At 48.5% G+C, this 70,525-nt stretch overlaps 1 protein-coding gene across 3 annotated transcripts; it reads left to right on the plus strand.

The window, feature by feature from the left end:
• The first annotated feature begins 7,004 nt into the window (after positions 1-7,004).
• On the plus strand, positions 7,005-47,310 carry CCDC50 (coiled-coil domain containing 50). 3 transcript variants are annotated; one of them, XM_032224983.1, is made up of 12 exons: positions 7,005-7,147; positions 19,467-19,529; positions 20,567-20,696; positions 24,984-25,074; positions 26,333-26,450; positions 30,857-31,612; positions 34,575-34,693; positions 36,206-36,250; positions 40,059-40,148; positions 42,406-42,485; positions 43,343-43,443; positions 45,129-47,310. In XM_032224983.1, the coding sequence occupies exons 1-12, from the start codon at positions 7,099-7,101 to the stop codon at positions 45,146-45,148; spliced, it is 1,662 nt and encodes a 553-aa protein (XP_032080874.1). In that variant the 5' UTR covers positions 7,005-7,098; the 3' UTR covers positions 45,149-47,310. The 3 variants fall into 3 exon arrangements, with proteins under 3 accessions (XP_032080874.1, XP_032080875.1, XP_032080877.1); XM_032224984.1 differs by having other exon boundaries at positions 42,409-42,485; XM_032224986.1 differs by lacking the exon at positions 30,857-31,612.
• The last annotated feature ends 23,215 nt before the right edge of the window (positions 47,311-70,525 follow it).

Consider the following 70,525-nt stretch of genomic DNA (forward strand, 5'->3'; position numbering starts at 1 on the left):
GCCCCAACACTGGAAGTTTTAAAGAAGATGTTGGATAATCCTTTGTCTGAAGTGGTGTAGGGTTTCCTCCCTAGGCAGGGGGATGGACTAGAAGACCTCCTAAAAACTGTGATTGTGGGAAGAAGGGAGGGAGGGAGGGAGGAAAAGGAAGGAAGTAAGGAAGGAAGGAAGGAACCTTGTTAGAGGGAGATCAAGTTTGCAACTATGGAGGAATTTCCTGACAGTGAGAACAATTAGCCAGTGGAACAACCTGCCTCCAGAAATTGTGGCTGCTCCCAACACTGGAAGTTTTTAAGAAGTTGTTGGATAACCATTTGTCTGGAATGGTAGAGGGTCTCCTGCTTGAGTAAGGGGTTGGACTAGAAGATCTCCTAAAAACTGTGATTGTGGGAAGAAGGGAGGGAGGAAAAGGAAGGAAGGAAGGAAGGAAGGAAGGAACCTTGTTAGAGGGAGATCAAGTTTGCAACTATGGAGGAATTTCCTGACATTGAGAACAATTAGCCAGTGGAACAACTTGCCTCCAGAAGTTATGGCTGCTCCCAACACTGGAAGTCTTTAAGAAGATGTTGGAGAACCATTTGTCTGGAATGGTAGGGGGTCTCCCGCTTGAGTAAGGGGTTGGACTAGAAGACTTCCTAAAAACTGTGCTAGTGGGAAGAAGGGAGGGAGGGAAGGAGGGAGGGAAGAAGGAAGGAAGGAGACCAATGGATGGAAGTTCATTGGAGGAAGATCTAACTGCAACAAAGGAGGAATTTCCTGACCGTCTGAAAAATGAATGCTTGGCCAGTCATGCGCCAGAGCTAAGAATATCCTCCTTCCTGTTAGCCTGCCGGCTGCCGACTCCTCTGGCAGGGAGCAGTGCCGATGCCGTGGGCGGAAGCGCCTCCAAGTGCAGCCTAGTCTGAAGGGACGGAGGGATTTCCTGGCAGGGAAGGCGTTTCCTGCAGGAGCCGCGGCTGCTCCATCACTGGAGGACTTTAAGGACCATTTGTCTGGAATGGGATAAGACAGAAGTCTTCAAACTTGGCAACTTTAAGACTTGGGGGACTTCAACTCCCAGAATTCTCCCCCACTCTTAAAGTTGCCAAGTTTGGGGACCCTTAATCTAGGAATTCCTTCCCTGCAGGGATGACCAGGTGTTCCATCGCTGGAAGTTTTAAAGAAGACACTGAACAGCCATTCGTCCAGAATGGTGTAGGGCAGTGTTTCTCAACCTTGTCAACTTGAAGATGTCCGGACTTCAACTCCCAGAAATTCCCCAGCCAGCATTCGCTGGCTGGGGAATTCTGGGAGTTGAAGTCCGGACATCTTCAAGTTGACAAGGTTGAGAAACACTGGTGTAGGGTCTCCTGCTCGAGCAGGGGGGGCTGGACTAGAAGACCTCCGAGGTCCCTTCCAATGTTTGTTCTTCTGCTAATTAACCAGTGGAATGGCTCGCCTCCAGAAGCTGTGGGTGCCCCGACACGGCTGGTTTTAACAGAGAGACAACGAGAACGGTATAAGGCCGCGATGGCAAGCCTATGGCACGCCTGCCAGAGGTGGCACTCAGAGCCCTCTCGGTGGGCGTGTGCCCCGTTGCCAGCTGCTCTTCTGGTGTTTCGCGCGTGCATGCATGAGCCAATCAGCTGGCCTTTGGGTTCCAGGCACGTGTGAAGACCAGTTGGCATGGGTGTGCCAGAAACCCAGAGACCAGGTGTCCAGCCCATACACGTCTCACTGGTATAAGGTCTTAAGAAGTGGGGGTTGGACTAGAAGACCTCTGGGGTCCCTTGCGGAGCTATGATTCAAGTGGGAGGGAGGGAAGAAAAGGAAGGAAGGAAGGAAGGAACCTTGTTAGAGGGAGATCAAGTCTGCAACTAAGGAGAAATTTCCTGACAGTGAGAACAATTAGCCAGTGGAACAACTTGCCTCTAGAAGTTGTGAATGCTCCAACACTGGAAGTTTTTAAGAAGATGTTGGATAGCCATTTGTCTGAAGTGGTGTAGGGTTTCCTCCCTAGGCAGGGAGATGGACTAGAAGACCTCCTAAAAACTGTGATTGTGGGAAGAAGGGAGGGAGGGAGGGAGGAAGGAAAAGGAAGGACGGAAGGAAGGAAGGAAGGAAGGAAGGAAGGAAGGAAGGAAGGAAGGAAGAAAGGAAGGAAGGAATCTTGTTAGAGGGAGATCAAGTCTGCAACTAAGGAGAAATTTCCTGACATTGAGAACAATTAGCCAGTGGAACAACTTGCCTCCAGAAGTTGTGGCTGCTCCCAACCTGGAAGTTTTTAAGAAGTTGTTGGATAACCATTTGTCTGGAATGGTGGGGGGTCCCCTGCTTGAGTAAGGGATTGGACTAGAAGACCTCCTAAAAACCGTGCTAGTGGGAAGAAGGGAGGGAGGGATAGAGGGAGGAAAGAAGGAAGGAAGGAGACCAATGGATGGAAGGTCATTGGAGGAAGATCTAACTGGAACAAAGGAGGAATTTCTTGACCGTCTGAAAAATTAATGCTCGGAACAGCTTCCTTCCCAGAAGTTTTTGGCCAACTGGATTAAAGATTCCTGCCTTGGCAAGAGGTTGGACTAGAAGACCTCCATAGTCCCTTCCAGCCCGAGAATTTATGATTCAGAATTTATAGTTTTGGGCTTTCCACTTACAGTAGGGATTCTTAGGACGTCTGCTTTCAATCTCTGCTGGAAAACCACAGGCTGCCTTGTCTGTCCACACCCAGTTTTCCTGCAAAAGAAGAGGGAATGATTGTCTTGTTGCCTCGGGATGGGTGGCAAACAAGCTTCATTTCACTGTTGGGCGTTGTGTGAAGCCAGCTTGGTTAAACTGTGTTGACTGAATAAAGTTAGGTTTACAAAGGGAGTTAACTAGATACAAGCATTAATATCCAGTGTGCTTAAACCAAATTAACCTTTCTTTCTGGGCTTATACAATATCAAACAGGGTGGATTAGGATAGGATCTGGAAGAGACCTTGGAGGTCTTCTAATCCAGCCCCCTACTCTAGCAGGAGACCCAATACCATTTCAGACAAGTGACTGTCCGGTTTCTTCTTAAAGCCCAAGTAATGGAGCATCCAAAACTTCTGGTGGCAAGCTGTTCCATTGGTTAATTATTCTGTTAGGAAATTCCTCCTCAATTCCAGGTTGCTTCTCTCCTTGATTAGTTTCCATCGTTGCTTCTTGTTCCGCCTTCTTTGGGTGCTTTGGAGAATAAAGTGGCCCCCTCCTCTTTGTGGCAGCCCCTCAAATACTACCTTCTGAAATGGTCTAGGACAGTGTTTCTCAACCTTGGCAACTTGAAGATGTCTGGACCTCAACTCCCAGAATTCCCCAGCCAGCATTTGCTGGCTGGGGAATTCTGGGAGTTGAAGTCTGGACATCTTCAAGTTGCCAAGGTTGAGAAACCCTTGGTCTAGGATCTCCTGCTTGAACAGTAGGTTGGACTAGATGAACTCTGGGATCCCTTCCAGCCCTTTCCTTCTGTGATTCTGCAAGGGTCTGTTGCCCAAGCAGTGGGTTGGACTAGATGAACTCTGGGATCCCTTCCAACCCTCTCCTTCTGTGATTCTGCAAGGGTCTGTTGCCCGAGCAGTGGGTTGGGCTAGATGACCTCCAACTCCCTTCCAACCCTATTATTGTGAAGGAAGATGAGGCTGCAAACCTGCGAGGCAGATGAAGGGGAAGGAGGGCAGTTATTTGTGGGAGGGGGACGCGTACCCCCTCCCAGCTCCCTCTTCCACCTGCTGTGGCTGACTGTGGGGTGAGGTTCCCCCTCCACCACCCAGGGGAAGGTGTCAAGTGTGGGAGAGTCCCGGGTTCGACTTTCCGTTCTGGCCGGAAGAGAGAAAGCAGCTGTGGGCAGGATCTGGAGCCGCTGGCCGGCTGTCTCCACTTCGCTAAGAACAGACCCGGAACCGCAAAATAGCAGTTTGTCTCACTTCGCAAAGCCCCTAATTGCCCCCTTCCCCTGCATTATGATGGGTTTGCAAAGAGAGCCTCCTGCAAAGGGGGAGGGAGTGTGTGTGAGACGGGCGTGATTCCCTGGCACTTTGGGGGCGTTGTGTGTGTATGTGTGTGTGTATGTGCAGCTTTTGGTGGTAGCTCCTATCTGGGCCGAAGAGAGAGGAGCTCTCCAAAGGGAAACCCCCGTTTTTCTCTTCCTGCTCCGTGTTGGGGCTGGGCTCTTGTGGGGGGCATGAGGGCAGCCTTCCAGTATTTGAGGGGCTGCCCCAAAGAAGAGGGGGTGGGGTGTGTGTGTGTGGGGGGGGTCAACTTATTTTCCAAAGCACCTGAGGGCAGCAGAAGAAGCAACTGAGCAAGGAGAGAAGCCACGGATGGAAATGAATCAAGGAGAGAAGCAACTTAGAAACTAAGGAGGAATTTCCTGACAGTGAGGACAATTAGCCAGTGGAACAACTTGCCACCAGAGTTCCAAGTTTCCAAGTTAAACAAAATTTGTATGCCGCCCACTCCCATTGGGACTCTCGGAGGCTCACAAGAAGACAAAGAAACATTTAAAATTTAAAAATAGAAAATACAATATTAAAAATTCAAGATCATCCATTTCATCTAAGCGGGGCTGGGTATCAATCAGCTGCCAGAACAGCCAGGTCTTGGTGGCTTTACAGAAGGCCGGGAGAGTGGGAAGGGTCCGGATCTCTGCGGGTAGATCGTTCCACAGGGCTGGCGCAGAGAAGGCCCTTCCCCGGGGAGCCGCCAGCCGGCATTGTCTGGTTGACGGCACCCGGAGGAGGCCCAACGTGTGTGAGGTTGTGGGTGCTCCATCCCTGGAGGTTTTGAAGAAGAGACTGGACAGCCATTTGGCTGGAATGATATAGGTTCTCGACCGCTTGACCAGGGGGCGGGACTAGAAGACCTCCAAGACCCCTTCCAACTCTGTTCTTCTGAGGGGCTGCCCCATAGAAGAGGGAGTCAAGCTATTCTCCAAAGCACCTGGAGAAGCAATGGATGGAAATGAAACAAGGAGAGAAGTACCTAGAACTAAGGAGGAATTTCCCGATGGGACGGTGAGGAAAATTAGCCAGTGGAACAGCTTGACACCACGTTGTAGCTACTCTTATCACGGGAGATTGTTAAAAAGAGAATGGGCAGTGCCTTGTCTGAAATGGTAGGATCTCCTGCTTGAGTACTGGGTTGGACTAGAAGTCCTCTAAGGCCCCTTTCAGCTCTGATTGATTGATCTGAAGAGCCGAGGTGGCGCAGTGGTTAAATGCAGCACTGCAGGCTACTTCAGCTGACCGCAGTTCTGCAGTTCGGCTGTTCAAATCTCACCGGCTCAGGGTTGACTCAGCCTTCCATCCTTCCTAGGTGGGTAAAATGAGGACCCGGATTGTTGTTGGGGGCGATATGCTGACTCTGTAAACCGCTTAGAGAGGGCTGAAAGCCCTATGAAGCGGTATATAAGTCTAACTGCTATTGCTACTGCTATCTTGACTTCAAAGGCCCCCAACCTTCTCACAATCACATCTGCCCCGGAGTGGAAACATCTGTCTGTCTCTGGAGGTGGTGGGTGTCCATCGCTTAAGGCTTTTGAGAAGAGGCTGGAGGGCCCCCCCCCTCAGGATGACCACTGGGCTCCCTTCCAATTTTAGCAGTACAGGGAGTCCTTGAGTTACACCCGTCCATTTAGTGACCGTTTAAAGTTATAATGGCACTGAAAAAAAGTGGCTTATGGCCGTTTTTCACACTTATGACCACTGCAGCATCCCCCAAGGCCACGTGATCCAAATTCAGACGCTTGGCAACTGACTCATATTTATGACAGTCACGTGATCCCCCTTTTGCGACTTAATGACAAGCAAGGTCACCGGGGGAGCCAGATTCACTTAACGACCATGTTACTAACTTGGCAATGGCAGTGGTTCAGCTAAGACAGTGTTTCTCAACCTTGGCAACTTGAAGATGTCCGGACTTCAACTCCCAGAATTCCCCAGCCAGCATTCGCTGGCTGGGGAATTCTGGGAGTTGAAGTCCGGACATCTTCAAGTTGCCAAGGTTGAGAAACACTGAGCTAAGAGGACGAGGGCGCCATGGGGCAGCCAGGTTGGGGCTCTAGGATCTACAGCAGGGCTGCCCCCCCCCCCTCGTTCAGTCCTGGAACATCCAAGCCAGTTGTGGTGGGCTGGTAAATTCGAGGATGGGAGGCCACCAGGAAATCCCTGGGGCTCTGGAAGTCCCCAGAATGACTACTTGAGGGGATCCCCCTCTGCATGGGAGGGAGAGTGGGGCGGGCTGGATTGGAGGGCCTGCAGCCCCAGCCAGCCGGCTGAAAGGCAGCTTCAACTGCTTCCCAGGTTCGAGAACGGGCACCCCCCCCCCTCCACTAGTTCCTCTGTCGACTCTGATTTCAGCCCAAGTGGGGCCCATCAGTGCCGGGCACCTCCCAAAAGGTTTCAGCCCAGGATCCCCCTTCAAATCAGCCCCTCCAACCTTCTGCTGGGGGGGGGGGGCTCCAGCAGAGCCACCACTTAGGGGTGCTGGGTTCAGTTCCTGCTCCCCCCCCACCCCATTCCTCCTGTCTGCTCCTTTTGGGGAGCAGAGGGGTTGGATTCTCCCCAGGCTCCCAGCCTTGTCTTCCGTTTTGAGAATGGAACAGAGTCGGAAGGGACCTTGGAGGTCTTCTAGTCCAACCCCCTTCCTGGGCAGGAAACCCTGCACCACTTCGGACAAAGCGTTATCTAATCTCTTCTTAAAAACTTCCAGTGTTGGCTCGGCTCTCCCCGGCGCGGGTCTGGGTCGTCCAGCCTTCCCTCTCCACGACTCCCGGCCCATCATCCGCCGCCAGCCCGGCCAGCGGAGAGGGGGAGGCCGAGACCAAGGAGGGGAGGAGGATGAAGGAACCTCACACCGGGGGGGGGGGGGGATGCAACTACACTTCCCGGCATGCGCAGGGGAAGGGGCGGGGGCGGGGCTCGGGAGTGGGAGAGCGGGGCGGCTCCGCTTTACCTGAGGGGGCGGAGTCAGGGTGAGGCCCCGCCCCTCCGGCTTGAGAGGACTGTCCGGAGCCGGCGAGCGAGAGCCCAGGCGCGTCCCCGCGGCGGCGGCGGAGGGGTGGGCTGTCCGGGCACGCGCGCTCCCGCCCCGCCCGCAACATGGCCGAAGTGGGCATCGACCGCTCCAAGCTGCCGGGCGTCAAGGAAGGTGAGGCGGGCGGGGAGGCTGCCCGGGGCCTCCGCCCCTCCCGGCTGGACGGAGGGAGGGAGCCGCCAGGGCCGCGCCGCATGGGCTTGGGTGCGGGGCCGGCGGCGGCGGCGGCGGCGTCCCGGGCTCCGGGCCTCTCGTGGCGCCCAGGGGGGCTCCGGCAGCGGGGCGCGGGGCAGCGGGCGGCCGGCGCTGCTGCCTCGGCCCGCCTGGGCTCCCCGGCCGGAGCGGCTGCTCGGCGGCGGCGGCGGCGCTTCCGGCGCTCGTTACTTTGTAGCGGCGGGAAAAGAGCGCAAGGCAGGCGGCTCCCGGGAGGAAGGCCGGGGGGGGGGAGGGAGGGCTGGGATCTGTCCCTCCCTCCTTCCTTCCCCCTCTCCTCTTTCTCTCTCTCTTTCTCTTTCCACCTCTTCTCTTTTCTTTCTCTTTTTCTCTCTCTTTGTTTCTCTCTTCCTTTCCCTCCTTCCCTCCATTTCCCCCTCTCTCTTTCTGTTTGTCTCTCTCTCTTTCCTTCTCTCTTTCCCTCTTTCTCTTGTCTCTCTCTCTTTCCACCTCTTTCTCCTTTTTTCTGTTTCTCATTTTCTCTCTCTCTCTCTTTCTGTTTGTCTCTTTCCCTCCCTCTTTTCCTCCTTCTCTCTTTCTCTTGTCTCTCTCTCTCTTTCCACCTCTTTCGTCTCTTTCTCTTTTTCTCTCTCTTTGTTTCTCTCTTCCTTCCCCTCCCTCTCTCCATTTCCCCCCTCTCTCTTTCTGTTTGTCTCTTTCTCTTTCCCTCCCTCTTTCCCTCCTTCTCTCTTTCTCTTGTCTCTTTCTCTCTCTTTCCACCTCTTTCTTCTCTTTTCTTTCTCTTTCTCTCTCTCTTTGTTTCTCTCTTCCTTCCCCTCCCTCTCTCCATTTCCCCCCTCTCTCTTTCTGTTTGTCTCTTTCTCTTTCCTTCCCTCTTTCCCTCCTTCTCTTTCTCTTATCTCTCTTTCCACCTCTTTCTCCTTTTTTCTGTTTCTCATTCTCTCTCTCTCTCTCTCTGTCTCTTTCTCTTTCCCTCCTTCTCTCTTTCTCTTCTCTCTCTCTCTCTTTCCACTTCTTTCTCCTTTTTTTCTGTTTATCATTTTTCTCTTTCTCTCTCTTTCTGTTTGTCTATTTCTCTCTTTCCCCCTTTCTTTCTCTCTCCCCCCTCCCTCCCTCCCCCTCTCCCTCACACAGAAACCCATCCCCACGGCTGCTTGCTGGGCCAGACTCCTTCCTCTCCCTCCCAGCTGCGAAGCCCCCTTCCCAACACAGCTGCTCCTTCGCCACAACTGAGCCCAAAACCTCCATTGCCAGGCTCCCCATTTATTAAATGAGTTTTGCCCCATTTAATGACCTTTCCTGCCGCCGTTGTTAAGTGAATCACTGCAGGTGTTAAGTTACTAACCCAGGTTTTCAATGAATCTGGCTTCCCCCTCAACTTTGTTGTCAGACGGTCGTAAAAGGGGGATCACGTGACTTTGGGACACAGCAACCGTCACAAATATGAGTCCGTTGCCGGGTCTCTGAATGTTGAGTGCAGGGATGATGCAGTGGTCATAAGTATGAAGAACAGTCATAAGTCACTTTTTTATCAGTGCCGTTTTAAGTTTGAATGGTCACTAAATGAACCGCAGTGTCCCGGAGGTCCCCCTTTGCAACCTCCCGCCAAGCAAAATCAACGGGGAAGCCGGATTCACTTAATGACAGTGTGAGTAATTGAAGAACGGCAGTGATTCGCTTAAGAACTGGGGCAAGGAAAGCCATAAAACGGGGAAAAAAACTCACTTGAGACTTCATTGCTTGTTTGTTAAGCAAGTCGGAGTCGCCGCGGAGTGAGTGGCCGGCCGTGTAAATCCTCCAAAATAAATTAATGAGTAACCACAGGGCTTAGCCACGGAAATTTGGCGCTCGGTTGTGGTCGCAAGTCAAGGACTTGATGTACTTGCAGAATCACTTTCAAAGGAGGAGGGAGGCTTTTGCAGAATCTGCCGGAGAGGGGGGGGGAGAGGGTTTTGGAGATGAGCCCTTCCCTTGATTTTTGGGGGAAATGGATCTTGCTCTTCCTTGTGGCTTGAATCTCTTGGAGAAGAAGATCTAGGACCAGGATGGGGAACCTCTGGCACGGGTGTCAGAGGTAGCACCCAGAGCCCTCTCTATGGGCACATGTGTGCCATGGCCAGCTGTTCTTCTGGTTTCCAGCAGCTGCTCTTCGTGGGCACTGGAACACCGGAAAACAGCCGGTAAAAGGCCTGAAAAACAGTCAAAATCTGACCATTTTCCAGGCTGTTTTCAAGCTGTTTTTTGGGGGGCTGAAAACAGCTGAAAAACAACCTGAAAAATGGCCCGAGAACAGCCAAAAAACAGGAATGCGTGTGCTGGTCTCTGGGTTTTCATCACTCGGGCCCATGCAACGCATTCCAGTTTTTGAAAAGGTTTCCCATCACTGATCTCGGAAGTGGGATCTGTTCTTGTCTCCCTGACCTCCTTTGGCCTCCGGAGTAAAGGCTCTTTATCCTTGTGTAGTTTTAATCCCCTCTCTGGGCAGGAAGCATCAAACACCCACACACACAGACACACACGCACACAGACCCCCAAATCCCTGCACACCTGCCTTACCCGAAAAAAGAAAAAACCCTTCTTCCAGAATAATTTTCCAAGGAAGAGAATTCTATTAGCCTCGGGTGTCAAAAATCAAAACCCAGGCGAAGTTTGGGAGCAACTTTTCTGACTCACAACTTTTACTAAAAAGTGGCGTAAGCTTCTGTGCCTTGCAGCTCCCTCTGATGTGTGTAGGTGAGCTAAACTGAGATTGCAGGAGGAGAATTTGTAAGAAGGAGATGTGGTTTACGGCCTACATCCAGGGTGGCTACTGAAATAGTGCTCATTATTTGCTTTACACACACACACATAGACACACAGAGACGGGTCTGTTTGTGTATCACCTTTCGCCTGGTTGCTTAAGGATGTTCTGGATTTGCAAAAAAAAAAACCCCAACCTATTGCGAACTGAATTTGCACAATATTGTAGACCACGGAGAATCGCAAAACGAGGGGGGGGGACACTTCATATCTATCTGGGAATGTGAGGAAGGAGAAGGGAAGTTTTATTGTGCTGGGACTCAGACGTCTTCAAACTTGGCAACTTTAAGACTTGTGGACTTCAACTCCCAGGAATTCCACAAATCTTAAAAGTTGCCAAGTTTGGGGACCCCTGTGAGTTGGGTGGACATGTTAAAAAAAAAAAAGGTAGAGAATTTTTTTTAAGCAAAGCTTTTTTTTGTTACATATTTTAACTTTTTTTAAATAAACAAAGCGTTGCTCAGGTGTCCCCCCCCCCGTAACATCTTCTCATATGAATAGTTCATTTTACATCATGAATTTCCATTTTCAATTTCAGCTACATTATTTTCTTTCCGTATCTTCCATCCTAAGTTTAATTTCTTCTTTATAAGTGAACAATATCAATATTTGCCTCTCCAAATTAATCAAATGTAATGTTTCATTTCCATCTATTATTCTACTTTACTATAAATAACACATACCCTCAGATTTAATTTTGCCTAATGAACGTTACAGTTAGTTATCCACAATTAAGACTATTGATCTATTTCCCTCACATCCTATTAACTACAGTATATATCCCATTGGCAATGTTAACGTATTTCATTTTATTCTGCTAGTGAAAGAATTTTGGCTACAAAAACCAATTCAGAGGATTTTTAAAAAAGGGCCGGTATGTAGTTGAGAGCAGAGGTCCTTCTTTTGGGGACTGATGAATTGAATTGAATTGAATTGAATTGATTTTATTTGTAGGCCGCCCTTTTCCCTGAGGGGACTCAGGGCGGCTCACAGAAACCAGGGAGAGGGGAATACAAAACAATACAATACTAAAACAACAACACATAATAAAATAATACACAACATGCATACAACATTCGGGCGGGGCAATGGTCCTTATCCCCAGGCCTGACGGGCGAGCCAGTTCTTCAAGGCTATGCGGAAGGCCTGGACGGTGGAGAGGGTGCGGATCTCTACGGGGAGCTCGTTCCAAAGGGTCGGGGCCGCTACTGAGAAGGCCCTCCTCCTTGTGGTTGCCAGCCGGCATTGGCTGGCCGATGGGATGCGGAGGAGGCCTAACCTATGAGATCTTATAGGCCGTAGGGAGGTAATTGGCAGAAGGCGGTCTCTCAAGTATCCAGATCCACTGCCATGTAGGGCTTTATGGGTGGTCAATAGCACCTTGAAGCGCATCCGGAGATCGACAGGTAGCCAACGCAGCTCGCGGAGGATAGGTGTAATGCGGGTGAATCGAGGTGCACCCGCGATCACTCGCGCGGCTGCGTTTTGTACTAGCTGAAGTCGCCGGATGCTCTTCAAGGGCAGCCCCATGTAGAGCACATTGCAGTATTCCAGCCTAGAAATCACGAGGGCCCGAGTGACAGTTGTGAGCGCCTCCCGGTTCAGGTAGGGTCGCAACTGGCGCACCAGGCGTACCTGGGCGAATGCCCCCCTGGTCACAGCCGCTATATGATGGTCGAATGACAGCTGTGGATCCAGGAGGACTCCCAGGTTGCGAACCCTCTCTGAGGGGTGTAGAATTTGACCCCCCAGCCTGAGTGTTGGATTAATGGCCGAATTTTTGGGAGGAAAACACAACAGCCACTCGGTCTTTTCTGGGTTGAGCACAAGCTTGTTAATCCTCATCCAGTCCATGACGGCTTCGAGCCCCCGGTCCATTACGTCAACCGCTTCATTGATTTGGCACGGGGCGGACAGATACAATTGAGTATCGTCCGCATATTGATGGTATCTAATCCCGTGCCTACGGATGATCTCTCCCAGCGGTTTCATGTAAATGTTAAATAGTAGGGGGGATAAGACCGAACCCTGCGGCACCCCATATTTTAGGGGCCTTGGGGACGATCTCTGCCCTCCCACTAACACCGACTGCGACCTGTCCGAGAGGTAGGAGGAGAACCACCGTAACACGGTGCCTCCCACTCCCACCTCCCGCAGTCTTCGCAGAAGGATACCATGGTCGATGGTATCGAAAGCCGCTGAGAGGTCAAGGAGGACCAGGATGGAGGGATGTCCTTCATCTCTGGCTCTCCAGAGATCATCCATCAATGCGACCAAGGCGGTTTCAGTGCTGTAACCGGGTCTGAAGCCTGACTGGAAGGGGTCTAGATAGTCTGCTTCCTCCAAGGACCGTTGGAGCTGGAAGGCCACCACCTTCTCAACAACCTTCCCCAAAAAGGGGAGGTTGGAGACCGGGCGGTAGTTATTAAGGACAGCAAAGCAAACAAAGAGTTGGAAAAGAGAAAGGGAAAGTTTGTACTTGTAGATGGAAACAGCAGGGAGATTATTTTTATGCTCAAAGATGGAAATGTTTGGCAAACCCTACAGGGGGAGGAAGGTTTGGCGAAGTTGATGGGGGCTAAATGGACTTATTCGACGAGAGAAAAGACAATATCTGTGTTTATTGCTGGCTGTAAATCGCTTATGGATTTTTTTTTTCGTGTAGAACAGAGAAGAAATAAATGTGTGATTTGCGGTTTTTGGGGCTTAGAAGCAGATTTTAGGAAGCAGAGAATTCTTCTGTAACTGTACAGGAAGAGGTGAATTTCTAATTGTATTTATAACTGCCCTAAAGAAGATCAGAAACTATTTATTTACATCCTGTTTTTCTCTCTTTTTCCCTTTCTTTTAGCTTTCTATCTTTTTCTTTTTCCATTCTTGCTTTTTATAAGTTTGTATTTGTTTTTATCTTTGTTTTTAAAAAAGTTTTAATAACAGTATTTTTAGGGGGGGGGACGAGAAAAAGAGCCAAAGTAAACATTTCGTAAACTTGTTGTCTTGTGTACACAATCCGCTGGCTGGATCTTTACCCAAAGTTTAACCTATTTTACCAAAATATGTTATGCAAACAGCGTTCCAAGAGAAACATTTAGAGCTGAAAGTTAAGAATAATTTTTGTTACGCTGAACAGATAAAAGTTTTTCTTAATTGTTTTAAGTTCTGTGTCACTGAAGGGGAAGGAAAGACGCTCTGAGGTTTATGGGAAGCAGCTTTTTAAGTCTTCGGCTTCAAACAATTCATTTAGTGATCCTTTGAAGTTACAACAGCACTGGGAAAAAGGACCTATGACCGTGTTTCACACTTACGACCATTGCAGCATCCCATGGTCACGTGATCAAAATTCAGACACACAGCTAGTCCTTGACTTCCAACAGTTCATTTAGTTCAACATTATAATAGCAGTGAAAAAAGTGATTTATGTCCATTTTTCACAATTATGACTGTTGCAGCAGCCGTGCAGTCACATAATTTACATCGGGATGCTTGACAGCTGACTCACATATACGACGGTTTCAGTGTCCCAGAGTCGCGTGGTCCCCTTTTGCGACCTTCTGATGAGCAAGGTCAATGGGGAAGCCAGATTCACTTAACGACCGGGTTACTAATTCAAGAAACCGTAGGGAGTCGCTGAACAGATGCGTCAAGGAAAGTTGGGGCGAAACTTACTTAATGAATTTCACACTTAGCGACATAAATTTTGGGCTCAGTTGTGTCCGTAAGTTGAGGACCACCAGTCTTTATGACGGTCACAGCGTCCCGGGGGGGGTCACGTGATCCCCTTTTGCGACCTCCTGACAAGCAGCGTCAATGGGGAGGCCAGATTCACTTAACGACCGGGTTACTAACTCAGCAACTGGCGATTCACTTCACAACTGTAGCAAGAAAATAAAATGGGGGGGAAAAATTCGCTTAAGCACCGTCTCGCTTAGCAACAGTAGTTTCGGGCTCCGTTGTGGCCATAAGTCCAGGACTGGCTGTGTTTGGCTTGACCCTCCGCCTGGGTGCCCAATTCCAGAGCCCAGAGTCGATCTGGAGACGGTGGCTTAGACTGGTGTGAAGTAACAACTCGTGAAGAAGAAGAAGGAACAGCCTGGTGTGAACTGGTGTGAGAAAGCAGAAATGCAAAGTTTGTGGGTGAGGAGCGGGGCCAGAGCTGCCCTCCAGGAAACTCGGGACTCTTTATTTTTAAAATGAATGCAAATTTCACACCAGGCGGCTCCATGAAGGCCACTTTTGAACTCGCCTCTGCTGCTGGTGAAGCTTATTCCCAGGGAAGGAGGCACAAAATTGCAGGCCTCAAAAAAGCACCACGTAATAATAGTAATTAAGAGCACAAATGAAGCTCCTTAGAAAGAGAATCTCTGTGGGCCAGGGCTGAACTGGTGGGGGGGGGGGTGTTCCTGGGGGCTCCCGTGAGCTGGGTGGCTTCCTTGCAGACGTTTCATGGCCCAACTAGGGAATCTCATCAGTGATTGAAGGGAGTGGGCTTTGCAGAGAGGAGGAGGAGGACGACTGGGGTCTTTGGCACTCACTGAACTTGGTGGTTTTTCTGGCTGACGTTTCGTGGCCCAACTAGGTAACATCCTCAGTGCTGGAAGGAAGTGGGGATTGTGAAGAGGAGGAGGAGGAGGAGGAAGAGGAGGAGAAGAAGAAGAAGAGGAGGAGGAGGAGGACTGTGGGGTCCTTGGTGCTCTCTGAGCTTGGTGGTTTCTTGCAGATGTTTCATGGCCCAACTAGGGAACATCCTCAGTGCTGGAAGGGAATGGGGTTCGCAGAAAGGAGGAGGAGGAAGAAGAGGAGGATTATGGGGCCCTTGGTGCTGTCTGAGCTGGGTTGACTTCTTGCAAACATTTCATCACCCAACTGGGTTACAGCCTCAGTCCTAGAAGGGATTTGTGGGGAGGAGGAGGAAGGCTGTGGGGTCCTTCCTGCTCTCTGAGACCAGGTGTTTTATTGCAGATGTTTTCATGACCTCAAAAGTTGAGGCTGTGTGTTATTACGCTATTTCACTTAAAAGAGTGAGGCGTCAATGCTCCCCTTTCATCCTCTTCCCCTTCTCCTTCCTCCAGTTCCCATTATTCTCATTTCTCTTCCGATTTTGTACCCTGATAAACCCGAAAAAAACGGAGCCCGGAGGCCTGGTTTGATTGGGAGAAGACCTGACCCAAACCGGAGGTCCTTCCCAAGGTGGGAGGGGAGGGGGAGAGCCTTTTCCTGAGTTTTAGGGCAGGGCAGGGGGGCTCTCCCTGGGTGCCCAGCCAGCTGCACCTCCTCAGCTTTGGGCAAAAAGTGTTTTCCTTCCCCCGAAGGAGCCTGGGAACGTGGTCTGAAGCAGCCCCTGCCCTTCCGTTGGGGGCTTCACCTTTGATCTCCCCCTCCCTCACTGCCCTCCTGCGACCCACTGTGCATGGACAGACAAGGGACTCTTTGTCTCGAGGGAATTTGCCCCCCTTTTAAAGAAACTTTGGGTAGTTTATTCCTCTTTGACCCACATGTGGCACCCCCTAAACACTCGAGGGGGCTGCTGGGGATTTGGATCTGCGGGGAGCCCCCCCCCCACTGTAGCCCTGGGGTGCAGCCAGCGTGGGAAAGAGGCAACGGGGGTGGGGGGCAGGAAGAGATGGGGGCAGGAACTCCAGGCTGGGAGGCGGTGATGGAAGCAGAGGGTCTCTTGGAAGAACCCTTCGAGACACACACATTTTTTGCAGGAGGGGGCCGAGGCCAGACTGCCTGGTGCCTACCCCTACCCACACTTAGAGGGAGAGGGGGAAGCAGCTGCTGTGGGGAAGCCCCAGGGGGATTCTCAGTTCTTCAAATCTTGACCTACAGAAGTACCCTCTCTTCAGTAGAAGCAACGGATGGAAACTCATCAAGGGGAGAAGCCACCTAGAATTACGGGAGGACAATTAACCCAGTGGAACAGCTGGCCCCCAGATGTGGTGGGTGCTGCTGCTCCATCACTGGAGGCTTTTAAGAAAAGCCTGGAGAGCCATCTGTGTGGAATGGGGCAGGGTTTCTTCTCTGAGCAGGGGGCTGGAGTAGAGGACCTCCAAGGTCCCTTCCAGCTCTTGACATTCTGATAGGAGCAACAATTTGCTTTGCAGAGGAAAAAGCGAAATCCTAGTTAGTGGTTGCCACAAGTTCACTCTGCTTGAGGAAACCGTGATGGTAACATGTGAGCTCCGTACAGAAGTACTTTATAATGCCTTGGTAATCCATACTTGGAATATTGCCTGAAGGTTTGATCACCACGATGCAAAACAGATGTGGAGACTCTGGAAAGAGTGCAGAGAAGAGCAAGGAAGAGGATGAGGGGACTGGAGGCTGAAACATACGAAGAACGGTTGCAGGAACTGGGGATGTCTAGTTGAATGAAAAGAAGGACCAGGGGAGACAGGATAGCATCTTCCAATATCTCAGGTTCTGCCCCAAAGAAGAGGGAGTCAAACTATTCTCCAAGGCACCTGAGGGCAGCAGAAGTAGCAATGGGTGGAAACTAATCAAGGAGAGAAGCAACTTAGAACTGAGGAGAAACTTCCTGACAGTGAGAACAATTAACCAGTGGAACAGAAGTTGCCACCAGAAATTGTGGGTGCTCCATCACTGGAGGTTGGGCTGGAGAAACACATTTGTCTTGAATGGCCTAGGGGTCTCCTGCTGAATAAGTGGGTTGGACTAGAAGACCTCCAAGGTCCCTTCCTTCCAACTCTCTTATTCTGTTAACGCGAATGCCTGCATCCTGCTTGATTGATCGTCACCCCTCCCTCCCGTGTCCCCCTTCTCATCCAGGCTGCCATTCACCCAGGCCGATTGTGCCACCCCGTTTTCCTTGGCATCCCCCAAATGGTGGAGATGTCCCCAGGATCGGCTGGGTGACCTCCAGATTCCTCCTGTCCCTCCTCCTCCTCCTCTTGCTGCTTCCTTCCCTTCTGCTCCTCTGTTTCCCCCTGGCCGGCCCAGAGGTGCCACGCCCAGCCAAAGGTCACCCGCTCACCTGCCTGCCCGCCTCCTGCTTCCGGGGAACTGGCGACGGCGGGAAGGCAACAGTTCTACCCCGTTCCCAGTAGTCCTTGACTTACGACCCTTCAACAACTATCCAGAGTTGGTCCCTGTCGTATACGAGGCACAGAAAGAAGTGAATTACAACCGTTTTTCACACTTGAATGGCAGCTGCAGCTTCCCTCTTGCCACATGGCCAAAAATCCACCCCACTCCATTCCACAACCTTTCTTGTGAGCGTTGTTAAGTGAATCAATGCAGTCGTTAAATCAGTAACACTTGTTAAGCGATTGATTGATTTTGCTGGTCAGAAGGTCGCAAAGGAGATCACAGAACAACACCCCACCCCCACCCCAGATGCTGCAACCGTCATAAGTGTGAAAAACGGTCCTTAAGCCAATGCCACCTTGAGTTTGAAGGGTCACTAAACAAATGGTTATAAGTCGGGGCCCACCTGTAGATTTTTTGGGGTTCCTTCTCAAAACACTCTTGCATCCTCCGGGTGGCTTTTAGGGGTCCCTAAATCAATAATAAATAATAAATAAAATTCAGCCTAGGATTTAACCAGGTTTGCCTTTCGATATGTGGGGTGCCCTGGTGGGATTGGGGGTGGGGTGGGGGGAATAATTTGCAAAGAAGTTTTCCTGATTTAGTTGCTGCGTTGAGTCTGGGAGCTGGAAGGACCCCCTCCCTCCCTCCCCCTTATGCCCCTCCCCGCCGCCTGTGGCTTTGTGAAGAGAGAGAAGCTGCATCTGTTATCAAACAAAGACCCCCCCCACCCCCAGCCAAAGAGGGTGGACTGGGCGGGGGGCCCATCTCCAGGGCAACCAGCTCCAGCCAATCCACCCTGATCTTTCAGAGCAAAGACCCCCCCCCCTTTCCCGCCCACCCCCACCCCCTTCTGGAGAAAGGTCAATGGAGCTGTTTGTAATGGGGTCGCAGCTGCTGGATTCATTCTTGGCTGACTTTGTCTTGGCTCAAACTTCAGGAACTGGGTGGAGGCGTCTTCTAAGTGGGGGGGGGGAGAAGAGGGCCAGCTGGCAGGCTCCACTCCTTGCTTGGCTGCTGCCCCCCCCCAAACAGCTGAGAGCCCAGAGCAACTTGGGATTTCTGGGGATCTGGCTAAAGTCGCTGCTGAAGAGCAGGAGGGAGGGAGGGAGGAGAAGGTTCAAGGACAGATGTTGGGAAGGGTCTTCTTCCGGTCACCTCTTGACCTCTGAAAGAGGGCCTCCCCTCCTCCTCCACAGGTTCCTTCAGCTGACCAGAACCAGGTTAATCAGACCAAGACCCTTAATCAGAATAGAAGCTGGAAGGGACCTTGGAGGTCTTCTAGTCCAGCCCACTGCTCAGGCAGGAGACGGTATATCATCTCAGAGAAATGTCCAGTCTCTTAAAAACCTCCATTGACGAAGCACCCACAGTTTCTGGTGGCCAGCTGTTCCCCTGGTTAATTGTCCTCACTGTCAGGAGGTTTCTCCTCAATTCCAGGTTGCGTCTCTCCTTGATTAGTTTTGATTAATTGTCTTTCCTTCCTTCCTTCCTTCCTTCCTTCCTTCCTTCCTTCCTTCCTTCCTTCCTCTCATTCCTTCCTTCCTTCCTCTCATTCCCCATCTCCTTCCTTCCTCCCTCCCTCCCTCCCTCCCTCCCTCTCATTCCCCATCTCCTTCCTTCCTTCCATCCATCATAGAATCCTATACTTGGAAGGGATCTTGGAGGTCTTCTAGTCCAACCCTCTGCTCAAGCAGGAGACCCTATAAGATTCTGGACAAATAGCTGTGCAATCTCTTCTTCATAGCCTCCAGTGATGGAGCAGCAGCACTCACAACATCTGGTGGCAAGCTGTTCCACTGGCTAATTGTCCTCACTGTCAGGAAGTCTCTCCTCAATTCCTCAATTCTCTCCTTGTTTAGTTTCCATCCATTGGAAGTCTTGGGAGTCCATCTTGCTGGCAGTGGGGTGGGGTGGGGAGTCTCCCCACCTCTTTCCTGCCCTTCTGATTGGTGGAGGAACTCTGCAGGAGCAAATTCAGGATAAAAGTCGATTTTTTTATTTTTATAACTTCTCTCTGAACTGAAGGGATTCTTGACAGTCTGTGGAGAGGGAATCCCCTGTGAGTTTCCCTGCAGATTTCCCTGCTGGTCTAACTATCTCCTCGGTGTGGGGCCTTTGGTGCAAAATTTGCACACTCGCACCATCCCTGGCGCACACGCACACTCACACACACACAGCTCTGTACACCCACCAGTTGTGTTTGTTGTGATATCTTTTGGCCTCCGGGTTGTGTTTGTGAAGAAGGCTTGAGATGATGCAGCTGGAGAGTTAATTTGTTTTGGAAGTTTTGGGCGCCTGGTTAGCGTGCAAGAAGTTACTCCCGAGGTTTGGTGAGGGATCTTCTCACACCCTTCCTGGAGGAACCAAATGATTTTCTCTCTCTCTCTCTCTCTCTGCTTTTTCTCCCCAGTGTGTCGAGATTTTGCTGTGCGGGAGGATCACACATTGGCCCACAGCCTGCAGGAACAGGAAAGTAAGTTACACATCAGTAAATCTCCTCGTTCTGCCCTGTTCTTCTCTTCCTTCCGATTCTGCTCAATTAAAAAAATTTAAATCGAATTTTTAATCCGACTGGGGGGCTCCTGGCCTTCCTCTCTCTTTATTGAGATGTACAGTACGTTCCCAGCCTGTTTTATCCATTCATCTGAAGCAGCTTACAAAATTCATTAGAGTCATTGATAAAAAGATTTTTTTTTTTAAAAAAAATTGCAAATTATTTAAAGAGGACGCCATGTAAGAAAAACAAGGTACAGGAAGTGCTCAATTTTACGACTGTTTAAAGCAGGGGGTATCCAAAGTTGGGAACTTTAAGACTTGTGGACTTCAACTCCCAGAATTCCCCAGACAGCATTCTGGGAGTTGAAGTCCACAAGTCTTAAAGTTCCCAACTTTGGACATCCCTGGTTTAAAGTTACGACAGACCTCCCCAGGGATACTCACAACCGAGGTCTTGAGTTCCGAGGGCCACCCACCCACCCACCCACCCACCCACCCACCTCCCCCGCGTGGTCACATGACTGCATTTTTTGATGCCTGGCAACTGGCACATTTTTATGGCTGTTTGCAATCCCCCATGGTCATGTGATCACATTTTGTGATGGGGGTTCTTGTTTTTGCCCCAAAATTTGGAATTTACGTCCGGTTTTGAAGAGGAGGGAGAGGAGGAGGAGGAGGAAGGACTGTGGGGCCCTTGGTGGCCCCTGAGCTGGGTGGTTTCCTTGCAGGCGTTTCATGACCCAACTAGGGAACATCATCAGTGCTAGAAGGGAGGAGGAGGAGGAGGGAGGAGGAGGAGGGGAGGAGGAGGAGGAGAGGAGGAGGAGGAAAATAGGAGGAGGAGGAGAGGAGCAGGAGGAGGACTGTGGGGTCCTTGGTGCTCTCTGAGCTGGGTGGCTTTCTTGCAGACGTTTCATGACCCAACTAGGGAACATCATCAGTGCTAGAAGGGAAGGGGGGGAGGAGTGCTGCTGTCTGTCAGTGTTGAATGGCCTGCTTTGCGTCCCCTTCCAGTTGAGCATCACTTGGCCACCAACATCCAGCGTAACCGCCTGGTCAAGCATGACTTGCGGATGGCCAAAGAGCTGCAGGAGGAAGAAGACCGCCGGGCCAGGGCTCGGCTGCAGGAGAAGCACAAGGACTTGTGAGTAAGGGGAGGGGTGGGGGCTTTGAGGGGAGGGGGCCACTGAGGATCCCCAGGGACTCACTCTCTGCACTGACCAGTGGGGGCCTGTGGGGCTGGATGTGACCCCCCCCTTTTTTTTTTGCAAAAATACTTTTTTTTATTTTCCATTTCCATAACATACAATCACATGTATACTATTACATAGCCAATATCCTATTGTATTAAGTAGTAATTACATCAGTTCCTCTTGTCATCAACGCCCAGAAAGATAAAACCCCATTATTGGCTCTTCTGCTCTCCATACACCTCTTTCTTCTACCTCTCTCCTACCTCCTTCCCTCCATCATCCTTTCCTACTCTACTTCCCCTTCCTTTCTCCTTCTCCTCTCTCTTCATTCCACTCCTCCTTATCCTCCTCATCTTCCCCCCTTACCCTCTCTCCTATCCCTCTCTTCCTATCTTTCTTCTCTCCTCCCACTCTTCCTCTCCTTCACTTGGTGTATTTCCCCCACTTTTCTTGTGAAGTGAAAAATCCCTTCCAGCCACGCTGTGAGATTTGGGGCAGAAATGGGGCTGGAGGGTGTGTCAGCAGCCTCTACTTCGCTTGCTTGCTGTTGGCTGCCTTAATAACAGGGAGGGGGGGATGGTATTTGGGGGAGGGGAGTTGCTAGGTGCCGGAGGAGTTATCATGAAGGGAGTTTTCTTCTCACCGTCTTCTGAGCTTGCTGGTGGCTTGCTCAAGGTCAACCGTCTCTGCATACCAGCTGGATGAGGCCACTTGAAGATGCTCCCCACATGACACCTTTGTGAGTTGCAGGCTGGACATGGGGTTGGGGTAACTGTGGGGAAGGTCCTGGGTAAACGTTTGATATGTACAAACACCTTAGCAATAGTAATAGCAGTTAGACTTATATACCGCTTCATAGGGCTTTCAGCCCTCTCTAAGCGGTTTACAGAGTCAGCATATATCGCCCCCAACAACAATCTGGGTCCTCATTTTACCCACCTCGGAAGGATGGAAGGCTGAGTCAACCAGGAACGAACTCCTGGCAGTAAGCAGAGTTAACCTGCAATATTGCAGATAGATAGATAGATGATAGATAGATAGATAGATGATAGATGGATGGATGGATGGATGGATGGATGGATGGATGGATGGATGGATGGATGGATAGATAGATAGATAAGCATAGCATAGCATAGCATAGCATAGCATAGCAATAGCAGTAGCAATAGCAGTTAGACTTATATACCGCTTCATAGGGCTTTCAGCCCTCTCTAAGCGGTTTACAGAGTCAGCATATCGCCCCCAACAACAATCTGGGTCCTCATTTCACTCACCTCGGAAGGATGGAAGGCTGAGTCAACCAGGAACGAACTCCTGGCAGTAAGCAGAGTTAACCTGCAATATTGCAGATAGATAGATAGATGATAGATAGATAGATAGATGATAGATGGATGGATGGATGGATGGATGGATGGATGGATGGATGGATGGATGGATGGATGGATGGATAGATAGATAGATAAGCATAGCATAGCATAGCATAGCATAGCATAGCATAGCAATAGCAGTAGCAATAGCAGTTAGACTTATATACCGCTTCATAGGGCTTTCAGCCCTCTCTAAGCGGTTTACAGAGTCAGCATATCGCCCCCAACAACAATCTGGGTCCTCATTTCACCCACCTCGGAAGGATGGAAGGCTGAGTCAACCAGGAACGAACTCCTGGCAGTAAGCAGAGTTAACCTGCAATATTGCAGATAGATAGATAGATGATAGATAGATAGATAGATGATAGATGGATGGATGGATGGATGGATGGATGGATGGATGGATAGATAGATAGATAGATAAGCATAGCATAGCATAGCATAGCAATAGCATAGCATAGCAATAGCAGTAGCAATAGCAGTTAGACTTATATACCGCTTCATAGGGCTTTCAGCCCTCTCTAAGCGGTTTACAGAGTCAGCATATCGCCCCCAACAACAATCTGGGTCCTCATTTCACTCACCTCGGAAGGATGGAAGGCTGAGTCAACCAGGAACGAACTCCTGGCAGTAAGCAGAGTTAACCTGCAATATTGCAGATAGATAGATAGATGATAGATAGATAGATAGATGATAGATAGATAGATAGATAGATAGATAGATGATAGATAGATGGATAGATAGATAGATAGATAAGCATAGCATAGCATAGCAATAGCAATAGCAGTTCGACTTATATACCGCTTCATAGGGCTTTCAGCCCTCTCTAAGCGGTTTACAGAGTCAGCATATCGCCCCCAACAACAATCCGGGTCCTCATTTCACCCACCTCGGAAGGATGGAAGGCAGAGTCAATCTTGAGCCGGTGAGATTAGAACCGCTGAACTGCAGATAGCAGTCAGCTGAAGTGGCCTGCAGTGCTGCACCCTAACCACTGCGCCACCTCGCTTCATTTCAGCTCTTTTCATGTCCAGTAAAAGTTCCTTCATCTCTACTCAAATGGAGTTGGGGGTTTTTCATTCTTGGACACTGAATGAGGCACTGTCTGTGTGTCTCTTGTCTGAGTCGGGAAACTCACAAAACTCAAATTACGGCCGTCAGTGAAGGGGGAAACTTTCCCAACAACATTTCCTGGGGCCAAGGGTGGGAGGGACCCTGCGGGGGGGGGGCTGGAAAAGCAAAAGGAGGTTGGACCTTGGATTTCAGGCAGTGCCCGGATTACGAGCCCCAAATCTCCATTGCCAAATGAGACAGTGGTTAAGAAAGTCCCGTCCCCCATTTTGTGACCTTTCTGGCCACCGTCGTTAAGCGAATCACCGCAGTTATTAAGTTAGCGACAGGGTTGTTAAGTGAATCTGGCTTCATCGGTGACTTAGCGTGCCAGAAGGGGATCACGTGACCCCAGGATAGGGCAACTGTCAACTATTGCTGCCAAAGGAGGGTCAACCAGTTATTCAGTCCAAGGGTTCACATACTTTTTCCTCCCTGCACTGTGAATGTTTACATGTTATGTTCAATTACACCATGGCAACATCTAATGTTTGTGTCGTATTATGTTCAGCAGACTGTGTTTGTCTATTGTTGTGACTTAGATGAAGTTCAGAGCACATTTTATGACCAATTCATGCAAAACTCCATGTAATCCCAAGGGGTTCACATACTTTTTCTTGCAACTGTATATGACAAATAACTGGGAAGAAGTGCAGAGGAGACACGTAGAAGGCCAGGCTGGGGGTTTGGGGTGGAGGGAGGGAGGGAGTCACGCATGGCTTGAAAAGATTTGGGCTCATGATCTCAGCCACCCGACTTCGGTTTTCCCCCAGGGCCCAATAGGTCATGTAACACCCCACCCCACCCCATCCCCCAGGCAAACGCAAGCAGGACCCGGGTGAGCATCTGGCCTGGATCAGGGAAGCTGGCTTGCTGCTCCCGAACAGGCCAGGTTGAGGCCGCAGAGGTTTGTGTCCGTCTTGGAGGGGCATCCCAGCTTCCTAGCTGGAGGGCAGGGAAAGGGGTGGAAGGAGATGGAAGGAGCTCCTATTTCATAAGAACGGTGGACGGGACTCTTAGGAGGGAATGGAGGGAGGAGGGCTGGAGGCTGAGCAGATGGCGGATGGGGGCTTCCGGGTCTATTTAGAGAGAAAGGAGGTGTCTGTGTGGTGGGAGGGAGGCTCTTATCCATCTCTTTCCCTTCCTTCCTTCCTTCCTTCCTTCCTTCCTTCCTTCCTTCCTTCCTTCCTTCCTTCCTTCTATCACTGATGATGTCCCCTAGTTGGGTCATGAAATGTCTGCAAGAAAACCACCAAGCTCAGAGAGCACCAAGGACCCCACAGTCCTCCTCCTCCTCCTCCTCCTCCTCCTCCTCCTCCTCCTCCTCCTCCTCCTCTCTGCGAACACCATTCTCTTCTAGCATTGATGATGTTCCCTAGTTGGGTCATGAAATGTCTGTAGGAAAACCACCAAGCTCAGAGAGCACCAAGGACACCCAAGTCTTCCTCCTCCTCCTCTTCCTCCCACCACTGTCACCATTTCTTTCTCCTCCTCCTCCTCAATTTCTCCTCCTCCTCCTCTTTGCTCCTGCCTTTCTGTATCTTCTGCTCCCCTCTTTCTCCTCCTCTTCCTCCTCCACAGCTGAATGGGGAATTCTGGACCCGGACAGCCTCTGTCCTCTCCGAGGCCTTGCTGGAGGTTCTTCTTAGCCGAGGTAGAAACCTCCCCCGGCCCTCGTCTTCCGCCCCCTGCCTGGTGCTCCCTCCCTCCCTGCCTCCCACCCACCCAACTCACACAAAGACCCTCTGGTCCGATTCACAGAGAACGCCAAGACTGCGAGATCGCCCAGGAAATCCAAGTCAAGCTGGTCATCGAAGCCGAAGAGCAGCGACGGCAGGAAGAGGATGATGAGGTTGTTATTATTATTATTATTTATTAAATTTATATGCCGCCCAATCCCGAAGGACTCCAGGCGGCTAACCTCCACCTGGTAACCTCCACCTGGGCATCGAGACTCCGGGCGTGGCAGCTTTAAGCCTGGGGGACTTTTATTTCTTTTTATCTTTTTTGCTCTAAAGTTTTTCCCTTTTTCCTTTCATGTACAGTCACAAATTAACAATTGTCTATTAGCTATGAACATTTATCACAATATTCTTATGAGTTTAGAAAAGTTTAGAAAGTTGGAGTCATCTTCTTTTGCAACAACTTTGCTCCTTCCATCTTCTCTCCCTTCTTTTTTTCCTCCTCTCCTTCCTTCTTCCCTTCTCTTCCCTTTCCCCCTCTCCTCCTCTCTTCTCCTCCTTCTCACCCTCTCTTCTACTCTTACTTCCCCTCCCTGCTTTGCCCTTTCTTCTTCTCCCTCCTCTCCCTCCCTCCTTTCTGCTGTTTCTCTGACTTATTTTCTTTCTCTGATGGATTCTCGGGAGGGCGTTAAGCCTGGAGGACTTCAACTCCCAGGATTCCCCAGCCAGCAGAACCTGGAATTCTGGGAGTTGAAGTCCGCCAGGCTTAACGTTCCCACCGTTGGAGGCCTCTGTCCTGGAGGAAGCCAACAGGTTCCCCAACTTTTGCCACGCAAGCTTTGAAGAGTAGACTTGCCTGCGAAGGCGCACACAGCTAGTCCTCGACTTACAACCATTCATTTAGTGACCGAAGTTACAACGCCGCTGAAAAAAGTAACTTGCAATCGTTTTTCACTCTTATGACCTTCCCAGGGTCACGGGATCAAAATTCAGAGGCTTGGCAACTGGCATGTACTTATGACGGTTGCAGTGTCTCGGTGTCACATGATCCCCCTATTTGCGACCGTCTGACGGGGAAGCCAGATTCACTTAATGGCCACGCAACACACTTAACGACTGCAGTGATTCAGTTTAACAACAAAGGTCGTAAAACGGAAGAAAACTCGCTTAACAAATGTTTCACTTACCCACATAAAGTTTGGGCTCCATTGTGGTCGTAGGTCAAGGACTAGCTTGTGGGGAGAAGAACTCCGGGTTAAGGGGGAGGTCCTCTTGTGCATGTATCAGCAGAAGAGGGCAACAGAGCCAGATGGGGCCTTAGAGGTCTTCTAGTCCAACCCCCAGGAGGAGGGAAAATACGGAGATCCAACAACTGGATTTCCAGCCGAACGGTGGCAGAAGATCCCCTTCCCCTCTGCTTCCTTCCAGGACATCGCACGGATCCTGCAGCAGAAGGAACTGAAGGAGGAGAAGAGAAGGAAGAAGCTTCCCCCGGAGCCCCTGCGCTTGGCCGCTTCTGAAGAAGCCCCCTGCCCAGAGAACAGAGGTGAGTGGTCTCCCTTCTTTCCTCCCCCCCCCAATTGCTTTTTGCCCTTTGGCCTCTGCAAGGGGAGCCTTTTGGGTGCCCCTGGGCCCGTCCTCCCCTCTCAGGCCTAGGGAGAAGGCCTGGGGGCTTCCGGGAATGGGTCAAGGGAAGGGGCTTGTCCACCTGGACCCCGGGGGTCCAGGCTTCTCAAAGAAATCAGCACACACACACACACACACACCCCTCAGATCTTGCCAAGTGCCCAGAGCTTCTTTAAGCTGTAACCCAGGAAAATCCAAAGAGGATTCAGAATTACAGAATAACAGAGTTGGAAGGGGCTTTGGAGGTCTTCTAGTCCACCCCTCTGCCCAAGATCATAAAAACATAAATGGCTGGCAGGGGACTTTGGAGGTTTTCTAGTCCAGGAGTGTCCAACCTTGGCAGCTTTAAACCTGGCGGACTTCAACTCCCAGAATTCCCTTTGCTGGCTAGGGAATTCTGGGAGTTGAAGTCCGCCAGTCTTAAAAGTTGCCTGATCTAGTCCAATCCCCTGCCCATGATCATAGAGTCCTATGGCTGGAGGGGAACTTGGAGGTCGTCTAGTCCAGTGTTTCTCAACCTTGGCAACTTGAAGATGTCCAGACTTCAACTCCCAGAATTCCCCAGCCAGCATTCGCTGGCTGGGGAATTCTGGGAGTTGAAGTCCGGACATCTTCAAGTTGCCAAGGTTGAAAAACACTGTTCTAGTCCAACCCCCGGCCCAAGATCATAGAATCATTGTGGGTGGAGGGGACCTTGGAGGTCTTCATCCAACCCCCCAATGATCATGGAAACATAATGGCTAGAGGGGAACTTGGAGGTCTTCTAGTCCAACCTAAGATCATAGAATCATATGGGTTGGAAGGGACTTGGAGGTCTTCATCCAACCCCAATGATCATAGAAACCTAGTGGCTAGAGGGGAACTTCTAATCCAACCCCCTGCCTAAGATCATAAAAACATACGGCTGGAAGGGACCTTTTGAGTCTAGGCAGCTGCTGGCTGGGGAATTCTGGGAGTTGAAGTCCACGAGTCTCCAAAGTGGCCACGGTTGGAGCCTTAGACCTCCCTGGGGGCCAAGAGGGATGCCGGACCCTGCTTGGCGTGGATGAGCCCCCCCCCCCCCAAAAAAAAAAAAAGCCAACTGCAGAGACCCTGGGAGGGGCAAGGTTTTTCTCTGCTTCTTTCTGGTCTTCCACAAAAGCCCCCCTGGGCTGGATCCTCACGGCTGCTGCAGAATGGAAATAATAATCGTCTCTCGGATTGTGATTCATGCTCTGGCTCTCCTCCTCCTCCTCCGTGATCAAAGGAACTTCCACAGCTGGGATTTAATGAACTTGGTGGGAAATTCGCTTGCTTGGTGTGGTTTCTCGTGGCGGCCTCTTCATTTGTGCATCTGCGCAACACATTTCGCTTTTCCTTCCTCTTGGGTCTGTCGGGAGAAAGGCAGATCACGCCTGGCAGCGTTCGGATCCACACGGAGGGTGCACGTTTTCCTCGAGAGCCGGGTGGCTCCGGGGCTAACGGCCAGAGCTCACCTGTTGCCGGGCTGCCCTCGGCCACCTGCGCAGGTAGCAAAGTTGACCCTGGTGGCAACGCGGCCTTTCCGTGACTCTCTTTGCAGCTGTGGCATCTTTCCCACCCTCGCTTCGCTTGCGCTCTGCCCCGAGCGGATGATGATGTACTTCCACCCGTAAAGGAGAATATTAAGTACTTCCACCAGTAAAGAGGGGTATTCTGGGTTGAAAATTGGGGTCCTTGGGGGTCTCTGAGCTTGGCGGTTTTCTTGCAGACGTTTCGTGGCCCATCTAGGTAACATCATCAGTGCTATGTGTGGTACGTGAGTGTGTGTAAGGATAGGAAAATGGCTCAGCATATCTTAAGAGCTTCCCAGAAAATAACTTCTACCCTCGTCAAATAACTAAATATATTGGGAAGCGATAATGGGTGAATAATGCTGTCATAGCTGTAGGGTTTTTTTTTAATTTACAAAGCTGACGTCCACGGTGAAGCTATTATTCTTTCTGCATTTCTCTCAAAAATGTGCATTGATGATGTTACCCAGCTGGATCATGAAACGTCTGCAAGGAAACAGCTGGGATAGCCCGAAGGACTCCCATAGTCCTCCTCTTCTCCTCTTTTGCTTCTCCTCCTGGTCCCCTCCTCCTCCTCTTTCTCCTTCTCTCCTCCTCTTCCTCTTCTGCTTCTCCTTCTCCTCTTTCTCCTCTTGCTTCTCTATATCCTCTCCTCCTTTTCCTGTTTCTCTTTCTCTTCCCCATCTCTCCTCCTCCTCCTCTTTTGCTTCTCCTCCTTCTGCTCCTCTTTCTCCTTCTCTCTTCCTCTTCTGTTTCTCCTCCTCTTGCTTCTCTTTATCCTCTCCTCCTTTTCCTGTTTCTCTTTCTCTTCCCCCATCTCTCCTCCTCCTCCTCCTCTTTTGCTTCTTCTGCTCCTTTCTCCTCCTCTTCCTCCTCCTCTCTTCCTCTTCCTCTTCTGCTTCTCCTCCTTTTCCTCTTCTGCTTCTCCTCCTGGTCCCCCTCCTCCTACTCTTCCTCCTCCTATTCTTCCTCTTCTGCTTCTCCTCCTTGTCTGCTTCTATTTCTCCTCCTCCTCCTTATCTTCCTCCATCTCTTCTCCTCTTTTGTTTCTCTTTTTCTCTTTCTCCTCTTCCTCCTTCTCTTCCCCCTTCTCTCCTCTTCCTCATCTTCTGCTTCTCCTCCTTTTCCTCTTCTGTTTCTCCTCCTGGTCCCCCTCCTCCTACTCTTCCTCCTCCTCCTATTCTTCCTCTTCTGCTTCTCCTCCTTTTCTGCTTCTATTTCTCCTCCTCCTTCCTCCTTCTCTTCTCCTCTTTTGTTTCCCCTTTTCTCTTTCTCCTCTTCCTCCTTCTCTTCTTCTCTTCCCCCTTCTCTCCTCTTCCTCATCTTCTGCTTCTCCTCCTTTTCCTCTTCGGTTTCTCCTCCCCCGTTCTCTTCCTCCATCTCTTCTCCTCATCCTCTTTTGCTTCTCCTTCTGTTTGTTTGTTTGTTTGTTTGTTTGTTTATTTAATTTATAGTCCGCCCAATCCCGAAGGACTCCGGGTGGTTTCTCCTTCTCCTCCTCTTTCTCTCCTCCTCTATTCCACAACCCCCCCTCCCTTCTAGCACTGATGATGTCACCTAGTTAGCGTCCTGAAACATCTGCAAGCTCAGAGAGCCCCCAGCCCCCCTCCCCCCCCCCGGCCTCCATCCTGAGCTAGCAACATCCTCCTTTACTGGTTCCGGCTTCGCATCCCTTGGCTGCTTCTGGGCGACCTTGCCAAGGGGGCATTTGCAAAGCTAACATTTGGCGCTCAATTTCCCTTGATGCCTGCCTACACGCCGATTGGGGGCAGGGGTTGACCCCCCCCACACACACACACCCACCCCCCAGTCCCTATACAACAAGAACGCCAGGCAGTGGAGATTCTCCCTCATCCCTGGTTCTCCCAAAGGCGCTCCCCCCCCCCCAAAAAAAAAGGCAACTGGACTTTCTTGGTGGTTTCTCCCCCCCCACCCCCTTACAACATTTCCCTTCTCATCCAAGAAGCTTCTTCAGTTCAGTACCCAGATGCTCTGAAGAACTGAAAGAAGCTTCTTGGATGAGAAGGGAAACGTTTTCAAAGGAAAAAAAAAGAAACCAAGAAAGTCCAGTTGCCTTTTGGGGTGGGAACCCCTTTGGGACAGCTGTGTGTGTGGTGTGTGTGTGTGTGTGTGTGTGTGTGTGTGTGTGTGAGTGAGTGAGTGAGAGAGAGAGAGAGAGACTGAAGTGACCTTTGGCCTCTTGAGCAAGAAAGCCCAGCCTCCTGGCCTGCACTGGCTTCCACCCAACCGTCCCCCGGGGATCCTTGGAAAGCCAGCAGCCTTTAGCAATAGCAATAGCAGTAGACTTATCTACCGCTTCATAGGGCTTCCAGCCCTCTCTAAGCGGTTTACAGAGAGTCAGCATATTGCCCCCCAACAATCCGGGTCCTCATTTTACCCACCTCGGAAGGATGGAAGGCTGAGTCAACCTTTGAGCCGGTGAGATTTGAACCGCCGAACTGCAGAACTGCAGTCAGCTGAAGTAGCCTGCAGTGCTGCATTTAACCACTGCGCCACCTCAGCCGCCCCATTCCATGCATTCCATTCCATTCCTTACTGGAGACGGGGAGGCTCCTGGGTTCATATCCTCGGAGATTAGAATCGTGGTGAAGGGACGGAGCTCTGGGGGGAGGGCAGGGGTCCTGCAGGAAATTTGCTGCTTATCTGCACGCCTCCTCTGCCCTTCCAAGCTTTCTCCCCCCCCCCCTTCACTGCGTAGCCTAACACCTGTCATTAACCCTGGTCATTAACTCCCCTGCCTTGTCTGTCTTGCCGCTTCATTGTTACCGCCCAGACCGCTGGTCCGGGAGTCCCCGGGAACTGGGACCCAAAGACCCTCAGCCCAGGAGCGCTGGTGGGCAGCCCCCCCAAACGAGGGAGCCTTGGAGGGGGCCCCCGCTGGTTCCGGAGGGCCTCGACTTGGAGACTTGGGAGAGTGGCTCAGGAACGCGGAAGAGCAAGGACGTCTGGAGGAAGGAGCGGCGGGAGAGGAAGAAAGACGGACCCGAGAGGCCTCCCTATCCGAAGGGTCCTCCAGATGTGGTGGAGGAGGAGGAAGCCCCCGGCAGGCCCCGCAGTCGCCCCAACAGGAGCCAGGAGAAATCTCGGGGGCCGCTCCTGCTGGTCTTGGATGCAGAACCTCCCCCGGCCAGTCGAGGTAGCAGGGACCCGAAGATGCCTCGGAGCCCCGAGAGACCCCAAAGGACGCCCCCTCCTCTTATGGATCAGGAAGAGAAATGGAGAAGCGGGCATGGCAGCCGTGGGCCCCAAGGGCCGGGGGAACGGGGTCCGAGCCCCACCGGGAGAGAAAGGCGAGTGGGAAGACGTCACGGCCAAAGCCCCTCCCCTAATCCGGACCCTGGTGGGCTCCCACCTCTGGAGGATCGTGGTTCCCCCAGGCCCCCTGCCCACCACGCCTGGCACCAGGACTTGGACGCTGGCTACCTGCACTGCCCCAGAAGGGAGAATGGAGAAAGGGAACCCAGGGGGGCACGGGCCTCCCCCACCTCCCACCGCAGGGACAGGGAAGGCAGGCGCCCTCGGAATCCAGGTAAGGGGCCACAGCCAAAGGGGCATTCTCTCTTTCGCCTCCCCCTCCCGGGACAAAAGGGGCCCGGCTGCCACTGGAGGAATCCTAAACCCCCCAGGAAGGGAGGATTGCACTGAACTTGCCAGTCTGGAGGAAGGCTGGGTAGAGGGTTTGTTTCCATGCACAATATCGGCCTCCAGCAACACAATTGCTTCTGTCACAGGTGGGATAGGTGGTCTCTGGCTTCCCACCACAAGGACTCTGAGGGGGTTAGGAGTCTCTCTCTACCCCCCTTCTTCTAAGCTGAACTGGGGGGCAGCCTGAGGGGTTCCGGTACAATCCCTCGCACATTGTGGGGTCCTTGGACTTCACAGAGCCCCGTGGTTTTCTTGAAGGTGTTTTCATGACCCAACGAGGGAACATCATCAGTGATGGAAGGTGTCGGAGTTCCAAGCAACAGCCCCCCTCTCCCCCCCCCCCCACGAAAGAAAGACTCCCAGGCTGGAGTTCCCTCAAAGCTCCGTTTTATTAGAGAGGTCATCTTGGCACATCTGGGGAAACCCGCATCTGAAATTTTCCAGGTGTTCCCCACCCAGATGAAAGTCCAAGACCCTGCCCAGCCCCCCCAACATCCATCCCATGGCCCAATCAGGCACCTCCTGGCAGCTGCAGGGCCAAATGACCTTGGCTCCCTGAGAAAGAATGTTGTTATGGCTACGTATCGCCCACACTCTGTATAATCCTCCTTCCCACTTTCCCACAGCAGGAAAGTCCGAAAGATAAGAGGTGGCTTCCAGGTCTAACAGAAGAGAGGGAGAGGAGGAGGAGGAGGAGGAGGAGGAGGAGGAGGAGGAAGGCTGTAAAACCTTGGTGCTCTCTGAACTGGGTTGTTTTCTTAACAGACTTTTCATGACCCAACTAGGGTATCCCATCAGTGTTAGAAAGGAGAGTGGGGTGTGGAGCAAAGGAAAAGGGAAGGCATTTAGAGCCATTAACCATAAAACACTTTCTTGTGGTTGTGACAATTCCGGTTGTGTTCAGAATACCAGAGTTGAGAGGGACCTTGGAGGTCTTCTAGTCCACCCCCCCACTGCTCAAGCAGGAGGCTCCTTGGCCATTTCAGATGAACGGTTGTCCAGCAGCCACAACCTCTCGGAGACCAGACATTCCACGGATTCATTGTCCTCCCTCTCAGGGAATTTGATTCGATTCGATTTAATAAATTTATAGGCTGCCCAATCCCGAAGGACTCCGGGCGGCTTACAGAAAATAATTTTTTTTAAAAGTAAAAGAGTTAAAAAACGGAGGAAAACAGATTAAAGAAAGCACATCATGCTCCCAGTCTAATCGGGGCTGGACCTCGGTCATGAGGTCAACAGCCCCAGGCCTGCCGGAATAGCCAGGTCTTGATAGCCTTTCGGAAGGCCATGGGAGTGGGAATTTAGCTGCTAAGGAAAGTGCCACTCTCCAGGGTCACCCAAGCCGGACACTGGCATATTTTGCCATCCTGCCGTCTTCTGCCCGAGCTCCATCGTTTAACGGCCTGGTGGCTTCGTGAGCCAGAATAAGGACAATTTGGGGGAGTCCAAGGAAGGAGGGGGCAGCAGCAGGCGGCCCTCATCCCGTCCCGAACTCAGCCAAGGGGTGCCGGCTGCTCCCCTGCTTGGGTGGCGGAAAAGCACAGGACCCTCCGTGCTCTTGACTTGCTGCAAATGTGTCCCGTCCCCCCCGGGGGGGGACACAAAGCCCCTTCATTTCTTTCTTCCCAGGAAATCTCTCTGGGTGGAACCTGGTTTGCATCTGGGCCCTTTGTGCAAATCCCCAGCTTTTCTCCTCCTCCCAATTCGGTGACGTTTTTTGCAAGGACTGTCAGCTTTGCAGTGCCCCCTCCCCTCCTCCTCCCTAGGCCTATAAATAGACCCTCCCCCCCCCACCTCTTCCTGTAGGCCTGGCTTCTCCCTGGGCCCAGGCCAAGGATGTGGGTGTCGCGGGGAAGTTGCCTCGCTCTGTTCTTCCCCAGAGAAGCCGCTAAGTGGAGGCAGGTGGGCTGTTCGCGCCAGCTGTTCAGCAGATGCTGTGTGGGGGGAGGCTCAGTTGCCGTACAACAGGGGTTTGTGGGGGGGGGACACATGGCCTGCTTCCCTTCCGAGGGGTCTTCTCCATGCTGCTGGCTAGTCAGGATAGAGGGGGTGGGGGTGCACAGGAGAAGGGCAGAAGGTTTTTCACACTTAACAAGACCGTTGCAACACCCCCATGGTGATGTGATCAGAATTTAGAGCTGTCTCACATTTACAACGGTGACGTGATCCCCTTTGTGTCATTTTCACAAGCACGGTCAATGCGGGGGGAGGGGAGGGAGCCCGGTTCACTTAATAACTTAAAAGCTGCAGCGAATGTTCCAAGTAACAGACCCCCTCTGCCCCCCCAACGAAAGAAAGACTCCCAGGCTGGAGTTTCCTCAAAGCTCCATTTTTATTAGAGAGGTCATCTTGGCACATCTGGGGGAACCCAAATCTGAATGCTTCCAGGTGTTCCCCACCCAGATGAAAGTCCAAGGCCCTGCCCAGCCCCCCTCCCATCCATCCCATGGCCCAATCAGGCACCTCCTCACAGCTGCAGGGCCAAATGACCTTGGCTCCCTGAGAAAGAATGTTGTTATGGCTACGTATCACCCATACTCTGTATAATCCCCCCTCCCACTTTCCAACAGTAGGAAATGTGGCAGGCCTGAAGCCCCCAAAAGGTGGCTTCCAGGTCTGACCATGATTCACTTAACAACGGTGCCGAGAAAAGTTGTTCACATGGGGCCAAACTCACTTAACAAGCCCCTCACATAGCAAGTACATTTTGGACTCCTATGTGGTCGTAGGTTGAGGACTACCTGAAAACAGAGGCCTCCGTCTTGTCTTTGCTGCTTTTAGCTCTGCTTTCAGTCTTGGCTGGAAACGAGACCCCCACCCCCACCCCACTTCCTGTTTTGCAGGGACAAAACCCCGGGGGCCGAAAGAAGACGCCTATGCCAGGCACCAAGTGGGGGCTTCCAGGGACCCCGAAGCCTACGATGCCGAGATTGCCTGGAAGTTACAGGAGGAGGAGCTGCTGGTGAGCGGGGCAGAAGTTGGCTGTTATTGAGGGGGGGAGGGAATCCTGAGACAGCCCCCTCCGCATCCAGTTTTCCCATTTTCAGCTGCTTTGGTGCCCTTCTTCGATTTTCCCCACGGTTGATGGCAAAAAGCAGAAGAGCATCCTGGGAATAGCATCCTGGGTGGGAGGGTGGGGGGGGCTCTTCTCTGGGAGTGGAAGGGGATGAGCAATGCAGGGCCTGATCAAAAGGGGGAGGGGGCTGTGTTGGTCCCACACCTAATTTTCAGCTATTGGAGAACAAAAGGACATTTCCTCCCTCTCCCCCCCCCTCTCTCTCCCTCTCTCTCTCTCTCTCTCTCTCCCTCTCTCTCTCCCTCCCTTTCTCTCTCTCTCTCTCTTTCTCTCCCTCCCTCCCTTTCTCTCTCTCTCTCTCTCTTTCTCTCTCCCTCCCTCCCTCCCTTTCTCCCTCCCTCCCTCTCTCTCTCTCTCTCGCTCCCTCTCTCTCTCTCTCTCCCTCTTTCTCTCTCTCCCTCCCCTTTCTCTCCCTCCCTCCCTCTCTTTCTCTCCCTCCCCTCCCTTTCTCTCTCTCTCTCTCTTTCTCTCTCCCTCCCTCCCTTTCTCCTCCTCCCTCCCTTTCTCTCTCTCTCCCTCTCTCCCTCCTCTCTCCCTCTCTCTCTCCCTCCCTTTCTCTCTCTCTTTCTCTCCCTCCCTCCCTTTCTCTCTCTCTCTCTCTTTCTCTCTCCCTCCCTCCCTCCCTTTCTCCCTCCCTCCCTTTCTCTCTCTCTCTCTCTCTCTCTCTCTGACATGTAATTTCATTTTATTCAAGAAGAAATTGAAATACAAAACTTCAAAAAAATAGATGCATAAAAGATAAGCAAAGAAAGAAAAAATAAAGCAGACAATACATTGCCCCAAAATGTGAAATAAAAAACACAAAGATATAATAAACACATATTTCCCCCCCCCCCAACCCACCTCCCACCCCCTGGTAGTTGAACACTGATGAATTTATTGCAACGGTTTTGAGTTTCACCTTCCTTGAGAAACAGGCCCAAAACAAGTTCTTAAAAGTTCTAATTCTGTTTGCAAATTATTAACCTGTCACCCGCCTACTTATATGGATAACAAAATTCCTAACAGAAGCATCGGAAGGAAGAAAATGGGAGAGCAAAATTTCGAAACCGTCTCCTGTTACAACTCGTATAGAAAATTTACTGTAGCTTCTGAGTTAAACCAAGTGAAGAGCCAAAAAACTCTGCTAGGAAAAAGGATCCTGTGGTCCCAAATCGGGATTGTCCCCCAGGTTGGAGGCCAAGGGGGGGATTTCATGGTGGTGCCAGAGTGGATTGGAGGGAGCCAGAAGCAGAGGAGGAGAGGGTGTTGGAAGCACCTCATTTGGGGAGTGGGGGGGAGAAAGAGTTCAAGGCCTGGGTGAAGAGGAGGGGGGGGGGTTCTCAGAGGTCTGCAGGAAACGGTTTCCCAATCTTTCTCTTTTTAAAGTTTCCCTTTTTTTCCCCCTTTGCTTTTTAGGCCAGCCAGGTGGACAGGAGGGCTGCACAGGTGGCTCAAGATGAGGTAGGTTGCCTGCAAAGGACAGGTAAACCGAATCACAGAGTCAGAAGAGAACTGGGAAATGCCTTAATACCTTCATGCAGAATAGAGTGGGAAGGGACCTTGGAGGTCATCTAGTTCAGCCCCCCTGTTGCCCAAGCAGGAGACCCTACACCATTTCCGACAGAGGGCAGTCCAGCCTCTTCTTGAAAGCTTCTAGGGATGAAGCTCCCGCAACTTCCGAAGGCAACTTCTGTTCCACTGGTGGATTGTTCTCACTGTCCGAAAATTCCTCCTTTATTTCCAGGTTGAATCTCTCCTCCTTCACTTTCCATCCATTGTTCCTTGTCGGGTGCCTTGGACAATAGCCGGACCCCCTTCCTCCTCTCTGTGGAAGCCCCTCAAATATTGGAAGATGCTCTCCTGACTCCCCTGGTCCTTCTCTTCCCTAGACCAGCCAGGCCCAGTTCCTGCAACCGTTCATCATATGTTTTAACCTCCAGTTCCTTAATCCTCTTTGTTGCTCTTCTCTGCACTCTTTCTAGATTCTCAACATCTTTTCTACATCACGGCAAGGAAAACTGGATGCAATATTCCAAGTGTGGCCTTCCCAAGGCCTTATAAAGTGGTACTAACGCTTCCCATCATCAGTAATATGATCTTTTTTTTTTAAATTTTATTTATTTATTTATTTTCAAAACAAACATATATTGTAGAAAGTATATCCGCTTGTTTACAAAAAGCTTTTGTGCATCCCTTCCACCGTCATCAAATATAATTCATATTAATTCAAATATCCTAACTCAAATATTTTCTATATTAACATCATCCTACCTCCACTTTTATTTGACTACAGTTATTTAAAAACATCCTTCATTCTTAAATATACCAAGATTCAATCCATAGCCACATGCTGGCATTTCATTTACTTATTTGTAAAATCCTCCATTAACATTAAATCCTCATATCCTGTTTTAGCTAAACATCCATAATATTTAATACCAAAATTTTCTAATCCTCCATGTATATAATTTATTATCATTATCCTATATACAGATGGGTTTTAACTAATAGGGAGGAAATGTTATGATATAGGATATAGTTAAATAAAGTAATATGATCTTAATGCTGTCCCTCTGTTGATGCAGCCTAGGATTGCATTGACTTTTTTGGCAGCTGCAGCACACTGCCCGCTAATATAGCAATAGCAGTTAGACTTATATACCGCTTCCTAGGGCTTTCAGCCCTCTCTAAGCGGTTTACAGAGTCAGCATATCGCCCCCAACAACAATCCGGGTCCTCATTTCACCCACCTCGGAAGGATGGAAGGCTGAGTCAACCTTTGAGCCGGTGAGATTTGAACCGCCGAACTGCAGAACTGCAGTCAGCTGAAGTAGCCTGCAGTGCTGCATTTAACCATTGCGCCACCTCGGTTGGAAAGGGCGAACGAAGCTGAACTCCTCCGTAGAGCTCCTGCCTGCCAAGGTTCCTGGGTGACTCCCTTCTCTTGGCCGCAGTGCAGATGTGGTTCCACATCTGTGGCTGTGGTGGGACCACACCCAACCATTTAGGGAAGGGGAAGCAATTACTCCAGAGGGCGAAAGAAATGAGATTCGGTTTTTAAGCGTAAAAGCAAGACAGGTGGTTAAAAAATTCTCCCTTCGAGTGGCGTCCGGAATCTTTCCTTGCCACAGTTGTTAAGTAAATCCCACAACGGGCTTTTCCGGCAGGCCTGGGGCTCTTGACCTCATTGCTGGGGTCCAGCCCCAATCAGATTGGGTGATTGTGTGATGTTTTTAAATTGTTTTCCTTTATTTTATTTTTATTCATTTCTCTTCTTTTCGCTTTGTAAGCCGCCTGGAGTCCTTCGGGATTGGGCGGCCTATAAATTTACTAAATAAATAAATAAATAATAAATAAATACATAATAAATAAATTAAATAAATAAATTAAATAAATAAATTAAATAAATAAATTAAATAAATAAATTAAATAAATTAAATAAATAAATTAAATAAATTAAATAAATAAATTAAATAAATTAAATAAATAATTAAATAAATTAAATAAATAAAATAAAATAATAAATAAATAATAAAATAATAAAATAAATAAAATAAGTAAAATAAATAAAATAAATAAAATAAGTAAAATAAATAAATAAAATAAAATAAATAAATAAAATAAAATAAATAAAATAAATATAAAATAAATATAAAATAAATAATAAAATAAAATAAAATAAAAAAACAGAGGAAAACTAATCAAGGAGAAACACAAGATAGACACGTCCTGCAAGAGAGAAGAGTTAATCTGTGGAACAGCTTGCCACCAGAAGGATTGGTCTGTCACCGGAGGTTTTTAAGAAGCGACTCGGCAGCCGTGTCTGAAATGGTATAGAGGAGTGTTTCTCAACCTTGGCGACTTTAAGTCCCGTGGACTTCAACTCCCAGAATCCCCCAGCCAGCAGAGCTGGCTGGGGGATTTCTGGGAGTTGAAGTCCACGGTACTTAAAGTCACCAAGGTTGAGAAACACTGGTAGAGAGGCCTCTCCTGCTTGAGCAGGGGGCTGGACTAGAAGACCTCCGAGGTCCCTTCTGACTTTCCATTATTCTGTTAAAAGGTTTTTTTTTTTATGGCCTAGGGACCAGAAAGAAAGACTGGGGGTGGCATGATAGCAGTGTTCCAATATTTGAGGGGCTGCTATGAAGACAAGGGAGTCAAGCTATTCTCCAAAACACCTGAAGGCAGAAGAAGCAACGGATGGAAACTAAGGAAGAGGAGAAGCAACCTAGAACGAAGGAGGAACTTCCTGAGAGAGGGAGAACAATCAACCAGTGGAACTGCTTGCCACTAGAAGCTGTGGGGGGGGGGGCTCCATCACTGGAGGCTTTTAAGAAGAGACCGGGATGCCATTTGTCTGAAATTATGATAGAGGGCCGTGATGGCAGGGTTTCCAGAGGTGGCATGCGTCCTCGCCAGCTGGTCTCCTAGTTTCCAGCAATCACATGTGGGGTGGCCCATTGGTCTTCAGGAGGGCCGCAGTGCCTGAAAATGCCCCCCAAAAGAGTTCAAAAAACGGCCTGAAAATGCCCCAAAAGCAGGCTGGTTTTTTGGCCATTTTCAGGCCATTTTCCAGACCAAAAATGGCTTAAGATCAACCTCGAAAATGGCTCTAAACAGCCCAGAAACAGTTATGCGCCCTCTGGCCAGCTGGTCTTCCGGTTTCAGGTGCTCCAGCGCATATGGCGTGCTGGAAACCCAAAGACCATCTGGCCGGACCTCTGGCGCATGAACGCACATTCACTGTCGAAAAGGTTTGGCACTCCTGATACAGGGTCTCCTGCTTGAGCAGGGGGCTGGACTAGAAGACCTCCAAAGTTTCCTCCAACTCTCTTATTCTGTAGTTCAGAAAGGGAGAATCAGATAGGTGACACACACACACGATATATATATATATATACACACACACACATACGCATGCATGCATACATACATACATACGCATACATACATACACATATATATATATATATATGTTTTTTTTATTTGTGCTGATAAATAAATAAAGGGAGACTTTAGCTGATGAGAGCTAAATAGCTTGAAATAGATCTATTCTAGTCTCCCTTTATTTATCAGCACAAATAAAAAAAACACAAATATAACAAAGGCAACAGTAAAAATGTTGGGTTTCTGTCGTGATGGACTCTTGTGACGAGCCGATTGACGGATGATGGAAGCAGTTAGCTTCCTCCCATAATTGGGGCTTACCAGGGGTTGTGACTCTAAATATATATAAATAATAATGTATTGGATGGACTCTTCCCGGCAGGAAATAGCTCGCCTTCTGATGGCAGAGGAGAAGAAAGCTTTCAAAAAAGCCAAGGGACGGGAGAAGAAGAGGCAGGACCAAGATTGGAAGGTGGGAAATGATTCAGTTTGGAAAGAGACTGGCTGCTTCTGGGAAGGGGAGTGGGGGGGGGGGACATACTTTCTCCCCTGTACAAGAATTATGTTTTCCAGTAGAAGAAAATCTTTGTAGCTCAGCATTGAACTTTGGGGTCCTGCATGCTCTCTGAGCTTGGGGGGGGGGGGGGGGGGTTGGAGACGTTTCGTAACCTAACTAGGTAACAGCATCAGTGCTGGAAGGGAGTGGGGTCTAGGAGGAGGACTGTGGGGCCCTGGGTGCTGAGCTTTTTTGCAGACGTTTCATGACCTAACTAGGTAACAGTATCAGTGCCAGGTTTCCCAGCGATGAAACCCATTTGAAAAAGAACCAAGCAGAATCCGTCTTCCAAAACACGTTTCTTTTTATTAAGGCAAACGTCAAATTGGCAAAGTCTGTTGTAATTCCGAATCTGACATAACCCTGAATTGCACCGCATAAGATTGTAAATTAGAAACATCCCGCAGGAGTCCCCTTCCCCAAAAGGAGCAAAATGCACACTGCCCACATTGTCTTCCGTCCTCACCAGGATCAGCTTCTGTTCCCACGGGAAAGATTGTCCCCTAGCCAAAACAACCCTCGCTATCTATTCCCTCCTCCCAACCTTTTAAGAATCTGGCGAGCCCCCCAAAAAACAACCCTTTGCATATCTAGAGAAAGAAAAGAGGGAAAGGACTGAGTAAAATGTAAAGTTCAAGGTTCCCTTGGCACCTCTGGTGCTAGTCGTTCCTGACTCTAGGGGGCGGTGCTCATCTCCCTTTCAAAGCCAAAGAGACAGCGCTGTCCAAAGACGTCTCCGTGGTCATGTGGCCGGCATGACTCAATGCCAAAGGCGCATGGAACACTGTTCCCTTCCCACCAAAGGCGGCTCCTATTTTTCTACTTGCATTTTTTAACGTGCTTTCGAACTGCTAGGTTGGCAGAAGATGGGACGAGTCACTGGAGCTCACTCTTGTTACGCTCGGGATTCGAACCGCCCAACTGCCAACCTTTCTGATCGACAAGCTCAGCCATTTGGTCACCGCGCCCCCTGAGTGTAATGTAGAGCTAATTAAAATGGCTACACACGTGTTAATTTTTGGGTTCGACAATCAGGGCTAGAAAGGAATGGATTTGTGAGGAGGAGGAGGAGGACTGTGAGGTTCTTGGGGTTGGGGGGGGGGTTGGCAGACGTTTTATGACCTAACTAGGTAACAGCATCAGTGCGAGAAGGGAGTGGGCTGGTGGTGGTGGAGGAGGAGGAGGACAAAGAGAAGGTAGGAGGGGGAAAGGAGGAAGAGGAAGACTATGAGGTCCTTGGTGCTCTCTGAGCTTGGTGGTTTCCTTGCAGACGTTTCATGGCCCAACTAGGTAACATCCTCAGTACTGAAGGGAGTGGGCTGGTGGTGGAGGAGGAGGAGGAGGACAAAGAGAAGGACTGTGGAGTTTTTGGTATTCTCTGAACGGGAATTTTCTTGCAGACGTTTCATAACCCAGCTAGGTAACGTCATCAATGCTAGAAAGGAATGGAATTTGCTCTCTTTGTGAATGATGCTTTCATAGTCCATGGCTGTTTCCCATCATGTTTGGAGCACAGATTATTTGGGGTGGGGGGATGTTGAGGAAGGCCGAGAATTCCTCTTGTTATATCTGGGTATTTTCTTTTATCATCCTTTGTCGAGTGACGATTCAAATCAGTAGCTTCGTTTCCTAGTCCTCATGACGGATAACAGTTGGAAGGTCCCAGATATTCTCATCCAGGAGGTTAATCACGCGAACCTCATCCCATCCCTTATCCCGAATTAAGATTGGCCTTGGGCAATTCTATTTATTAAATTCATATATTCCTCCTCCCCCCCCATCTTGCAATCACGCGACTCTCCATTCTTAAATATATGGTGGGGTTCCCCACTCCGCCCCCCAATAGCTGATGTCAGGGAAGAGAGAGAGAGTGAAAGCCGAAAGAGAAAATTTCCATCTCTGATTCAAGTTTATTGAAAGTTTGCAAGGAAGTTTCCGGCTGGTTTTTCTAAGATCTCCCCTTCTCCACTTCCGGTCACACCTATAAAGCAAGAATTGATTTATTTCTTCCTCCTGCCGGCCTCCCGCTGCTTCCCACCAAACCCACTCCCACCTGTGCCCTGAAATCCTCCTGGCCTTAAATGATGTGCTAAGTTCTTTGTCTGGAACACTCCGGCTGTGTCTCTTTACGGACGTCAATGCCGAAGGTTGACCCTCTTTTGTCTGCGTCCAGCAGGAGACCCCCGAGGTGCCGTGTGGACGGTCAAGGGAAGGATACGACCCTCACCGAGGCCGGAGTGAGAAGCCCACACGGTAAACGATGCTCTCTGAACTGGGCGGTTTCCTTGCAGGCGTTTCATCACCCAGCCAGGCAACATTATCAGTGCCAGAAGGGAGTGGGGTGTACAGGGAGGAGTGGGAGGAAGTGGAGGAGGACTGTGGGGTCCTTGGTGCTCTCTGAGCTTGGTTGGTTTTCTTGGAGACGTTTCATGACCCAAGTAGGTAACATCATCAGGGCTAGAAGGGATTTGCAAGGGAGGAGGAGGAGGAGGAGGCGGAGGAGGAGGAGGAGGAGGAGGAGGAGGAGGAGGAGGAAAAAGACTCTGCATCAGGAGGAAATTGTGCATTTTGCTGTCCTATTTCCATTTCAGTAGCATCTCCTTCTGGAAACACTGGCAGTCCTCAAATTATGACCCCAATTGAGCCCAAAATTTTCCGTTGCTAAGTGAGATAATTGTTAAGTTGAGTTGAGTTTGAGTTTATTATATTTCTATGCTGCCCTATTTTACCATCTTTCCCAACACAGTTGTTAAGTGAATCGCTGCTGTTCTTAAGTCAGTAACATGGTCGTTAAGTGAATCTCCCTTCCCCATTGACTCCACTTGTCAGAACATCACAAAAGGGGATCACATGACGCCAGGACATCGTCATAAATGCGAGTCGCTTGCCAAGTAGCTGAATTAGGATCAGGTGACCCCGGGGAATGCTGCAGCGGTCGTAAGGGTGAAAAAAAGGTCATAAGTCGCTTTTTTCAGGCCCAGTGTAGCGTTGAACGGGCAGTAAATGAAGTGTCGTAGGTCGAGAACTCCCTGTCCAGGCTCAGTTTCCCAAAATCAGCCATTTGTTGCTGACAGTTTTGGTGCTGACCTCTTCTGCCTTCTCCCCGCCAGAGCTGCTCCCCCCTTGACCAAGGAGTTGGACCCTCCGTCTGGCCTTGCGCATCAGCAGAACGTGGCCCACCAGATATCCAAATCAGAGTCGGCTCATAAAGGTGAGACTTGTTTTAAAGAATGGAATAGAATATGGAATCATCATCCCCTTTTAACGACCCCCAAATCCTAATAATAATAATAATAATAACATAATCTGGGCAACTGAATGGAAGTTTTACTGGCCGGATGCCCTTCGTGTCGCCAATGAGAAGTTTTGTTCGGGAAAGAGATTCTCAACGCGCCCAGAGAGAGAGAAATCTCTGCCTCTGCCTAGGATTGAACTCCCAGGCTCCTGATGGTGAGGTGAGAGCTCCCCCTGTAGGCCAATGCACCACACAGAATGGAATATAGAGGAGGAAGGAAGGAAGGAGAGAAGAAAGAGAAGAAAGGGGGGTAGGAAGGAGGGAGGGAAGGAGAGAAGGAGAGAAGGAAGGAGAGAAGGAAGGAGGGAAGGAAGGAGGGAATGTAGGAGAGAAGGAAGGGGGGAAGGAAGGAGGAAAGGAAGGGGGAAAGGAAGGAGAGAAGGAGAAAAGAAAGGGAAGGAAGGAAGGAGGGAAGGAAGGAGGGAAGGAGGGAAGGGGAAGGAGGGAGGGAAGGAAGGGGAGTAGGAGAGAAGAAACGAGGGAAGGAAAGAGGGAGGGAGGGAAGAAGAAGTAGGACCGTTGTAAGATAAGATGGATCTATGGGATGATAAAAAAGCAATCTTCAAGTATATTGTCAACAGTAGGGAAAAATTGTTATAAAAAAAATTAAAAAAAATAAAAAAAAAGAATGCAATATAGAATAAGAAGAGAACCTCCTTTGTTGGCCAAGAGTGATTGGACCCACAAGGAATCTGTCTCTGGTGTGGAAGCACATACAAGCAACGGAGTGATAAGTCCTCAAGATACAATCATCGATCACCAGATACGACCAACAAAGGGACCTAAAAGCTTGATTTGTGGAAACTGAAGCAACGTGGATTAAAACGGAGGCATTTCGTGACTCCTCCGAGGAAATCCTTCAGTCCAAATGAAAACGTTTAGTTACTCAGAGAATCGGAGTCGTTGGAAAGAAGCAATTCTTGCCCTATAGACTGCAGGGGGGGGGGTTCTCCCCAGAATGAAAAAGCAACGTGTAAATAAATGGAGGTTCAATCGTCTTAATAAACGGGGGTCCAGTTGCCACGATTTAACCTTTTCAATGGATGGAAACTCATCAAGGAGAGAAGCAACCTGCAATTAAAACGTCCTAACAATGAGGACAGTTAACCCACGGAACAGCTTGCCACCAGAAGTTGTGGGTTCTCCATCTCTGGAGGATTTTAAGGAGAGATTAGACAGGCGTTAATTTGAGATGGTCTAGGTTCTCCTGCTGGAGCAGGGGGCTGGACTAGAAGACCTCCAAGGTCCCTTCCAGCTCTATTCTGATTGATTGATGGATTAAAATGGTCTAGGGTCCTGCTGGAGCAGGGGGCTGGACTAGAAGACCTCCAAGGTCCCTTCCAGCTCTATTCTGATTGATTGATGGATTAAAATGGTCTAGGGTCTCCTGCTTGAGAAGGGGGTTGGACTAGAAGACCTCCAAGGGTCCCTTCCAGCTCTATTCTGATTGATTGATGGATTAAAATGGTCTAGGGTCTCCTGCTTGAGCAGGGGGTTGGACTAGAAGACCTCCAAGGGTCCCTTCCAGCTCTATTCTGATTCTAAACGGTAAAGAAAATGTGTCTGTGCTGATTTGATCTTCCTTTTCTCTTTGCTTGCAGGTCACCCCTATAAGCAATAGGAGGAAGCCTCCCTAGTCCATTCTCCTCCTTCTCCTCCTCCTTCTTCTATAGAGACTGGCTTTTCCATACAGCAGGCTTCTTTGCGTTTCTTCCAAGAGATACCCTGATGTCCCTTCTCCAAGGAGGACCACCACCCTTTCCAGCAGGAGAATGTCCACAAAGCGTGCCTCTTCCTCCTCCTCCTCCTCCCCCTCCTGCCTGTTGCAGGGCGATGTCCTCCTTGGCTCTGGCCTCTCTTGTCTCTCTGTCCGGCTGGCCAGTGAAGCCCAGCCTTTGGGCAACTCTCACCCCACCTGCACCCCGAGAATCTTTCTCGAGCTTCCAAGACTTTGTGGCTTTGGGTCCATAGCTTTCTGTGGGCCGAGCACAAGAGTAGGACGTCGTGGCCCCAGATGGAGACCAGGGGAAGGCCAGGGAAGGTTGGAATCGGTCAGCCAGGAAGGTGGCCGTCTTTATGGTCACGGAACCTCCACGGGAGAGACATTCAGGTGGCTGGGATCAGGCCAGAGGTGGGTTCTGTGGTCGGAATGGGTCAGTGTTTCTTCTGGAATGGACCAACCTCAAACATCTGGAGATGTTTCCTCAAGCAAGTATCTTTTGCCTGGGATTCTGAGCACTCTTTCTTCTCTTGAGAAGAAGGCTTCCAGGAAGGAGAGAGAGAGAGAGAGATGTCCGTGTCCTGTTCTGGGAAAGAAAAATGGGATCCCCCCCCCCCTGGAAACACTAGGTCATTTTAGGATGGACTCAACAGCTTCGTACATTTTTTAGGTTAGCCCTTCCTTGTTTTCCAAACCTTTCCTGAAGGAGAGGAACAACATGAGATTAGTTTTGGGTTTGTTTTTTTTAAATAATAATTTCCCATCAACTCAGAAATACATTCATCAGGAACATCATTTGGGATAAATAATGATGACTCAGGTCTGTTTTATTTTAATTTTTTTTAAGCTTAGTTTTCAACAGCCAGAGAAGGAGCACAGAATTTAGACACCCCATCCTTAAAATGCTGCAAAGGAGGCCCTTGAGGCCCCCAACCAACTTCCCTCTCCCCCCTCCCAAGATGCTCCACCCGGTCCCTGAATTTTTCTTGTTCAGATTTAATAACCTTTTACGGGTGTTGCAAAATACAGGGTGTCCTGAACTGACCAAGCGTCCTTGATTCACACAGCGGATTTAAGCCACAAGGGAAGAAGGGAAGCAAGATTTAAGATAGTCCAGTTTAGGAAATTTGGGTCAACGCAGCTGTGGGATTTTTTATTTTTTTTTACTGACCTGGGTAAAAGTGATGTGTGAATGTAAGCCGTGGATGAGTATTAGCACATGAGTGTATCTCAATTGGAACAACTTGGAAGATGACTCCCAGAATTCCCCAGCCAGCTATGCTAAGATGAGAGGATTTCCACTCCCGACGCTACGCTGGCTGGGGGAATTCTGGGAGTGGAAGTCCACTCATTTTCCAAGTTGTTTCAATTGAGATACACTGGCCTAAAATAGACTTAGAATAAATCTTAATAAATCTTACAGAATGGACATCCAGCTCCAGTATTTTTGAAATATTACAGCACAATGAAGCTTTTTTTGTTAAAATATACTTTGGGATCCTGGAAGGAGAGCATCCATAGTTATTGGAAGTTCCATAGTTTGAAATGTGTTTGTAAGAAAAGAAAAAAAACCTGAAGCACGGAAGCTGTTTTTGGAAAGTACGAATCCTACCGGAATATCACACGCAGATTGAAAGTGCCTTCAACCTCTTTTTCTCCCTCGGGGAGCCCAGCAGCTCGGTTGGGACTGTGTGACCCACACAACGTTGTGTTGTTTTGTGTTGTTTGGGGGGGGGAGGGTAGCGAGGTGAGGACGATGCTTTTCAATGTAACTGACGCATTTCTTGCCCCTTTTCTGTCCGCTGCTGGGGGGGTGGGGGGATTTAATTAAAATCTCCAGGACAAATTTGTCTGTAAAAGCCCCTTCCCTGCCTTGCCTAGATTTTGCTGCCTGGTCTCCTCTCTTGAAATATGACATTTTTCCCCCCCATATTAATTTTGAAGTCTTGTCTTGTGACGGCGCCACGCTGACGATGTCCAATGTATTTCCTAATTTTGGTTTGGTTTGATCTTTCTGTCCTATCCACCGTTTCCTTTTTGTATATAGTTTTATTTCAATATGATCTTTATGGTGTTTGGTTCTTTTTGGTGCTTGGTCACCACGATGTAGAAAAGATGCGGGGACTCTGGAAAGAGGGCAGAGGAGAGCAAGAAAGAGGATTAGGGGACTGGAGGCCAAAACATAGGAAGAACAGCTGCAGGAACTGGGTATGTCTAGTTTAATGAAAAGAAGGACCAGGGGAGACATGATAGCATCTTCCAATATCTCAGGGGTTGCCACAAAGATGGGGGAGTCAAGCTATTCTCCAAGGCAACTGAGGGCAGGACAAGAAGCAATGGGTGGAAACTAATCAAGGAGAAAAGCAACCTAGAACTAAGGAAAAAATTCCTGACAGTTAGAACAATTAATCAGTGGAACAAAAGTTGCCTCCAGAAGTTGTGAAGGCTCCAACCCTGGAAGTTTTGAAGAAGATGTTGGATAACCATTTGCCTGAAATGGTGTGGGGGGTCTCCTGCCTAAGCAGGGGGTTGGACTAGAAGACCTCCACGATCCCTTCCGACTCTGTTATTCTATTCTATTCTTTCCAATGGCCTGGTTGAATGGTTTCTATTCTACTCTTCTTCGATGCTGCTTTATCCCAAATCGTTCAGACGTTAAGAGGGGTTTTTGTGTTGAAAGCTTCCCTACATGGTGGATAGGCAGGTAGGAAGTCAGGAATTAGAGAGAAAGCAGAAGTTTTTTTTTTAAACAAAAAGGTTTTTTTAATTTTTATTCTCATACATTTACAAGTATACGTTCTCTTAATTATTCTTATAGTAATAGCAGTTAGACTTATATACCGCTTCATAGGGCTTTCAGCCCTCTCTAAGCGGTTTACAGAGTCAGCATATCGCCCCCACAGTCTGGGTCCTCATTTCACCCACCTCGGAAGGATGGAAGGCTGAGTCAACCCTGAGCCGGTGAGATTTGAACAGCCGAACTGCAGATAACAGTCAGCTGAAGTAGCCTGCAGTGCTGCATTTAACCACTGCGCCACCTCGGCTCTTAATTATCACTTTTTAACACTTTCAAACATTCATTTTTCCATATAAAAAATTAAAATATATGGTCGGGATTGATTTGCTTACCATCCCAAACACCTCTTTTGATTTACCTCCACCCTACTTCCTTTTCCTATCCTCCTTCCCTCCTTTCTCTGCTTTCTTCTTTCTTCCCCTCCTTTCCCTTCCCTTCTTCCCCTTCCACTCTGCTCTACCACTTCCCCTTCCTGCCCTCTCTCCTCCTCCATACCCTTCCCCATGGGAGGAACAGTCAAGACTAGTGGCCACAGCAGTCGGGATTTTAAATTTAAACCCTAGAGAAGAGAATATTTGTAGCTGAGGAATGAACGGGGGTCTCCTTGGAACTCTCGGAGGTTGGTGGTTTCCTTGCAGGTGAAGAAGCTTCTTGGATGAGAAGCAACATGTGTTCAAGGGGGGGGAGTTGCTTTTTTTGGGGGGGAAGCATCTTTGGGACGCCTCTAGCTATGGATCTGTGAGGTTTGGAAGATGGCTGGGAGAAATGCAGAGAGAACAGAAGTGGGGAGATGAAACATTCATTTTGGGGAAGCCAAAAATACTGGCCAGAAACACACTTGGATATTTCTACTTTCCAGGGACTCTGAAAAACATTTTTTGGGCCAGGTCCAAGCTGGGTTTTCAAGATAGAGATTTCAACTCGGCCTAAAAACCTCTGTTGGCTGAGCCTCCTGGGGCTATTGAGGTTTTTTTTTTTAATCCCCTCTAAAATCCAAAGTGCCCCCAGGGAGTAGAAATGGGTTCTTTCCAGCAGTCCGTCCCAAAGTGCTTTTTTTTTCAAAGAGCAACTGGACTTTTTCTTCTTTGAGGACATTTTGCTTCTCATCCAAGAAGCTTCTTCAGCTCTGAGTGGGTGGAGGGGAATGGAAGGATTGATGCTCCTTGCAGGCAGCTGGTCATTTTAGAGGGCTGTCGAGGCCACTTGGAGGTTTTACCTGTGTCTTCGGGGTCACCTGAGTGGTGCAAATGGTTCCTGTCCATCCCAAACTCTGTTAGCTAAATGTCTATACAGATTCTCAGTCATCCAGGTCCTGGTTGCCTCAAAGGTGCTTCTATTTCATTTCTATTCTATTCTTCTCTATTTTCTGTTCGATTCATTATTCTATTCTGTTCTAATATTCTATCCTCTATTCTATTTTCTGTTCCATTCATTATTCTGTTCTATTCTAATATTCTATTCTTCTCTATTTTCTGTTTGATTCATTATTCTGTTCTATTCTAATATTCTATCCTCTATTCTATTTTCTGTTCCATTCATTATTCTGTTCTATTCTAATATTCTATTCTTCTCTATTTTCTGTTCGATTCATTATTCTGTTCTATTCTAATATTCTATCCTCTATTCTATTTTCTGTTCCATTCATTATTCTGTTCTATTCTAATATTCTATCCTCTATTCTATTTTCTGTTCCATTCATTATTCTGTTCTATTCTAATATTCTATTCTTCTCTATTTTCTGTTCGATTCATTATTCTGTTCTATTCTAATATTCTATCCTCTATTCTATTTCTGTTCCATTCATTATTCTGTTCTATTCTAATATTCTATTCTTCTCTATTTTCTGTTCGATTCATTATTCTGTTCTATTCTAATATTCTATCCTCTATTCTATTTTCTGTTCCATTCATTATTCTGTTCTATTCTAATATTCTATTCTTCTCTATTTTCTGTTCGATTCATTATTCTGTTCTATTCTAATATTCTATCCTCTATTCTATTTTCTGTTCCATTCATTATTCTGTTCTATTCTAAAAAAAAAAAAAAGTTCAGGTGCCTCTTGGGGAGGGGGGAGAAGCACATATGGAACGATCTCCCCGTGGAGATCCGGACCCTTACTACCCTTCCGGCCTTCTGCAAAGCGATTAAGACCTGGCTGTTCCGGCAGGCCTGGGGCTGTTGATTTATCCAGCCCCATTCTAAGAATGTTGTGAAATTTTAATGTCTGTTCTTTTTAATTTTTATATGTTCCCCCTTCCTGCCTTTATCTGTAAGCCGCCCTGAGTCTCTCGAGAGTGGGCGGCATACAAATCCTAATAAACAGTAAACAACAGTAAACACCTTTGGGACAATCATAGCCTGGATGGGGGGAGAATCTCCATAGACATTTTCTTCAGGCTAAGAAAGGACTTTTTAGCAGAAGGGGCTTGCTGAAACCAGCCCTGGCAATGGCTTAGGGCCCTCCTGGATGGCCAGATTGATTGAGAGAATCTCTGTGTTTATCCTCATGAACCTTGTCCCCGAAATGATCTGGGCAGAAGATGCTCTCCTAGCGGGACCGGCAACTTGAGTGCAGAAGCAGGATTCATTTAACCATCGTGTTGCTAACTTTTCACAACTGCACCGATTCACTTAACGACCGTGGCGAGAAATGTTGCAAAACGTCTCGTCTCCCCTAGCAACGGAAATCCTGGGCTCCACTGCGGTTCTAAGTTCAGGACCGTCTGTAACTATTTACCGATAGTTAATATTTAGCAAATGCAAATATAAGGACAGGATATAAAGAAGGGCAGGTGTATTAGCACACCCTTTTCCCCCAGCTTCGATTCCTGTTGGATCACAGTTCTAATTATCCCCCAGCCAGCTTTAGAGGGAGAGGGTTGGACTAGAAGATCTCTGGGTTCCCTTCCATCCCTAGGAGCAGAGGTGAAATCCAGCAGGTTCTGGAGAACCCGTAGGCAGAAATTTTTGAGTAGTTTGGAGAACTGGCAAATGCCACCTCTGGCTGGCCCCGGAGTGGGGAGGGGATGAGGGTTTTGCAGTATCCTTCCCCTGCCACGCCCACCAAGCCACGCCCACAGACCTGTAGTTTAAAAAAAAAGAATTTCACCACTGCCTAGAAGTCCAGGCTGCCCATGGGGAGTTCTCGTCCCCGTTTCCAATTGGGGACAGCTGGTGAGTTATGTAATCTAAGCGTGGCCACTCACTGGTGCTGCTTCCACGTGAATGGGAGCCGAAGCCCAGCTGGGCTTGCATTAAATGCATTTACTGGGCCAGGTGTGATTAGACACGCAAGAACTTTGTCTCCAATGCAGGAGCTCTCGGCCTCCCTGAAAAGCAACAGAGCAATAATAATTAAAACAAGAACGATGAGGGAAGAATGAAATATTTTGAGAAAAGGCAGAATATTATATTTCCCTAAAGGAGGAGTGGAGAAACTTGCTCTTGGGGACAGAAGGAGACAGTCCCCAGGAGATTTGGGGATTTCCTGGATCCGCAGCTGACGTTAGAACATCACCTGTCGGTTGTGACCAGGGGGGGCTTTGCCCAGGTTCGCCTGGTGCATCAGTTGCGGCCCTATCTGGACCGGGAGGCACTGCAAACGGTCACTCACGCCCTCGTCACCTCAAGACTTGATTACTGTAACGCGCTCTACATGGGGCTGCCCCTGAAAAGTGTTCGGAGACTGCAATTAGTCCAGAATGCAGCCGCGCAAGCGATACTGGGTGTACCAAGATACACCCACGTTACACCTATCCTCTGCGAGCTGCACTGGCTCCCTATCGGTCTCCGAACGTGCTTCAAGGGTTTAAGCCCTCCGGAGGGCTTAAACTGGCCCCACCAGCAAACCGGAAGTCCGTTTCCCAACTTCTTGTTTGCCCATAGGGCGGGTTTTTTTTGCGCTCCGGGGGCTTCAGGGAAGCGCCTGAAGCCTTGATGGGGGGGAGACTTTTTATAAAGCCTCTGGAGCCTGGGGAGGGCAGAAAAAGCATTGAAAAAAAAATGAGGGAGTCATCCTTGGGGGGGGGGAGACTTTTTATAAAGCCTCTGGAGCCTGGGGAGGGCAGAAAAAGCATTGAAAAAATGGGGGAGTCATGCCTGTCATGTGTGCATGCGTGCAGGGGTGGAGGATCGCACAGTGCATTATGGGTGTGGCACGCCCACGCATGACACCCCCCCCCTGCGCTCCCCCCGCTTATGGCACGCGTGGCATCGCTGGTCTAGTTCTTTTGGCCTGCGATGCTCTATGGCGCCATCTGGAGGGGAGAAACAGAAACAGTTTTATGTCCAGGATGTGATATCTTCTCTGTCCTCCTGACCGTCCACTATACACGTCCTCAATGGAAGGCAGGTTGGTTGCAATTGTTTTTTGTCCCCCTCCCCAGTCCTAACTATCCGTTGGAGACCGTACCTTTACCTGTCCTGTTTAGTTGCAGGTAGAAGTTGAAATGACAGGCTCAATAATTCCCAGGCTTCATAGCAGTGACTGTGAGGGGGATCTTGGAGTCTTAGTGGACAACCAGCTAAATAGGAGTCATCCGTCCCAAAAAGTTGCCTTAACAGAGGGATACAATCAAGATCAAGTGAGGTACTAATGCCACTCTATAAAGCCTTAGTAAGGCCACACCTAGAATTCTGCATCCAGTTTTGGTCACCACACAATAAAACAGATGTTGAGACTCTAGAAAGAGTGCAGAGAAGAGCAACCAGGATGATGAGGGGACTGGAGGCTCAGACATACAATTGACAGTTGCAGGAACTGGACCTGGCTAGTCTAGTAGAGAGAAGGACCAGGGGAGACAGGATAGAAGCCTTCCAATATTTGAGGGGCTGCCACAGAGAGGAGTTAGGGGGTCAAGCTATTCTCCAAAGCCCCCGAAGGCCAGAGAAGGAAGAATGGATGGAAACTGACCAAGGAGAGATTCAACCTGGAAATAAGGAGGAATTTCCTGTCAGGGAGAACAATCAACCAGTGGAACAGAAGTTGCCTTCGGAAGTTGTGAGCGCTTTATCACTAGAGAATGAAATATTTGGGGGAATATTAAAATGGGGCAGGATAAAATATTTTCACTCAAGGAGAAATGGGGGGAAAAAAGGCCTTAAGGGTGGCAAAAAACTTTCCCCCTGTCTCTTGCCCCCCAAGCAGAAACTGAGGAGGCCAGCTTTTGGAAATGCAGATTTGGTCAGCCATTCAAAAAGACTGGGTCAGATTGAGACTCCAGATAAGCAACTAGACACACCAAAGGTGGACAAGATTAGCTCAGACAATCACCCAGGATTTCCCCTTCTGCCTATGGAGCCAGCTATGGCCCCATAGGGATCTGACAACAGCCAATAGAATATTAAAGGACATGTCCTTGCACAGGAACAGGAAGCTGAAATACAAAACCCAAAGAAGGTATAAAAAAACCCACCCACTCTCCATTTTGTCAGCTGAATCAGAACTGCTCTCTGTCATTCTGTTCATCAAGAAACTTTCTTTCCAATCAGCCTCCGTTTTTATTCCCGGCTTGACCTGGATTTTTCTTCCAACAGGAACAAAGAACCCCTATGAAAGACGGAAGAAGAGAAGGAGAGAAGAAAGGAGGGAAGGAAGGAGGGAATGTAGGAGAGAAGGAAGGGGGAAGGAAGGAGGAAAGGAAGGAGAGAAGGAGAAAAGAAAGGGGAGGAGGGAAGGGGAAGGAGGGAGGGAAGGAAGGGGAGTAGGAGAGAAGAAACAAGGGAAGGAAAGAGGGAGGGAGGGAAGAAGAAGTAGGACCGTTGTAAGATAAGATGGATCTATGGGATGTTAAAAAAGCAATCTTCAAGTATATTGTTAATAGTAGGGAAGAATTGTTATAAATACATATTATTAATAACAGTTATGAGATCATATAATTGTGAATGTATATATGAAATTGATAAAATAAAATAAATTTATAAAAAAAGAAGAAAGAAAGATGGACAAGGTTTTATTGCCTTCGCACAACAGGCTTAACCTGGGTACGGAATGAATTCCCATTACGTTCTGAATTTGCATGGTGCGTTGAACTAGTGCCACTGGATGGCTTCCCGGGGTGCTGAGCTAAAACTACACCTAACAAAGCTTTTTGCAGGTTGCGTCAATCACACACCAGGCCTTCCACTGGCCCACTTACTTGCGTTTTTGTAAATAGAGCTAAAACTCTAGTTTTACTCATCGCCCCCCCCCCCCCAATTCTCTTGGCCTTTCCAGGAGGGCTTCAATACTTGTCATTTTTAAAAATAGAAAACCCTCCGTGAAGGAAAATTCACAGCCGCTGAAGTGTTCATTAGAAGGCCCCTCCTGGTGATGGCACCGTTGTTTTTTTCCCCACAAGTTGTCAGATGCGCACCCACACAACGCCTTTTAATTGGGTTGCTGCATTAATGCTTTCTGCAGGCTGGCATAATACATCGGTTATCGATAGAAGGGCTGAACTGTGGGGGTCCTTGGTGGTCTCTGGGCTTGGCGGTTTTCTTGCAGACGTTTCATGACCCAACTAGGCAACATTATCAATGCTAGAAGGGAGTAGGGTTTGCAGGGAGGAAGAGGAGGAGGAGGAAGAGGAAGAAAATGATTGTGGAACCCTTGGTGTTCTCTGAGCTTGGTGGTTTTCTTGCAGGCGTTTCATGGCCCAACTAGGGATCATCATCAGTGCCAGAAGACTATGGGGTTTGAAGAGCAAAGGAGGAGGAGGAGGAGGAGAAGAGGAGGAGGAGGAGGAGGAGAAGAGGAGGAGGAAGAGGAGAATAGGAAGAGGAGGAGGAGGAGGAGGAAAAGGACTGTGGAGTCCTTGGTGTTCTCTGAGCCTGGTGGTTTTCTTGCAGACGTTCCATGACTCAACTAGGGAACATCATCAGGGCTAGTGACTGTGCAAAACAGCTAAGCTCAGAGCGCACCAGGGACGTCGGAGTCTTTCTCCTCCTCTTGACAAACTGATGATGTTACCTAGTTGGGTCATGAACCAGCCTGGCAAACAAACTTCACTCCCCCTCCTTCCTGCAACCCCTTTTCCTCCTAGCATCGATGATGTGCCCCAGGTGGGTCAAGAGATATTTGCAAGAAAACAGCCATGCACATTGCCCCACTGTTTAATGCTGAGCTGCAAATACTCCCTTCTACGGAACAGAAGGGTGGAAACTTATCAAGAAGCATCATCAGCCTGGAATTAAGGAGAAACCTCCGAAGTGTCAGGACAATTAATCAGTGGAACGCCTTGCCACCGGAAGTTGTGAATGCTCCAACACTGGAGGTTTTTAAGAAGAGATTGGACTGTTTGTAACGTATAGGGTTTCTTGCCTGAGCAGGGGGTTGGACTAGAACAGTGTTTCTCAACCTTGTCAACTTCAAGGTGTCTGGACTTCAACTCCCAGAATTCCCCAGCCAGCTGGGGAATTCTGGGAGTTGAAGTCCAGACACCTTGAAGTTGACAAGGTTGAGAAACACTGGACTAGAAGACCTCCAAGACTTAGGACTTAGAAGACCTTCCAACACGCCATGTCATATTTTTCCCCCCTCTAATTAAAACTCTCAATTTTGCCATTTCTAAGGAGCACCTCTCCGGGCTAGACCTGCAGCTAAGAAATATAAATCAGTGAATAAATAAAATTCCCACCACTTTTTCCATCCACCCATTAGCCAAGTTTAATGTCCTGGGAACACGCAGCCCCTAAGAGCAAGGGGGAGGAGGGGGGGGAGAGGGGAAACCTGGCTTCAATTCCAAAGAATGTGAGGGTGCATTTCCCTGGCACGGCAGGCAGGGGGCAGACGGGCACCAGGTTTCAGTGCCCAGTTTATTCCCTGATGTGTTTCAGCTTCAAAACCAAAGGCTCTGTACAACTTGGGAAGGTTTTTCCGGAATCACCGAAGAAATAAAAGCCCGAGAAGAGAATTGAACTGGTCATAAGAGTAATTATGGAGAAAAGTTTGAATCGCCCAGATGGATTAGCAACTGGCTATAAATCGTACTCAACGTGTAGTCCTTAATGGTAGTGCATCTACATGGGGAGAAGTAAGCAGTGGGGCACCCTAAGGCTCCATCTTACACCCAGGACTCCTCAATATCTTCATGAATGACTTAGATGAGGGAGCAGAAGGGGAACCCGTTCGATTGGCAGGTGAGACTAAGCTGGCAGGAGCAGCCAACACCCCAGAAGACGAAGCCCAGGATCCAGAGAGATCTTGACAGACTTGAACAATGGACTTTATCCAACAACAGGACATTTAATGAGGAGAAAAGCCAGGTTTTACACCTGGGCAGGGAAAACCAAGTGCATCCCATATTCCTCCTCCTATCCACAAACCTTACTAGTACTGATGATGTTCTCTAGTTGGGTAAGGAAACGCCTGCAAGAAAACAATTCAGCTCAGAGGGCATCAAGGATCCCACAGTCCTCCTCCTCTCCTCTGCAAATTCCTCTCCCTTCTAGGATTGAAGGTGTTACCTAGTTGGGTGGTAAAACGTCTCCAAGAAAACAACCAAAGATCCCTCAGCCCTCCCTCCTCCTGCTTCTCACATATCCCTCTCCCTTCTAGCACTGATGATGTTCCCTAGTTAGCTCATGAAACGTCTGCAAGGAAACCACCCAGCTCAGAGAGCACGAGGGACCCCACAGTCCTCCTCCTCTCACTGATGACCTTACCTAGTTGGGTAAGGAAACATCCAGAGACACGCAACCAAACTCAGAGGGCACTAAGGATCCCACACTCCTCCTCCTCCTCCTCCTCCCCTTCTGGCCCTGATGATGTTCCCTAGCTGGCTCATGAAACATCTGCAAGAAAACCCCCAGGCTCAGAGAGCACCCAGGACCCTTCATTTCAACCCTGACTCCTAATATTATCTCCCTGAGAGTCCCCTTTCCCTCTTCTGCTCCCAGGACAAGGCCATTACTCTCTTTATTAACAAATGGGAGGAGGGGGCTTGTGGGTTTCCAAAGTGCCTGGGAAATGAGTCAGGGCGTCCACCTTGGCCTCAAGATCCATTTCAAGCAATTGTTTCAGATTTACTCTCACTAAAGTCACTTCTTCCCTGCTTCAAATCCTTTGCTTAGTTCCTGCTGACTGCCTGGGTGCTACGAACCGGAGCTCTGAGTCCAATCCGGTGAGATCCTGCCATGAGGAAAGCAACCGGCAAGAACAGCCATGCCAGTCTGGAGAATTAGCCCCTTCATAGACTCCTAAGGCTGGAAGGGACCCTGGAGGTCTTCTATTCCAACCCCCTGCTCAAGCAGGAGACCCTGCGCCAATTCAGACAAATGACTGTCCGATCTCTTCTTAAAAGCCTCCAGAGATGGAGAAGGAAGGAAGAAAAGGGAGGGAGGGAGGGAGGAAGGAAGGAAGGAAGGAAGGAAGGAAGGAAAGAAGAATAATAGAGTGGAAGTGATCTTCTAGTCCAGCTGCTCAAGCAGGAGTCCCTAAACCATTTCAGACAGGTGGCTTTCCAGTCTCCTCTTGAAAAACTCCAGTGATGGAGCAGGTATAACTTCTGGAGGGAAGCCGTCCCACTGATTAGCTCTTCTCACAGTTGTGAAATTCCTCCTGATTCCCAAACTGGGTTTCTCTTTAACCAAGTTCCATCCATTGCTTCTTGCCTTTCCGCCAGCTGCTGGGCAGAACAGGCTGACCTTCTCTTCTCTGTCATGGCCCCTCAAGTATTGGAAGATCACGCCATCCTGAATCCTTCTCTTAGGAGGAGAGAGATACCTACTTCCTTTAATAGTTCATCATATGATTTAACCTCTAGACCAGTGTTTCTCAACCTTGGCAACTTGAAGATGTCTGGACTTCAACTCCCAGAATTCCCCAGCCAGCATTTGCTGGCTGGGGAATTCTGGGAGTTGAAGTCCAGACATCTTCAAGTTGCCAAGGTTGAGAAACCCTGTCCTAGATTGTTAATGGTTTCCATGGGGATGCTGAGTTTTAATTGTTGCTTCTTTTAATAGCTCTTCCCCATAATATCCCACTTACTCATCCTTGCACTTTCCTTCTCCTGGAATATTGCGGGGGGGGGGGCAGGGGGGAAGCGACGCAACATTTAAGATTTCTGCATCTGGTCTTACACCGACCACCTGATTCACACATCAGTCTAAGACATGGCTGCTTTAACCACTGTCTACTGAGCAAGCCACGGATGGCCGAATTGGCATGTGCCCTGCGTGGTTTATAACCCACGGTGGCTTACCCCACCCTACCCAATCTCATTGCGGCAAAGTCCCATGGGTAGCAAACCAAACTGCTGGGAGAGTTTCATGGTGGCGCAGTGGTTAGAGTGCAGTATTGCAGGCTACTTCTGCTGACTGCAGGCAGACTGCAATTTGGCAGTTCGAATCTCACCAGGCTCAAGATTCACTCAGCCTTCCGTCCTTCTGAGGTGGGTAAACTGAGGATCCAGATTGTTGGGGGCAATAAGCTGACTCTTTAAACCACTTAGAGAGGGCTTTCTTCCTTCCTTCCTTCCTCCCTCTCTGTTCTTTCTTCTATTTTTCCTTCCTCTCTGTCCTACCTTCCTTCCTTCCTCACTGTTCTTCCTTCTATTTTTCCTTCCTCTCTGTTCTTCCTTCCTTCCTTCTTCGCTGTTCTTCCTGCTATTTTTCCTTCCTCTCTGTCCTTCCTTCCTTCCTTCCTTCCTTTGCAGTATTGCAGGCTAATTCTGCCAACTGTCATGGGTTCAATCCTGACCAGTTCGAGGGTGTCTCAGCCTTCCATCCTTCTGAGGTGGGTAAAATGAGGACCCAGATTGTTGGGGGCAAGAGGCTGACTCTTTAAACAGCTTAGAGAGGACTTCCTTCCTTCCTTCCTCTCTGTTCTTCCTTCTATTTTTCCTTCCTCTCTGTCCTTCCTTCCTTCCTTCCTTCCTCTCTGTTCTTCCTTCTATTTTTCCTTCCTCTCTGACATTCCTTCCTTCCTTCCCTCCTCGCTGTTCTTCCTTCTATTTTTCCTTCCTCTCTGTCCTTCCTCTCTGTCCTTCCTTCCTTCCTTCCTTCCTTCCTTCCTTCCTTCCTTCCTTCCTTCCTTCCTTTGCAGTATTGCAGGCTAATTCTGCCAACTGTCATGGGTTCAATCCTGACCAGTTCGAGGGTGACTCAGCCTTCCATCCTTCCGAGGTGGGTAAAATGAGGACCCAGATTGTTGGGGGCGATATGCTGACTCTGTAAACCCCCTTAGAGAGGCCTGTGAAGCAGTATATAAGTCTAAGGGCCGTTGCTATTGGATTGTTCCCAGTGGGACCGAGAGCCCCACTGAGGAAGCTGGTGTGAGGTCATAGAGGCTGGGATACTTGGAAAGGGTTCACAGGTTGTGAACTTATTGGCCTGAGCTCCCAATGTGAGGATGGGAATTGGTGGGAAGTCAGAAGGGGATCCACCAATGGGTTGCAGCTGCCAAAAAAGCCAACCCATCCCAAGGCTGCATCTACAGAAGGGGAGCATCAAGATCCCGAGAAGTTAGCAGGAGTTCGCATTAACAAAGAGACTCAATCCGGGACGCGTCATAAGTCACTTTTTCCCCCTGCCATTGTAACTCGGAGCGCCTGTCACTAAACAAACTGTTGTGAGTCTAGGACTAGCTGTCGCCTCAAGTCCTAGGAGGGAGGGGTTGCTTCTGAAAGAGGCAGTGGAGCATGGGGTATCTGGTAGGCCAGAAGAGAGTCAAGGCAGCTCCTCCCTAGGAGTTCACAAGGCACATTCCTAGTTATGTAGATACATAATTTTTGGACTATAAGACACACCGGAATATAAGACGCACCAGGATTTTGAAGAGGTAAATTTAAAAAGAAAGTTTTTGCACTCTGCAGGCCTCCCAAACCCTCTGCATGCCTTGTTTTTTGCATAAAATAGCAATAGCAATAGCAGTTAGACTTATATACCACTTCATAGGGCTTTCAGCCCTCTCTAAGCGGTTTACAGAGTCAGCATGTTGCCCCCAACAACAATCCGGGTCCTCATTTTACCCACCTCGGAAGGATGGAAGGCTGAGTCAACCCTGAGCCTGGTGGGATTTGAACCGCCGAACTGCAGAACTGCAGTCAGCTGAAGTAGCCTGCAGTGCTGCATTTAACCACTGCACCACCTTGGCTCTACCGGGGGTGGGGCATGCCGAGGCTTTGGGGGGCTTGTAGAGTGTTCCTGGGAGCTGTAGGGGGGGGAAACGGCCTGTTTTTTGCTCCCCACACCCCAGGAGCCCTTTGCAAGCATCCCAAAGCCTCTGCACGTCCATTTTCACAAAGCAGGTGGGGTTTTGGTAGGCCAAAAATGCTGCATTCAGTGTATAAGACGCACCCAGTTTTCGTCCTCTTTTTTGAGGGAAAAAAGGTGCGTCTTATACTCCGAAAAATACAGTAGTTTCTTGAGTCCGGCAAGTTTCTGTCTGTAGGCGAGCTGTTCAGAAGGAACTCCAGGTGTGTCTCCCTGTTCCTTCGGGCTGACTTCAGCAGCTGTGCCAGCAGCCCTTCCAAGGGAGGGGAGCTCCCCTACCTGTCCCTGCGATAGCAGCAGTGGTGCCTTGGAGGAGCCCTTCCTGCTGTTTCAAAGGTTTTCCTTGAAACTCCTAGGATCAGTAGACGGAGACAGCCAGTGAGTCACTGTCCTTTTATTAACCACCCAGGGAAAGAGAGACGCCAGCGATCAAAGCAACATCCCACTTTCTCTAACACCTACAGGCTCCAACACCTACAGAGCAAATAGAAACCACAAAGTGGGGGGGGGGGATGAGAGATCTAAGCCACATCAGGCCAAGATTGGGGAGGGATGCAGCCTCCTCCATCCCAGCTCCACCAATGTGTAGACCAGAATGGTGGCTTCTCCCACGGGAGGACGAACGTGCCCGAAATAAAGCTTGCAGAGAAGTCCGCGTTGTGTTCTGAAGCCATCGAGACACCCTCGGCCTCGGCTGGTGGTAACTCAAAGGCTTCTTGTCTGCACCTCTGCTAGGACCACAGATTTATTCCTGGTGATTCATCATTTTCACTTTGAGATTTATTGCAAGGGACAAGTTATTCCATCCTTGAGAATGAAGGCACCAGGGAGATCTGTCTCTCGATGGTTTCTTTCTCTCTCTCTCTCTCCCCCCAGAAGACAAGAAAGCCATATTTCCCCCAGTTTCGGTTCTCCTGCAGATCCAACTACTCCACATTTTGCCTTGGGGGGGAGGGGGGATAAATCCTCTCCCACCCGGAAAAGGGGAAGGGAGATGATGGAAGATGAGACTCCACAAAGAAGGCAGAGAAGAGCACCAAGATGATTAGGGGCCTGGGGGCTAAAACATTTATTATTTGTCAACAAGTACAAGGAAACAAGTATGAAAACACATGAAAATATGGCACAAGTAAAGGGATATAAATAAGGAAAACACAGCCATAAACACATAAAAAGAGGGCATATAAATGAGGACAGGAGGACAGGGATAGTAGGCACACTGGTGGGCTTATGCGCGCCCCCTTTACGGACCTCTTAAGAAACATGTAAGGTCCACGGTGGACAGTTTGAGGTCAAAGGAATGGGGGTTAGAGGAACTAACAACAGGATCAGGTAGGATGTTCCACACATTTACTACTCTGTTGCTGAAGTCATTTTTCCTGCAATCAAGATTAGAACGGATTGCATTTAGTTTGTATCTCTTGACAGCCCTGGTGTTTATTGCAATTGAAGTAAAAGTAGTCTCATATATAGACATATATTCACATACGATGAACGGTTGCATTAACAGAGGGATACACTCAAGTTAGTTAGTTAGACTTAGGCTTATATACCGCTTCCTAGGGCTTTCAGCCCTCTCTAAGCGGTTTACAGAGTCAGCATATCGCCCCCAACAACAATTAAGGATAAACTTCCTAACAGTGAGGACAATTAACCAGTGGAACGACTTGCCTCTCTAGAAGGTATGGGGGCTTCATCACTGGAGGTTTTTAAGAAGAGACTGGACAACCAAAGTTGGGCTGTGAATGACTGTCACCGCGGGGGGGAGGGAAGGGGGGGTTGTATGTTTAAAATTGTATTTGTATGTTTTACTCTTTAAAAATGTATAACTAATAAAGATTACTTTAAAAAAGAAGAGACTGGACAACCATTTGTCTGAAATATTATAAGGGGTTCCTTCTTGAGCAGGGGTTGGACTAGAAGACCTCCAAGGTCCCTTCCAACTCCGCTATTCCTTCTCCTTAGAAAGAAGAAGGGGACACAGGAAGCTGTTGAGGGTTACCAGAAGCATTTAGGAGCTCGAAGGAGGCTGGAGGGGTCCCAAAGAGCCTCTGCTCTCTTCAGTGGGGAAATCTGACCACCAGTGAATGAAAGGACCATTACAAATTATGTTGGGTGTCATGACTAGACAATTATTCTAGCATCAATGTTAGGTTATAAATGTTCCGGACAATTTGTTCTCCTGGTCTATTTTGCTTTGTTGAAACAATATATAATGGCTACTTGGGCAATGATCTGTATACAAAGTCGAATTGGAAATAACATCTCTAAACATGGACTAACCTTCCCACTGACTAAGCTTTTACACATCGCATCAATCAGTCCGTCAATCTGTCACTCCGTCTTTATTTATAGCCAAAGGACCAAATGCAAGTTACAAATATAATCTAACGATTAAAATGAAAACAATTTAGCGAGTGAAATAGCCGATGTGTGCAAAATGCTAAGAACCGCAATGAATTGCCTAGTTACTGAAAACCTTGTTCTGACAGCCTTAGTTAAAACACTGGGGTCTTCTTTCTGTTATTTTAGGGTTTTCATCTCCAAGTATCATTTTCATGTACTCAGAAATATCTCTTCCGAGTTTTGATTTTAAAGAACTCCCGTTAACTTCCTGCCAAAGGCTCTTATAAAATTCACAGCAGCATTAAATGTGATCCACCGTTTCAAGATCAATACCATTACAGGGTCAAACTCTTTGAGAATTGTTTTTTTTTTTAAAAAATCAACCGCATAGCATATTTGATGGCAACACATTTAATCTTTGAAAAGGTTACTCCGCTTTTACTTAAATATAAACTATTCAGATATTGAGGGGGTTGAAAAGTATACCTGTAACTGATTCCCCAAAGTGAACATGAAACATTACCTTTAGCCGTTGATTCCAGTGCTAAATTTTCTCACAATCTCTATTTAATATAATAAAGTCCTGACATCATTCCGCTGGAAAATAAATGAACAAGGTTAAATAGAATGAATAAATAAATAGAACCAAGATCATGTGAAGTGTTAATACCGCTTTATAAATATCTTGCTCAAGGCCACACTTGGAATACTGAGTCCAGTTTTGGTCTCCAGGATGTAAAAAAGATGCAGAGACTCTGGAAAGAGTGCAGAGAAGAGCAAGAAAGAGGATTAGGGGACTGGAGGCTAAAACATATGAGGAACGGTTGCAGGAACTGGGAATGTCTAGTTTAATGGAAAGAAGGACCAGGGGAGACAGGATAGCATCTTCCAATATCTCAGGGGTTGCCCCAAAGAAGAGGGAGTCAAACTATTCTCCAAGGCACCTGAGGGCAGGACAAGAAGCAATGGGGGGAAACTAACCAAGGAGAGATCCTTCCTTCTCTCCTCCCTTCCTTCTCTCCTTCCTTCCCTCCTCCTCTCCTTCCTTCCTTCTCTCCTTGCTTCCTCCCTCCCTCCCTTTCTTCTCTGCTTCCTTCCTTCCCACCTTCCTTCCTTTCTTCCTTCTCTCCTTCCTTCCTTCCTTCCTTCCTTCCCACCTTCCTTCCAGTATCTCAGGGGCTGCCCCAAAGAAGAGGGAGTCAAGCTATTCTCCAAGGCACCTGAGGGCAGGACAAGAAGCAATGGGTGGAAACTAAGCAAGGAGAGAAGCAACTTAGAACTGAGGAGAAATTTCCTGACAGATGTGGAGACTCTAGAAAGAGTGCAGAGAAGAGCAACAAAGAGGATTAGGGGACTGGAGACTAAAACATATGAAGAGCGGTTGCAGGAACTGGGTATCTCTAGTTGAATGAAAAGAAGGACCAGGGGAGACATGATAGCAGTCTTCCAAAATCTCAGGGGTTGCCACAAAGAAGAGGGAGTCAAACTATTCTCCAAGGCACCTGAGGGTAGAACAAGAATAGCAATAGCAATAGCAGTAGACTTATATACCGCTTCATAGGCCTTTCAGGCCTCTCTAAGCGGTTTACAGAGTCAGCATATTGCCCCCAACAATCTGGGTCCTCATTTTACCCACCTCGGAAGGATGGAAGGCTGAGTCAACCCTGAGCCGGTGAGATTTGAACCGCTGACCTGCTGATCTAGCAGTAGCCTGCAGTGCTGCATTTAACCACTGCGCCACCTTGGCTCTGAAGCAATGGGTGGAAACTAATCAAGGAGAGAAGCATCCTAGAACTACGGAGAAATTTCCTAACAAAAGGACAATCAACCAGTGGAATGGCTTCTCTCCAGAGGTTGTGGGTGCTCCATCACTGGCCAGTCATTTGTCTCCTGCTTGAGCCAGGGGTTGGACTACAAGACTGTAGAATGTTTCTTCTTCTTCTTTTGACTAATGATGGAGAGAGGCCACTCAACTTGACTTGAGATCATCCCGAGAGAAGGTAAATAAGAGAGGGGCCTGTCAGTCTAGTGCAGTGTTTCTCAACCTTGGCAACTTGAAGATGTCTGGACTTCAACTCCCAGAATTCCCCAGCCAGCGAATGCTGGCTGGGGAATTCTGGGAGTTGAAATCCGGACATCTTCAAGTTGCCAAGGTTGAGAAACACTGGCCTAGTGACTGTGAGTCAACCTGTTGCGTCTCACCTGCATTACACTATCTTGATGATGTGCCTGTATTGAACACGCGAGTCCCCGGTCAAGATGCTCTTAATTTATCCCAGAGTTTAGTTCTATTAACAGAATCCAGATCGGATTTTAAAAATCTATTAAAGCAGCAAATAATTTACCTTTTGGGAAAGTAGCAGAAGTTCCGCCTACAAATAACTGATGGTTGGATTAGCCCTTTCGTCAAACAGAAAGATTCTTCAATGCGAGATATTAATTTTTCATTTAAATGTCTGGCGTAAAGTTTTCCCAGGACGGATAACAAACTTAACTGGCCTATAATTGACAGGGTCTCCCCGTCTTCTCCCTTCCTACCCAGGGGGACTATTAAAACCCTATTCTGTTAGGAGAAAGGGAAGGCAGAGGAAGAATGGGAGGGAATGTAAGATTAGGAAAGAGGGGAGGAATGGGAAGAAGAGGGGAAGGGTAAAGGGGAGGAAGGGGAAGGAGAGAAGGGAAAGGAGAGGAGGAAGGAAGGAAGGAGAGAAGAAAGAGAAAAAAGGGGGGTAGGAAGGAGGGAGGGAAGGAGGGAGGGAAGGAAGGAGGGAAGGAAGGAGAGAAGGAGGGAAGAAAGGAGGGAAGGAAGGAGGGAAGGAAGGAGAGAAGGAGAGAAGAAAGGTGGGAAGGAAGGAGGGAATGTAGGAGAGAAGGAAGGGGGCAAGGAAGGAGGAAAGGAAGGGGGAAAGGAAGGAGAGAAGGAGAAAAGAAAGGAGGGAAGGAAGGAGGGAAGGAGAGAAGGAGGGAGGGAAGGAAGGGGAATAGGAGAGAAGAAACGAGGGAAGGAAAGAGGGAGGGAGGGAAGAAGAAGTAGGACCGTTGTAAGATGGATCTATGGGATGTTAAGAAAGCAATCTTCAAGTATATTGTCAACAGTAGGGAAAAATTGTTATAAATACATATTATTAATAACAGTTATGAGATCATATAATTGTGAATGTATATATGAAATTGATAAAATTAAAATAATAATAAAAAATAAAAAATAAAACCCTATTCTGGCCCGGAGGAATTAAATCAGAGCTATCAATTGCAGTGAATAAGGATTCTAACTGAATTGATTTAAGGAGTTTGATGGGCATATTATCCCAGTCAGGAGTTTTATCTTTTGATAGAAGGTTCTCTCTTTGGATGACACTGGTTGCCTTACGGAAGGGCAAGTAATTTTGATCTGATGTTTATTGCACGGGGACTTCCTCGGCTTACGACCACACAATTGAGCCCAATGTTTTTGTTGCTAAGCGAGACGGTTGTTCAGCCAGTTTTATGATCTTGATTCCTACGGTGGCTAAATGAATCGCAGCACTCGTTAAGTTAGGAACCTGGTCGTTAAGTGAATCTGGCTTCCCCGTGGACTTGGCTTGGCAGAAGGTCGCAAAAAGGGATCACGTGATCCCGGGACACTGCGACCCCTGGTCAAGCGCCTGAATTTTGATCACATGACTGTGGGGATGCTGCAACGGTCGTAAGTGTGAAAAATGGTCGTGTCCCTTTTTTCAGTGAGGTTGTAACTGTGAGAATTTAGAAGAGAAGAGAAGAAATATTAGAATAAAAAATAGAATAGAATAGAAAATAGAATAAAACAGAATAGAGAATAGAATAGAATAAAATAAAATAGAAGAGAAGAAATATTAGAATGAAGAATAGAAAAGAATAAAATAGAAAAGAGAATAGAAGAAATATTAGAATGAAGAATAGAATATAAAATAGAATAAAACAGAATAGAGAAGAGAAGAAATATTAGAATGAATAGAATAGAAAATAGAATAAAACAGAATGGAGAATAGAATAGAATAAAATAGAAGGGAAGGGAAGAGAAAATAGAACAGAACAGAATTAGAATAGAATAGAGCTGAAAGGGACCTTGGAGGTCTTCTAGTCCAGTCCCCTGTTCCAGCAGGAGAACCTATAACTTTTAAGATAATTGACTGTGCAGTCTCTTCTTAAAAGCCTCCGGTGATGGAGTACCTACAATTTCTTGTGGCAAGCTGTTCCACTGGTTGTTCACTGATAGGAAGTTTCTCCTTCATTCCTGGTTGTTTCTCTCTCTGGTTAGTTTCCATTAAACAAGCGGTTGTAAATCTAGGCCTACCTCTATTTCCAAAGGCTACCTTTGCTCCCTAAAAATAGATTTAATTTCCCCCCTCCCAGGTAGGTCTTTGATGATATTCAGCAATCTGCAAATATGAGTTAAAGTCTTGGAAATTAATTTCCAAATGGTTTTGGAGTCTTCACCCAGAGAAAGATTTATTCATAAATCTCCAGGAATCTCTCTTTTCTTTCGGTTTGTCCTGGCGTATTAGTATCTTATAATTTTCCTTCAGTTAATGGTATCTTAAAAGGGGGGCTGTTGTAATTAGACTTTCTATATGCTAAATATAAAGCGCTCCATATTTTTCTCAGCAGTGGCACAATCCGCATTAAACAGCTGGAAGTAATACTCAGCCGGAGGCTAAAGATTTAGTGATTAAATTTGTTGGAATATTAAAAGAAGTTATTTTTTTTCCTGTAAATCTCCCATCTTTTATTATACTCAATCTAAAAATCTAAAACTTGAGTAGAGTTTAAAATTGTAACTGAAGAATCCTTCAAGAATCCTCCAATATAGATATAAATCATGAAGAGCACTTGGATAACTGTTATCCAATCAGGCCAACATCTTTTTCATGGCTTAGCAAACTTAACTTAGAGCCGAGGTGGCGCAGTGGTTAAATGCAGCACTGCAGGCTACTTCAGCTGACTGCAGTTCTGCAATTCGGCTGTTCAAATCTCACCGGCTCAAGGTTGACTCAGCCTTCCATCCTTCCGAGGTGGGTGAAATGAGGACCCGGATTGTTGTTGGGGGCAATATGCTGACTCTGTAAACCGCTTAGAGAGGGCTGAAAGCCCTATGAAGCGGTAGATAAGTCTAACTGCTATTGCTATCTATCTATCTATCTATCATCTATCTATCTATCTATCTATCTATCTATCTATCTATCTATCTATCTATCTATCTATCTATCTATCTATCTATCCATCCATCCATCCATCCATCCATCCATCCATCCATCCATCTATCATCTATCTATCTATCTGGGTGAAATGAGGACTCAGACTGTGGGGGGCGATATGCTGACTCTGTAAACCGCATAGAGAGGGCTGAAAGCCCTAGGAAGCGGGATATAAGTCTAACTGCTATTGCTATTGCTATTGCTATGCTATGCTATACTATGCTATGCTATGCTATGCTATGCTATGCTTATCTATCTATCTATCTATCTATCTATCTATCTATCTATCTATCTATCCATCCATCCATCCATCTATATATCTATCTATCTATCTATCTATCATCTATCTATCTATCTATCATCTATCTATCTATCTGCAATATTGCAGGTTAACTCTGCTTACTGCCAGGAGTTCGTTCCTGGTTGACTCAGCCATCCATCCTTCCGAGGTGGGTAAAATGAGGACCCGGATTGTTATTGGGGGCAATATGCTGACTCTGTAAACCGCATAGAGAGGGCTGAAAGCCCTATGAAGCGGTATATAAGTCTAACTGCTATTGCTATTGCTATTAACATGATAAATTGATGATCACTTTCTGATCTGAAGTCAACATTAAGTAATCTCACTATACAGGCAATCTGTCACTTACGATTCATTTAGCGACCGTTCAAACTTACAACGGCACTGGGAAATGTGACTTATGTCCACATTTCACAGTTATGACCGCTGCAGCCATCCCCAAGGTCAACGTGATCAAAATTCAGTAACGTTTGGCAACTGACTCATATTTATGACGGTCCCAATGTCTCCCAGGGTCATGTGATTCCCTTTTGCGACCTTCTGACCAGCAAAGTGGTTCGCTTAACAATTGTGGCCTGAAAGGTCATAAAAATGGGGTGGGAACTCACTTAACAAATGTCTCACTTAACAACAAGAGATTTGGGGCTCAACTGTTGTCGTAAGTCGAGGATTTACCTCTACTTCATTGTTAGGGCGTTTAAATTACTCAGAGTCACCAAAATGAGGGGTTTTTTGAGAGAAGGTTGTTCCGGTTCCCTCCAAATTAGTTTGATCTGGAATCTTGTTTTAGCTGGTGGAAGATAAAAGGTTTCTAATGATTATGTTCAAATGATGGGATTGCGATGGCATTATTTCCCAGAGCGCTCTGCTAAGGACGATTTTGCCCTTTAAGGCTGTTGTCAAATCTCTTTCTGGGACTTTCTAAAACCCTTTGCCAAAAGTTAAGTCCAAAAAGGTAAAAAAACCAACCATGACGAGCCCAGGTTTCTTGTAACAATATTCAGGGGTCTTAAATGTTGAGTCGAAGTTAACATCGTGGTGCTTATTAAACCAGCAATATTTAGTCATTTTTAGTCATTTTAGTCATTTTATTAAGATTTATAGGCCGCCCTTTTCCCCGAGGGGACTCAGGGCGGCTTACAATCATTAGGGAGGGGGTGCAATTCAAAATAAACAATATGTGAACAAAATAAAGTAATAAAAACACAACTTGCATTCAACATTCAACACTCGGGTGGGGCAAATTAGAGGCTTATCCCCAGGCCTGTTGGGATAGCCAGGTCTTGAGGGCTGCACGGAAGGTCTGGATGGTGGTGAGGGTGCGTATCTCGACGGGGAGATCGTTCCACAGGGTCGGAGCTGCAACAGAAAAGGGTCTCCTCCGTGTAGTCGCCAGTCGACATTGACTGGCAGATGGAATTCGGAGGAGGCCCAATCTGTGCGATCTGATGGGACGGAGGGAGGTAATCGGCAGAAGGCGGTCTCTCAAGTACCCAGATCCACTACCATGGAGGGCTTTATGGGTGGTAAGTAGCACCTTGAAGCGCACCCGGAGATCAACAGGTAGCCAGCGCAGCTCGCGGAGGATAGGTGTTATGTGGGCGAACCGCGGTGCGCCCACAATCACTCGCGCGGCCGCATTCTGGACTAGCTGAAGTCGCCGGATGCTCTTCAAGGGCAGCCCCATGTAGAGCACATTGCAGTATTCCAGCCTAGAGATCACAAGGGCTCGAGTGACTGTTGCGAGAGCCTCCCGGTTTAGGTAGGGCCGCAACTGACGGACCAGGCGAACCTGGGCGAATGCCCCCCTGGTCACAGCTGACAATTGGTGGTCAAAAGTCAGCTGTGGATCCAGGAGGACTCCTAGGTTACGGACCCTATCTGAGGGGTATAAAATTTGACCCCCCAGCCTAAGTGTTGGAACATTGGCCAAATTGTTGGGAGGGAAACACAACAGCCACTCGGTCTTGTCCGGGTTGAGTACCAGTTTGTTAGCGCTCATCCAGTTCTTAACGGCCTCAAGACCCTGGTTCATCACGTCCACCGCTTCATTGAGTTGGCACGGGGCGGACAGATACAGTTGCGTATCGTCCGCATATTGGTGGTATTTTATCCTGTGCCTCCGAATGATCTCGCCCAGCGGTTTCATGTATATGTTAAATAGTAGGGGGGATAAGACCGAACCCTGCGGCACCCCGCATGTTAGGGGCCTCAGGGACGATCTCTGCCCCCCGACCAACACCGACTGCGACCTGTCCGAGAGGTAGGAGGAGAACCACTGCAAAACAGTGCCTCCCACCCCCACTCCCGCAGTCGTCGCAGAAGGATACCATGGTCGATGGTATCGAAAGCCGTTGAGAGGTCAAGGAGAACCAGGATGGACGCATAGCCTCCATCTCTGGCCCTCCAGAGATCATCGGTCAATGCGA

The sequence above is a fragment of the Thamnophis elegans genome, chromosome 10, assembly GCF_009769535.1.
Source record: "Thamnophis elegans isolate rThaEle1 chromosome 10, rThaEle1.pri, whole genome shotgun sequence".
In the NCBI taxonomy this organism is placed as follows: Eukaryota; Metazoa; Chordata; class Lepidosauria; order Squamata; family Colubridae; genus Thamnophis; species Thamnophis elegans.

Bases quoted from the DNA above. Each gene is read 5' to 3' on its own strand.
- CCDC50 (XM_032224983.1), top strand. From the start codon at position 7,099: ATGGCCGAAGTGGGCATCGACCGCTCCAAGCTGCCGGGCGTCAAGGAA. The intron at 25,075-26,332 runs GTTGTTATTATT...GCTTCCTTCCAG, and splicing joins GGCAGGAAGAGGATGATGAG to GACATCGCACGGATCCTGCA. The intron at 36,251-40,058 runs GTAGGTTGCCTG...TCTTCCCGGCAG, and splicing joins CACAGGTGGCTCAAGATGAG to GAAATAGCTCGCCTTCTGAT.